Here is a 72,089-nt window from a genome sequence, read left to right on the forward strand (position 1 = left end):
TGGTTGTTGCAGTCTTCAGGCTCCTGTACCTTCTACCTGAAGGTAGCAGGGAGATGAGTGTGTGGCCAGGATGGTGTGGGTCTTTGATGATACTGCCAGCCTTTTTGAGGCAGCGACTGCGATAAATCCCCTCGATGGAGAGAAGGTCAGAGCCGATGATGGACTGAGCAGTGTTTACTACTTTTTGTAGTCTTTTCCTCTCCAGGGCGCTCAAATTGCCGAACCAAGCCACGATGCAACCGGTCAGCATGCTCTCTACTGTGCACCTGTAGAAGTTAGAGAGAGTCTTCTTTGACAAACCGACTCTCCGTAATCTTCTCAGGAAATAGAGGCGCTGATGAGCTTTTTTGATAATTGCATTAGTGTTCTCGGACCAGGAAAGATCTTCAGAGATGTGCACGCCCAGGAATTTGAAGTTCTTGACCCTTTCAACCATCGACCCGTTGATATAAATGGGGCTGTGGGTCCCCCTCCTACTCCTTCCAAAGTCCACAATCAGTTCCTTGGTTTTGCTGGTGTTGAGGGCCAGGTTATTGCGCTGGCACCATATGGACAGTTGCTCGATCTCCCTTCTATATTCTGACTCATCCCCATCAGTGATACGTCCCACAACAGTGGTGTCGTCAGCAAACTTGATGATGGAGTTCGCACTGTGGTTGGCTACGCAGTCATGGGTATAGAGTGAGTACAGCAGGGGGCTGAGCACGCGTGCTGATTGTTATCAGGGTGAATGTTTTTTTCTGAGATTGGGTATGCCAGTTGATGGGGTATAAATATGTTCATGTAACTCCAAATGAAAGAGTGTTCCATTGAAAATAGGCTTAGAGGAGTAAAACAAATCTCTCCACATTTACAGTGGTTTAGCACCCAATGATAAATTTACCTCCGCATCTTTCCGCAGGATTTGCATTTGCCCCAACAACTTTTTTCCTCCAGCCACGTCACCGCCGCGTCATACGTCATCACGCCGCGTATTTTTCGGTGACCTGATATGTCAGTCAATGATGCCGGCAGTCGATGAAAAAATCACCAAGTGGGACAGGCCCGTTATACACCCATGATGGTGCAGCCAAGTACAAATCCGACTCAATTTACAAATTCACGTACGACACCACCGTATGGGCTAGATATCAAATAATGACAAGATGGAGTACAGGAAGGAGCTTGAGAACCTTGTAACCAGGTGTCAAGACAACAACCATTCCATCAATGTCAAGAAGACAAAGGGGAATTATGGACACAGATCGCACCATCACGCAAATCAATCTCCTTTCCTGTGACTCCATCTACATTACACACTCTCGGCAAGACCAGCATCATAATTAAGATTGAGTCTCACCCCGTCCACTCCCTGTTCTCCCCAATCCCATCAAGCAAGAGGTACAAAAGTGTGAAAACGCCTACCTCCAGATTCAGGGACAATTTCTTCCCAGCTGTTATCAGGCAACCGAACTATCCTATCATCAACTAGAGAGTGGTCCTGAGCTACCATCTACCTCATTGGAGACCCTCGGACTATCTTTAATTGGACTTTTATGGACTTTATCTTGCACTAAAGATTATTTCCTTTATCTTGTATTCGCCATCATCCCACTGCGCTCCAAGGAATAAAGTCCCAGTCTGCCCAACCTCTCCCTATAGCTCAGGCCCTCAAATCCTGGCAACATCTTTGTAAATCATCTCTGCACTCTTTAATCAGCTTGATCTACAAAACTTAGTGATTGTTTGCTCACTGAGCAATCGGCTTATACTGATACTGACTGGTCAGGAACAGCTCTACTGATGAGGCTAATCCAGAACAGCCAGACTGCTGCACATGCAAACCAACCTGCCTTCCACTGACTCCATCTATACTTCAAGCTGCCTCGGCATAATCAACATAATTGTTTGTGAATGACCCACAACAACACACAGAGTGAAAGAAAAGTCTTTATTCCATAAGCAATCAGGAACATTTAAACTGCCAGCCATTCACTTCCAGCTTGGCGTGGCTTGTGAGAGCCGGCTGACCTTGCTCATGTAAAACTGTGTAGTACCGTAATACCATGTAAAGGGTGGCATGCATATATGTTATAATAATAATAATAATACATTTTATTTTTGGGCGCCTTTCAGAAATCTCAAGGACACCTTACAGAGATTAACAGGAATAAAAAACATATAATCAGAATAAAATAAATAATAAAGACATCACAGAAACACAAATTAAAAACAGAATTCAGTCCAAAAACAAAAAATCAAAAACACAATGTGAAAATGTGAAATGATTATAAATGGCATGGATTAATAAGGGTTAATCTACATCCTTCCTCTTAAAGAAGCAAAGCATATATAGAGTGGTAAGTGGAGAATATTGTAAAACACCAGTATGGGGTATGGGCATTTATTATTTTACGTGTACATGCTTGTGCATATGTGAGCACATAAAACGGAACGGTTCATGCACAGTTCAAGTATAGCCAGTGAACTTTACAATCAGCGGGTTTGGCTTGCAGACACGACCTGCACATGTATGGTATTACCCCTTGTGCACCTCAGCCTTCTCTGAGGAAGTAAGTCTCTTATCGGGTGAACACGGAGGAGAAGACACCGGTGGAGATGGGGGCACCGGGGAAGGCAGGGATGGTGCTGGCACCGGTAGAGGAATCCCTGGAGTGGCATTCACAGAGCGTGAGGGAAGACCGGCAGGCTGGTCCGGGTAAGGATGTGGAGGTGCCGGTTCATTAACCGGGAGGTGTTGCCGGGTGCGTCGATAGATGCGGTTGTCAATACTGACCAGGTACGAGCGTGGCTCTGTGGTTGACCCCAGAATGACTCCGAGGCAGTCGTAACCACGGAGTGACCGTAAGCGGACAGCCTGTCCCTTGTTGATTGGTTGAAGCGGAGATCTGGTCTTATCATAGTAGTTTCTTTGTATGTCGCGGCGGCGTTGGAGCTGGGATTGGATTACCGACTGTGCACAAACTTGTGGTTCTAATAGTTGCTTGGCCATAGGCATGGTGGAGCGGGTTCTCCGTGACATGAGCCGTTTGGCCGAAGATCCCAGGAGAGGGTCGTGGACGATGTTCCGTAGGTTGATTAAGTCGAGATAGACATCAGAGCCGCCCTGTGTGAGCGTTCCATTAGTTTTTTTGCACTTCTTACCGCACGCTCGGCCAGGCCGTTGGACAGCGGGTAATCGGGGCTGCTGGTGGTGTGGTGAAAGTCCCAGCGTTTCGCGAAATCCCTGAATAGCTGATTGGAGAATTGAGTTCCATGTCTGGGAGTAGCTTGAGGGGTGCTCTGTGGACAGAGAAATGGCGAGTGAATTTTTGAATGACCGTGGCTGAGGTCGGGCTACTGAGCAGGTCGATTTCGAACCATACTGAGTAGGAATCGACTAGAACCAGGTATTGTTTGCCGTGCCACTCAAAGATGTCGGCTTCTACTGTGGACCAGGGTAAGTCTGGTGTGGGATGCGGGAGAAGTGGTTGTTTCTGTTGGTGCGGGGTCAGGCTATTTCAAATCGGGCAGGCAGCAACTTTCTCAAGAATGTAGTCAGCCATGTCAGGCCAGAAAAGCATACCTTTTGCATGTTGGAGGGTTATTTCTGCAGCAGGATGGCCCCCATGGACAATATCGAGGTACTTGCTGTGAAGAGATGTCGGGATGACTGCCTTATGTCCTTTCATTATAATGCCATCTTGAATGACCAGTATGTCGCAGTGGGGCTGACAGCTCACTAAAGTTTGGGATTAATTTTCCCAGGTAGTTTACCATGCCTAGACATCGTTGTAGTGGTGTCACATCCGTAGGTGCTGACATTTCGGTGATGGCAATGGTTTTACACGGGTCTGGACTGAGTCCGTTGTTGGTGAACACGTGGCCCACGTAAGTCACTTCGTCGATCCGAAACCTGCACTTGAGAGGATTGAGTTTGATTTACCTCTCTGGCACAATCCAGGACCTGCTTCAGGTTTGAGTCATGTCTTGCGCATTCTATTCTCTACAATAATCAAGGAATATTCTCACCGTGGTCACTCCCTCTTCTCCCCTCTCCCATCACACAAGAGGTACAGAAGTTTGAAAATGCTTACCCCCAAATTCAGAGAGAGATTCTTCCCAGCTGTTATCAGGCAACTGAATCGTCCTCTTTGAACTACCTATAATCGGACTTAACCAGACTTTATCTTGGATTAATTGTTGTACCCTTTATCCTGTATCTGTACACTCTGGACAGTTTGATTGTAATCATGTATTGTCTTTTCTTTGATTGGATAGCACGCAAACAAATGCTTTTCACTGTACCTCAGTAAACGTGACAATAATAAACTAAACTAAACTATACTAAACTAAACTAAATGATTTAATAAAGTCTATGAACTACTGTGGTAAAGTTGTTGACAGATCATTTGTATTCAATGATATAAGATTGCTCAAAAAGCATTGAGCTATCTGCTGACTTGCGGATATTGGAACCGAAGATAGACACAAAATGCTGGTGTAACTCAGCAGGACAGGCAGCATCTCTGGATAGAAGGAATGGGTTGAGACCCTTCTTCAGACTTGGAGCCAACTGATCCTGAATCACTGTGAAATGTTTAATGATTTAACTGTAGAGGAGGTGAAAAGAATATTTGCAACGCAATATGAATTGATATTATGAAAAGGGTATTATTTTGGGAAGGGAAACGTTTTATCCACATTTCATTCATAATTGTTTGATGCTGATTAGTTCTGCTTTGTGAAAATAGAGAAATTGCAACCATGTCCATTGATCAAACAAACAACTGCCCCATTGATCTTCCCTAGGATGGAGCGAACTATCACCTCTTCATTTGGATATTTTAGAAGTCTCACCTTGACGAATGTAAATTTGACGAATCATTGATCCAACAATTTTGTACACTGTGCTCAGTTTTCAAGGGTATAATAATGCCAGGTACAGTAATTAGAATTTAACAAATGTAACTAAGAAGTTCATGATAATTGCTTGCTCAATTAGTTTCAAGGACAAATTAATGTAACTAAACAATTTCTCAGTTCTTGCACCAAATTCCATTTCTCATCTACATTTTTGTAGATGAAGTTGTGTTCAATTTTAATGCTATTTTCTCGCATGGATCTATCAGTATCAATTAACTGGTAGATTTATTCATGTTTCACAAAACTATATGTAGCAAACAATAGCACATTAGATGTAACTTCACTAGTGCATTCATGTATTTGTTGGTGAACACGTGGCCCACATAAGTCACTTTGTCAACCTGAAACCTGCACTTGAGAGGGTTGAGTTTGGGATTTACCTCCCTGGCACGATCCAGACAGTTATTGACTAGTTATTGACTAGATGATCAGTTACCCTCCCTGGGGGTTTAGGCGAATGTTGAGGGGTTAATGCTTGTTGTGGGGACCTATAGAAGGCATGGACGTCATAGGCAGAGTGTGGCCCCGGTCCCAAGGATTTGGTATGGGTATCAGTGTATTTTACAATCTGGCAGACACGTTCAACCTTATCAAGTGTAAGCTCCTCATCCCAGAGTAATTGATTTCTCACCTTATCATTCAGGATGCCACGGATGAGCATGTCGCAGTCTTGGAAATGGCATCTGGACGCAATGCTCTTAAGGGCTCCAATGTAGGATTCAACCGTTTCTCCCTCTTGTTGGCTGCGGGGAAAAAACTTGTGGTGCTCCATGATAACATTGGTGCGAAGTTGGCACAGGTCACGGAACTTTCGGAGGAGGCAGGCCGGGTCTCTGATGGATTCTGCTGGGGTCACAACATGTGTTACCGGATCGGTATGTTCTGGGGCGCAGTGGAAATCCTGTGCCCGCAGGGCAGCCTCTGTGCCTGCTACATTGAGGAGAATTGACACAATAGTGTGGGGTGTAGCTGCAGGGTGGGCAGCATCAATGAAAATTCCGAATTCCACCTTGAACAAGTGCCACCATTCAGCAAGCTCACTGTCGAACACCAAAGGATCTGGTCTGCATAAGGAACTATCCATTATTCGATGTAAAACAATAAACTTAAATAAATTCAGGCAAAATAGTTGGAGATGTGATTCAAGACTCTGACACCATGTTTATCGGTGGCCCATAAGAAAAACACATTCATGGTGAAATCCAACCTCATTCCATTAAGTACACAGGAACATTCCAACAGTTGTGTCTGGTTTTACTGACTAGTGTGCCCGAGCGAGGGAGAGAGAGAGAGAGAGAGAGAGATGCTCCAGGAAAAAAAAAAAATATGTATGCTCTTTACATAACATGCCGATCATTCTATTTGATTTTTAGATGAGATTTGGAGGCCTGTTTCAAGACTACAGCTGTCCCATATAATTTTGAAGAGAATATATATATTTTTGTGCATGCTATTTTTAATAGACATTAGCCCATTGAAATGCTCTTGAAGAGTAGACTGTGATAGAAAAATATCTCCTCTACTTAATATTTATATATTCTGCACACTTATGATGGAACTATCAGAACTTCCATGTTTTTGATCCTATCTTGGGAAGATTAACTTTACTGGCATTTCAGGATACTCTCTTCAAAGGAGAATAATGCAGGGTGCATGCTATGAGTTTGCACAAGTGATCAACATTGCTTAACACTGCAGTGACACAAAGATCACAGTAGATAAAAAACTATAGAGGAGTCCCAGAATTACTTGACCCTACAAGCTTCAATGGCAACAGCTTTCAAATTGTTTATGCTGCATACGTTGAACCACAAAGGCTGACTAAAGCTAGTGAGAAATACCAACTTAAAACATTCTTTTTAACTCCCTCTGTGAGTCACTTGCCTACTATCATCCTGCCAACATCACAAAATCTATTTGAGCTATTGATATTACATGGGGAACATTTGCCACCTTGACTTGTTTTTTCAAATGAAGTTAGATCCAAGTTGAGGCCCTCCTTGCTTTTGATGGGGAGAATGTAAAGTGTGCTGATGGAAGAATGAAAATATTTAATAACATTTACAATAAAGAGACAGAGATGCTGCCTGTCCTATTACTCCAGCATTTTGATTCTTCGTTATGAATATTGAGTTCTGTAACTTCAAATAACCCTTGCTTTCCCTCTCCCCATCACTCCCCCACTGTGGTTTACTAATTAGTTTCACTGCCCTCCTGATTAATTTTACTGTTTGAGTGCCTCGTTGTCATATTCCCCTCAGCCAACAATGAACCATTCTACATTTCCTTGATCATCGTCTGCTTTGATCTGTCGTTTTTACACTTTACCCTACGATATATCTAGTTTCTCTCTCCCCTGACTCTCACTCTGAAGAAGGGTCTTGACCCGAAACGTCACCCATTCCTTCTCTCCAGAGATGCTGCCTTTCCCGCTTTTCAGCAGTTTTTGTCTATCTTTTTTGTTGCTCATTCACATTTATTACCCATTCCTAACTGGGCTTAAAACAGAGAATAATGCAGCACAGATACAAACCCTTCAGTTTACAATGCCAATTTAAACTAATCCCATGTGCCTACACATCCCTCTATTCTCTTCCTGTTAATGTGCATATCTAAATCTATGTAACTAAAAGTCTCATCTTGACCACTTCCTGTCTGTGCTGTATATTGATTTTAGAAAAAATGCTACCATATATTGCTATGATTTTTTGCCATCTTACTGAGGCAGCCCTGAGGATTTTTCCGATCGATGAAAAATAAAAAAGTTGTGATTCTTGAGATCATCTGATTGGTCCTCTCGCCTGTCAATCACCACAATGAATGTAACGCCCCTTCTGGGGGGGGGGGGGGCAGGACTATAAAACCCCGGATGCCTGGACGTGTCAGTCACTCTGGAAGATCATGAGGGAGAGGCCACAACTGTGATTCTAAGCTGTGAATCAACTGAACTGTGAGTCTGCAATGTACTTGCAGTCAATTATTTGTTAGCCCTTAATGACAATGCAATTTGGTGGCCTGCACTCTGCTTGAAATGCTATGAAATTGAATTTGGTGGCCTGCACTCTGCTTGAAATGCTATGAAATTGAATTTGGTGGCCTGCACGCTGCTTGAAATGCAATGAAACTGAATTAGGTGGCCTGCACTCTGCTTGAAATGCTATGAAACTGAATTTGGTGGCCTGCAGTCTGCTTGAAATGCTAGGAAACTGAATTTGGTGGCCTGCTCTCGCTTGAAATGCTATGAAACTGAATTTGGTGAGCTGCCCTCTGCTTGAAATGCTATGAAATGGAATTTGGTGGCCTGCACTCTGCTTGAAATGCTATTTCAAGGAATAGCCGTGAGTGAACTGCCAGCCCACCAGCCCTGAGTGACTGATCTGCCAGCCCACCAGCCCTGAGTGACTGATCTGCCAGCCCACCAGCCCTGAGTGACTAATCTGCCAGCCCACCAGCCCTGAATGACTAGTCCATTCAGCCCACAATATCCATACTAGCAATCTGGAAACCAGTCCTTTCGGTCCACAACACCGACACTAGTGCTACTGAAAGCACCCCAGTTGCGTTGGGGGACCAGCCCTCCCGTGTGCACATGGGACCCAATGGGTCCCACTTATTTTAGTACATTAAATGTTGATATCATATATCTGCTTCCACCACTTCCTCTGGCAACATGTTCTGGACCTACCACTCTCTATGTAAAAAAATAACCTGCCTCACAATTCTCCTTTAAACTTTCCCCCTCTCACCTTAAATCTGTGCCCTCACTTGCCTGATATTTCCACCATGGGGAACCTACGTCTACCTATGTCAATTAAACCTATTTTACACCGTCTCCAAAGCCTCAATATCATTTCTCTAAGGCAGCAATCAGAAGTGCCCCGAATGCATCAAATGGTGCCCAACCAAAGTTCTATACAACACAATTTCACAACTTTTACACTCAATCGATGAAGTCAAGCATGCTGCATGCTTTTTTTAACACCCTATCTACTTGTGTTGCCATTTTCATGGACTTGCTTAGGGATCCATCTTGAAGCTGTGGTAAGCCCACATATCATGCTGGTGAATCTGCATTGCATCCAGATCCAGTACCAATATATCCTCTACAAAGCACAATAAGGTTATTTTAAGAAGTGTGGTGTGGCAGCGCCTAACGGCAGTGGCTCGACTGCACTCTATCTTTTTTTATAATTTTTGTCTCGTTAAGTATATGTTTGATTATAGTTTTATTATTTTTTTAGCTGTGTATATGTGGGGGGTGAGTGGGGGAAACTGTTAATCTCTTCCCCGTTCGGGGACCTGACTTTTTCCGTCGGGCCTCCGGTGTCGTTGGGCCTAACATCGTGGAGCCGGCAGCAGCCTCCGGCCGGAACCAACCTGAGGGCTCCAGTCGCGGAGCCTGCAGACCTGCCATCGCAGAGCTGGTCGACTTCGGAGCGGGAAGAGCTGTGGTGGTGCGTGGCTGCAACCCGACTTCGGAGCTTCAGAGGCTCTGGCCGCAGGCCCTGTGGACGGTAACATCGGGAGCTTGCAGGTCCCTGGTGGGAGACCGCTTTTCGGAGCTCCTGCAACGGCAACTTCTCCCGCCGGAATCGCGGGGTGAAATGACTTGGAGCGGGGCCTAACATCGTCCGGCGCAACTTAACGGCCGCGGGACTTACCATCGCCCGCCGGGGGCTTTAACATCGAGAGCCCCAGTTCGTCTCGAAGCTGCAGTTGGACTGCTGGACCGCGGGGGAAGAACAAGGGAAGAGGTAAGACTTTTGCCTTCCATCACAGTGAGGAGGTGTTGGAGATTCACTGTGATGGATGTACATGTAAAGTGTGTTAAGTGTGGGTCTTGGGTTTTTTTTGTAATTGTTCAAACCAATTTCGTTCAAACCAAGCTGTTTGAATGACAATAAAAGGCATTGTATTTTATTCTATTCTATTTTGATAATGGTCATTCAGCCAATTTTTGCCTCTCTAAACCCTTACCTCAATGCAATGGACACATTACAATATGATGTTAAAATGGGAGAACTCTTTCTTCTGGGAAGATTGTACCATTTGGAAAACTGGAGCAACTCAATGGGTCAGGCAGGATCTCTGGAGTATACAAATTGGTAGCTTTTGGGTCAGGACTCTTTTTAACTCTGAAATAACTGAGTTACTCCAGTACATAGCATCTTCTATTGTACACCAGCATCTGCAGTTCCTTGTGTCTCCATTTGGAAGAACGTAGCGAATCTTAGAGACATAGACATAGACATGACATGGAGTCATGCGAAATGTGTAGGAAGGAACTGCAGATGCTGGTTTAAACCGCAGATAGACACGGAATGCTGGAGTAACTCAGCGGGACAGGCAGTATCTCTGGAGAGAAAGAATGGGTGACGTTTCGGGTCTCAACCTGAAACGTCACCCAAATCAAGAGAGTTTATTGTCATGTGTCCCAGATAGGACAATGACATTCTTGCTTGCTGCAGCACAACAGAATATTGTAGGCATGAATACAGATCAGATCAGTGTGTCCATATACCATAGAATATATATATACACACATAAATAAACAGATAAAGCGCAATAGGCTGTTATAATTCAGAGTTTGTTTGAAGTTGTGTTTAATACTCTGGTGGCTGTGGGGAAGTTGCTGTTCCTGAACCTGGATGTTGCAGATTTCAGGCTCCTGTACCTTCTACCTGTTGGCAGCGGAGAGATGAGTGTGTCGCCAGGATGGTGTGGGTCGTTGATGATGCTGGCAACCTTTTTGAGGCAGCGACTGCGATAGATCCCCTCGATGGTAGGTAGGTCAGAGCCAATGATGGACTGGGCAGTGTTTACAACTTTTTGCAGCCTTTTCAGCTCCTGGACGCTCAGGTTGCCGTACCATGCCACGATGCAACCGGTCAGCATGCTCTCTACTGTGCACCGAGAGGGGGAGAGGGGGAGAGGGGGAGAGGATGGAAGGGGGAGAGGATGGAAGGGGGGAAGGAAAGGTGTGTGTGTCTCCCTGTGTGCGTGTCTGTGTCTCCATGTGTGTGTCTTCCTTTGTCTATGTGTCTCCCTGTGTGTGTGCATGTCTGTGTGTATCTCCCTGTGTGTGTGTGTCTCCCTGTGTGTGTGTGTCTCCCTGTGTGTGTGTGTGTCTCCCTGTGTGTGTGTCTCCCTGTGTGTGTGTCTCCCTGTGTGTGTGTGTCTCCCTGTGTGTGTGTGTGTCTCCCTGTGTGTGTGTCTCCCTGTGTGTGTGTCTCCCTGTGTGTGTGTCTCCCTGTGTGTGTGTGTCTCCCTGTGTGTGTCTTCCTTTGTGTATGTGTCTCCCTGTGTGTGTGTGTGTGTGTGTGTCTCCCTGTGTGTGTGTCTCCCTGTGTGTGTGTCTTCCTTTGTGTATGTGTCTCCCTGTGTGTATGTCTCCCTGTGTGTGTGTGTGTCTCCCTGTGTGTGTGTGTGTGTCTCCCTGTGTGTGTGTCTCCTTGTGTGTGTGTGTCTCCTTGTGTATGTGTCTCCCTGTGTGTGTGTGCGTGTGTGTGTGTCCCCCTGTGTGTGTGTCCCCGTGTGTGTGTGTGTGTGTATCCCTGTGTGTGTGTGTCCCTGTGTGTCTCCCCGTGTGTGTGTGTGTCTCCCCGTGTGTGTGTGTGTCTCCCTGTGTGTGTGTGTGTGTCTCCCTGTGTGTGTGTGTGTCTCCCTGTGTGTGTGTGTGTGTTTGTGTGTGTGTGTCTGTCTCCCTGTGTGTGTGTGTGTGTGTGTCTGTCTCCCTGTGTGTGTGTGTGTGTGTCTTCCTTTGTGTATGTGTCTCCCTGTGCGTCTGTTGTCACATCCTGGCCTTAGACAGGGCTGCCAACTCTCACGCTTAGAGCGTGAGAGTCACGCATTTCAGCCAATTCTCATACTGATGACAGAATTCTCACGCTGTCTTCAGTCCCTGCACAGTTTGTCTTTTTGCGCCATATCACAACGATCTGTGCGGTCTGTGGAAGCGCGTCAGTTGGCGGCTGTGAGTGACGTCGCATCTCTTCTCTTCTCTTCTTTCTTGGTTGGATGTGCAGCGGCCGACAACATGAAGCAGCCGGAGATAAAACTAACCAGGTGAATCGGTTGTAAAACATGGGGAGGACCACAATGAGGCCAAACATCTAGGACAGGGTTCGGCAACCTACGGCACATGGGCCGTAACCCAAAAAACCTGAACACCCTCCTCCCTTCCTTCCCCCCCCCCCCCCCCCCCCCCCCCCCCGGTCGCAACGCTCGCTCACAATTTCTCACTCTCAACTCTCACCCAATGTTGGCAGCCCTGTATATGTTGTTAAATGTTCTTCCTAATATTCTTACACTCTTGTTGTGATTGTGCCTGTGATTTTTACTGAACTGTCTGCAACAAAAAAAGGAATTTGACTGTAGCTAAGTTCATGAGACAATAAGGAACCATGGAACACACCTGGCGTGCACTTGCCACTGTTGTCAATGTCACGTCTGCGCCTGCGTCAGGGCCGGCGGGCCGTGCCGGAGGACGGTTGAGTGCGCATGCGCGAGGAGGCCGCGGGTTGAGCCAGGCCCCGGCTCCGTGGTCGCGGCGGCTGCTCTGCCCGCGTCGGCATGAGTTGCGCGGCTGTCGCCACCCTGACGGAGGAGATCCGTCTGAAGCGAGGCGTTGCAGGTACTCGGAAGTGTTGGAGGGGAGGGGAGGGGAGATCCCCTGCCGGGCAGCCTGGGCACCCAGCGTGGAGGTGAATGTGTATGTCCTCTTGGCAGTGGGCAGACGGAGAGGCACATAACGGGAATCCATGGTGCCGCGGGGAAGGCCACCGTGTGAGCAGAGCGATTGGAAGTCAGTGGACAGATGGGTGGGATGTCTGTGGACAGATGGGTGGGATGTCTGTGGACAGTTGGGTGGGATGTCTGTGGACAGATGGGTGGGATGCCTGTGGACAGATGGGTGGGATGTCTGTGGACAGTTGGGTGGGATGTCTGTGGACAGTTGGGTGGGATGTCTGGACAGTTGGGTGGAATGCCTGTGGACAGATGGGTGGGATGTCTGTGGACAGATGGGTGGGATGTCTGTGGACAGATGGGTGGGATGTCTGTGGACAGTTGGGTGGGATGTCTGGACAGTTGGGTGGGATGTCTGTGGACAGTTGGGTGGGATGCCTGTGGACAGTTGGGTGGGATGTCTGGACAGTTGGGTGGAATGCCTGTGGACAGATGGGTGGGATGTCTGTGGACAGATGGGTGGGATGTCTGTGGACAGATGGGTGGGATGTCTGTGGACAGATGGGTGGGATGTCTGGACAGATGGGTGGGATGTCTGTGGACAGATGGGTGGGATGTCTGTGGACAGATGGGTGGGATGTCTGGACAGTTGGGTGGGATGCCTGTGGACAGATGGGTGGGATGTCTGTGGACAGATGGGTGGGATGTCTGTGGACAGATGGGTGGGATGTCTGTGGACAGATGGGTGGGATATCTGTGGACAGATGGGTGGGATGTCTGGACAGTTGGGTGGGATGTCTGTGGACAGTTGGGTGGGATTCCTGTGGACAGATGGGTGGGATGTCTGTGGACAGATGGGTGGGATGTCTGTGGACAGATGGGTGGGATGCCTGTGGACAGTTGGGTGGGATGTCTGTGGACAGATGGGTGGGATGTCTGTGGACAGATGGGTGGGATGTCTGTGGACAGTTGGGTGGGATGTCTGTGGACAGTTGGATGGGATGTCTGTGGACAGTTGGGTGGGATGTCCGTGGACAGTTGGGTGGGATGCCTGTGGACAGTTGGGTGGGATGTCTGTGGACAGTTGGGTGGGATGTCTGTGGACAGTTGGGTGGGATGTCTGGACAGTTGGGTGGGATGTCTGTGGACAGTTGGATGGGATGTCTGTGGACAGTTGGGTGGGATGTCCGTGGACAGTTGGGTGGGATGTCCGTGGACAGTTGGGTGGGATGTCCGTGGACAGTTGGGTGGGATGCCTGTGGACAGTTGGGTGGGATGTCTGGACGGGGCCTGGGCATGTGAACAAGGGCACCCTGAGCTCGAATTTAGTTTATTGTCTCTTGTACAGTGAAAAGTTTTTGTTGCATGCTAACCAACCAGTGGACTGGTTTACATATTCTGTTGTGCTACTGTAAGTAAGAATTTCATTGTTTTATCTGGGACATGACAATAAAACACTTGACTCATGAAGGTGATGATTACAATCGAGTCATCCACAGTGGACAGATGCATGTTAAGGGGAATATCATTTAGTGCATGATAATAAAGGCAATAAGGTCCAAGCAAAGATAGTCCGAGGATCTCCAATGAGGCAGATAGTGTTCGTTACATGGTTAAGCAGCCTGATAACAGTTGGGATGAAACTGTCCCTGAATGTGGAGGTGTGTGTTTTCACACTTCCATACCTTTTTGCCCGATGGGAGTGGGGAGAAGAGGGAGGAAGAGGGTGCAACTCGTCCTTGATTATGCTGGAGGCATCGTGAGGTGTAAATGGAGTCAATGGAAGGGAGGTTTGTTTGTGTGATGGTCTGGGATGTGTCCACAATTCTCTGCAATTTCTTGGATGGAGCTGCTTTCAAACCATGCTGTGATGCATCTCGAAAAAATGTAAAAGATGGTAGAGTCAGGGTGGGGCAAAGAAAGAACAAGGTCATTGCAGTTCAGGATGCTCTTTCTCATCTCTGATGCAGAACCTACCTGAGGGGAAGACTGAAGAAGGGTCCCACCCTGAAATGTCACCTATTTATATTCTCCAGCGATGCTACCTGACATGCTGAGTTACTCCAGCACTTTGTCCTTTTGGGAAAGCATCAGAATTGGTTTTAGAATATTTGCAAATGTTTCTGTTATGTCAAATGTAAGAGCGCCTCTCCCCTTTCTGGATCTCTTCATCTCCATCTTTGGTGACAACTTTCCGGTGACATTTATTATAAACCTATTGACTCCCATCCTGTCGCTTATAAGGATGTTTCTGCTGCGTTTCAGTTGATGGAATTAGATATTCCACTCCAAGACCTCTACTGCAGTTGATGGACCCCTTGCCTGTATTTCCGTCAGGCTCCCTGCCTTCCCCAAGATGGAACAGAGGTGAAGCATCACCAATGATCAACCAAATTTCTGTTAAAACTAGTGGTGCCATTACATTGGTGTCAGGTTTGACATAAGGCACTATCAATGGGTTTATCCATTTATATAATTACACGGAGACAAAACTAGAGGAGTAGGTTTTCTTTCCAAAGCGCTTTGCTACCAATGAAGTACTGAAGTGTCGTCATTGTTATAGGGCAGAATATCTGTTGGTTAATTGCTGGTGATTGTCCAGTGGCAATTGGAGTTTTTATGATGTATTCAGACCATGAGCTAGCACATTGTGGTATCACGATGCAGCAAAGATGGATGTTTGCCTCCATGATTAATAGCTGGTGACCGTGAATCCATTGGAGAAATTAGGATAACGATAACTCTCCTTTATTTCAAATATTAAATCTTGTGTTGACTTGATGTAACTGGATATAATTATTTTGCTGGAGCAATACATGCCACAGTTGCTTCACATATCTCTGAGTCTGAACACAAGAATATATGTGTGATGAGAAGTAAACCACTTGGTCTTTCGGGCTTTGGCTGCTGTTCATGAGGATCCCAGTACTCCCAATAACCTTTAATTCTCTTAATATCCATAAATCTATTGTTCTCTGTACAGCACACATACAATGATTGAGCCTACAGCCTTGTGGGTTGAAAACTCCAAAAGGTTTATCAAACTGAATAAAGATATTTTTCCTTCCCTCAGTCTTAAACGACCTATTGTTTATTCCCAAAAAAGCACGAAGTGCTGGTACAACTCAGTGGGTCAGGCAGACCTGACTACTCAGTGGGTCAGTCAGCATCTCTGGAGAACGTGGATAGATGATATTCCAGGCACCAAACAACACCTCTGTTGTTCCAGGCACCAAACAACACCTAACCATGTTCTCCAGAGATGCTACGTACCCACTGAGTTACTCAAGCACTTTGTGTCTTGTTTTTGTTGTTAACCAGCATCTGCAGTTCCTTGTGTCTCTATTGTTTATTCTGATGATAACTCCCCAGTTTAGTATATCTTAATTTCTCTCCTTCGATGGCAAGTATGAACTGTATTTGGTTAGGAGACCTAAAGTTTACATGCTACTCCAAGGTGTATCCTACTAATGCCTTCTAAAATTACAATAAGATGTCTTTATTCCTGAATTCTAACACAATTGTAATAAAGACTAATGTACCATGTCCCTCTCAATCACTTGCAGCACCTGTATTTTGGCTTTGGGTGACTTGTATGCAACCACACCTGGGTTCCTTTGAACATCACTACAAAATCTCTTTACATTTACCAAAACTGCACTTTTGTGTTATGTGCAACAAAGTGGTAACTTTTCATTTTTCCACGCTATTCCAACAATTATGTTCTCGTCTACTCCCTCGGTTTATCCACATTCCCTTGAAATCTTCTTATATTCTTCTGTGTACATCCAATCCTACCTGGAATTTACAGCAGCAAATTTAGCATACAACACTCAGTCGCTTAAGCCAATGTCATAATATCGATTGTGCAAAACTGGGGATCAAGCGTTGATTCCTTCTGATGCTCCACGAGCCACAACCTTCCCACTTGAGAATTATTTATTTAATCCTACTCTTTGTTTTCTCTAGGAAAACCAATTTTCAATATATTACCTCCAATTCTGCTCTAACATTGTGCATCAGCCTCATCATAAATCACCTGAAAATCCTAATGTATCACATTTGTTTCCTCCTTATTTATTCCATCAGTCAAATCCGCAAAGGACACGAGTTGATTAATCAAAACATTATTTTCCTTTCAGAAATGCTCTACTCAATTCCATTATTCTTCATAAGAAATATCTTTTATTAAGGATTCCAACATTTTCCTTAAATTGATGCTTGCCAAAAAGATAGTTCTGTTTTTTCTGTGCCTCCATTGTTTAAATTATGCAATAATAATTGGTATATTGCATTATTCCAGAGAGAGAAGACAGCTATAGAGCTTTGGAAGATGACCAGAGCATTCACTATTTCAAAAGGCACTTTTCTCAAAGCTCTGCAATGTATGAGTCCTTTCTATCTGTCAGCCCTCAAATTCGCCAACGTCATCAGTACCATTATTTCCTTTTTCCTCATTCTCGTAAGGCCCTTTGTTCTCTAATGTATTGGGCAGGTTTTTCAGTTTTCTTTGAAGGTGGACACAAAGAAGAAGTTCCTGTTATAAATTCCACCCCCTCCCTTTTTGTAAGGGGCCCAATTAGTCATTTCATTTTGTTTGTAACGATAAACGGTCTTACCAATGAGTTTTTAACTTTTCTTGCCGATCTAATCTCGTATTCCATCTTAAAGTAGTTAGTTACTGTTTTTTCCAAAAATGCTTCCAATCTTCAAGTGCACTGCTGATGTTGATAATGTTATGAGCATCTTCCTTGCATTTAACACAATTTTTAACTTCTCTTCAGTCATAAATACATTTCTTCTATTCTGTTGAGTTTGTGGTGCCTCAAAGGATTAAAAAAAAAGAACTTGCGCAGTTTAAAAAAAAATTCTAACCATTGTGTGTCCAACATATCTTTCAATGTATTCTTCCTGTCAACCACAGCTAAACCTCCTCTCACGCTTTATTTATTTCCTTTATATAGATTCGTTTTTTTTACTTCTGCATTGAGCTATACAATTGCAACTCAATGGTAGATTCTATCATATTTATATTCACTTTTTTTCCAAAGATTCATTGGCAAAATAATTATCTATTAACTTTCCCATTATACCAAACGTTCCAAAATAGCCTCTTGCTTAGTTTGTTGCTCGGTATTGATCTAGAAAAGCACCTCATCTACATCCCATGAATTTGTCCTCCACCTTACTACAGTAAATTTGATTAATACAGTTGATAAGTGGGTTAAAGTCTGGCATGATTACTGTATTGCCTCATTGCACTCATCTCTGATTTCCTGTTTCATGACACACCCATATAGTGGTCGAAAGATAAATTGCCAATGTTGCTTGGTTCAATCCAAGTTGATGTTAATTGCACGGTAATGTTCTGTCAAGCCAACTTCATTTTGCACCACTGTGCATCTCCCCTATTGATACCATCCCCTTTTTGAGACTCATTTTGCTTATCCTTCTGAAATGTTAAATACCTTGAATATTTAGTTTTTACAATTTGGTCACCGTAAAGCCATGTTTCCAGCGCAGCAATGAGATTATACATGTTTCCTTCTCATTATCATTGAGTTATGTACTGTATTCCCTAACCATGAGTCTTGTAAACCATAGGTACAATCCTACCCATAACCCTACTTCGGCACCAAACAACTATGGGCATTGTTTAATGGTTGCACTACGTATTTTGGCTTGCATGAGCCAAACTTTGGTCTGGGTTACCTAGTATAATTAATTGTTTTTGTATTGTTTATTGTATATTGTCTTAATTTGCCTGTAAGAGCTGCAGCAATTAAGAATTTTATTGTTCTGTTTCTGATGCTTGTGATTAAACTGTCTTGAAATGTTGAGTAACTAGCAGGGATTTTTCCATGCACAGTTATAAGGAACAGTTAAAAGATATTCTCAGTCAGTGTACAGTACCTGGAAAGGTATCAATAGACATTGATCTTGAGGCTGGAAATGAAATGGGAAAGGGTGTTAAATAAAAGTCAGAATTCTAAATTTGGGGCAATACTTATTTAATGCCCCTTACTGCACCTGTACTCAGAGAGTAGTTTTTTTCTAACTTGATTAAGATGGATGTGGTGGAAATGCTCTGATTAATGAACCTTCAGCTCATTCAGTCTGCATAAGCTAATTTTTTTTAATTTTATTGGCACAGCGATAATGAAATGTTTTGCTCTTATTCAATTTGGACATTCCATTGAAAGATTATTCTTATATTCCCTGTTTTTTTCAGTAAGAAGACAAGCTTGTTTATATACACTTATCTTTTATGATTATATTTCTACATTTCCCAATTCACTGTTAATTCTACACTACATGTAGTCTGCCTTAGATACTATTGTTCACTCACACTTCTTTGATACCACTGTAACTGATCCTACTCAATTCATAAACTGCATCAGCATTGCAATTAGTCCATCTGGCTAATTATTTGAGCTGAAATTGATTTTTATTTCCTTATTTACTTTCATTTTCCACCAAGCTTGCTTACTCTCAATTTTGCATTTTCTAATCAAACCTTTTCCTTGTTGATCTTTGTTTGTAATGGATGTGAATGAAAATGCACCCTGTAAAGATTCTTGTGGTGGATTCTACAGTAAAAACATTGATGTTTCAGTGGGGATCTTTTAGTTTTTAATGATCAGAAGGTCATTCAGTGAGATAGGTGGTGTGGGGGGGGAGGGTGTGTGTGTGGGGGGGGGCTCCACTCAGGATGCGGCCTGACCCACCGGCCGCGGCACCACACAGCGGCTTTCCCGACTCCACACAGCGGCTTTCCCAACGCCACACAGCGGCTTTCCCGACTCCACACAGCGGCTTTCCCAACTCCACTCTTGCGGACTCAATCAGCATTTGTGGACTCAGCCCCGCTTCCAGGGCTTTATTCTCCAGTGGGTGCCGGAAGGGACGTTACCTTCATGGTGACTGACATGCGAGAAGACCAATCTGCTAATCTCACGCTTTTTTAAACCTTCATAACTTTTGTAATCTTCCACCGATCGGAACAAAACCTGGTGCGCTTGGAGGAGAGGAGAACAGTGGCGAAAAAATCCTAGCGATAAAGGGTACAGTTTTTGCATAATTTTTTTTTTTAAATGCAAGCTGGAAGTGGTCAAGATGAGAGTTTTAGTAATAGTATAGATGACTGGTCATGTCTGTGGTATCAGGCCTGGCTCCAAGGCAAAGCAAGAAAAGGAAAGACAAACAGAGCCAAAGTGATAGGAGCCCTATTAGTTAGAGGGACAGACAGGAGATTCTACAGCAGTAATACAGGATGGTGTGTTGCCTCTCTGGAACCAGGATTCAGGATATCTCAGAGCAGCTCCTAAACATTTTCAAGGGGGAAGGCACACAGCCAGAAGATGTGCACATTGGTACAAATGATATGGTTAGGAAAAGGGAAAGGAAAAGGCTAAGTCTGAAAAATGGTCCCGACCAGAAACATCACCTGTCCATATTCTCCAGAGATGCGGCCTGACCCGCTGAGTTACTTCGGCAGTCTTTTTTAGCCCAACATCTGTGGTAGGTAAGCTACTGGAGAGGTTCTGAGCTTTAGGGAGAGGTTGAACTTTATTCCTTGGATCGCAGGAGGCTGAGGGATGATCTTGGAGAGGTGTATAAAATCATGAGAGGAATAGATGGGGCGAGTGGATTAGCTTAGATGGGGCGAGTGGATTAGCTTAGATGGGGCATCTTGGTTCTCATGGTCAATTTGGGCTGAAAGACCTGTTTCCATGGCGTGTGACTAATGGGTGAGGTTTGTTGCAGAACTGCTTCAAGGTTAACTGAATTAAACTTTTAGATTGTTCGTTGCATATTACTGCTCCAATTTTCTGACAGCAAAGTAGAGATGAGTATTGTGCACTTTCTTGATGTTGGAAAAGCACCAGCCACTCCAAGCTGAATTGCACCCAGAAGGGTCTTGTCCAGTTTCCCAATGCATAAGACTTCTGGCAGAAATGCAACAAACACAAAATGACTTCATATGTAATTTGCATGTATACAGTTGATAAAGCTGCCATCTAAGTATATTTTAACAATCTTTCTTGCCACCCCTTTTCTTCTGCATCTCGGACCCTCTCATCTGTCCTCATCAACTGCCACAAAATCCACAATAACTTGCATTTGAACATTTTAACTGTGAGAATAGATTATGTAGATGGATTATTCTTTATAATGGACAAAGCTGAAGGGAGATTTAAGTGCGGTAGATACAATTATGAGGGGATTTAATAAATAGGAGAGACCAATTTTTAGATAAGTGCTTTGTTCTTGCTACATAACCATATAACCATATAACAATTACAGCACGGAAACAGGCCATCTCGACCCTTCTAGTCCGTGCCGAACACATAATCTCCCCTAGTCCCATATACCTGCGCTCAGACCATAACCCTCCATTCCTTTCCCATCCATATAACTGTCCAATTTATTTTTAAATGATAAAAACGAACCTGCCTCCACCACCTTCACTGGAAGCTCATTCCACACAGCTATCACTCTCTGAGTAAAGAAGTTCCCCCTCATGTTACCCCTAAACTTCAGTCCCTTCTGCCTCAAAAATAGACAATTCATAGTGAACTGAGGACTTCTTCCTTCAACTTTCAAAATTAGTACACTGATTGCTATTTGCAGCATTTTCAGGAAAGAAAAGGAAGATATGGGACACAAATTGAGATAAAGTACTAAGAGAGATTCTGCCTGACACGATGAGTTACTTCAGCACAATAAACACCACTGAATCTTCAAATAGATAATTGATGTGGCCTTTCAAAAACTGATCTGACAATCCTATTGTCCAATGTTATTTGTGCATTGTTCCTGCTTATTGCACCTACCACTGTTTGTTGCTTAGGCCTTTGACTCTATTGTCTGCAAACAATAACCTCTAATAAGGATTGAGGAGCACTTCAACAACAACAACTCCGACCCCCCGACGCATGTGGCAAGGCATCCAGGCCATCACGGACTATAGACCCACCAACACCACCCCCGCATCCAGCAACGCCTCCTTCCTTGAGGAGCTTAACCACTTCTATGGCTGCTTTGACAGGGACAATCTAGAGATGGCCATCAAGGCTGTGCTCCCTGCCGATCACCAGCCCCTCACACTCACCCCCTACGACGTGTACGTGGCACTGAGTAGGATTAATGCAGGTAAGGCTGCTGGCTCTGACGACATCCCCGGGCGCGTCCTCAGGGCCTGTGCTGCGCAGCTGACAGATGTCTGGACTGACATCTTCAACCTGTCACTTGCCCAAGCAGTTGTCCCCACGTGCCTTAAAACCACCTCCATCGTGCCGGTGCCAAAACACTCCACTGCGGCAAGCCTCAACGACTTCCGCCCAGTTGCACTTAGTCCCATCATCACCAAGTGCTTCGAGAGGCTGGTCCTGGCACACCTCAAAGGCTGCCTACCCCCCACATTGGATCCCTATCAGTTTGCCTACCGCAAGAACAGGAGTACGGAGGATGCCATCTCAACGACACTTCACTCCGCCCTCTCCCACCTCGACAACAGAGACACTTACGTAAGAATGCTGTTCATCGATTACAGCTCAGCATTCAACACCATTATACCCTCTAAACTGATCACCAAACTCGGTGACCTGTGCATCGACCCCTCCCTCTGCAACTGGATACTGGACTTTCTAACCAACAGACCCCAATCTGTTAGGTTAGACAAGCACACCTCTTCAACCCTCACCCTGAACACCGGCGTTCCACAGGGCTGTGTGCTGAGCCCCCTCCTCTACTCCCTCTTCACCTACGACTGCACACTTGTACATGGTACTAACACCATCATCAAGTATGCAGATGATACAACGGTGATTGGCCTCATCAGCAACAACGATGAGTCGGCCTATAGGGAGGAGGTCCAGCTCCTAGCAGCATGGTGCGCTGACAACAATCTGGCCCTTAACTCCAAGAAGACCAAGGAGCTCATTGTAGACTTCAGAAAGTCTAGGGGCGGCACGCACACCTCCATCCACATTAACGGGACGGAGGTGGAACGTGTTTCCAGCTTCAGGTTCCTGGGGGTCAACATCTCCGATGACCTCTCCTGGACCCACAATACCTCAACTCTGGTCAAGAAGGCTCACCAGCGTCTCTTCTTCCTGAGGAGACTAAAGAAGGTCCATCTGTCTCCTCAGATTCTGGTGAACCTCTACCGCTGCACCATCGAGAGCATCCTTACCAACTGTATCACAGTATGGTATGGCAACTGCTCTGTCTCCGAACGGAAAGCACTGCAGAGGGTGGTGAGAATTGCCCAACGCATCACCGGTTCCTCACTCCCCTCCATTGAGTCTGTCCAAAGCAAGCGTTGTCTGCGAAGGGCGCTCAGCATCGTCAAGGACTGCTCTCACCCCAACCACAGACTGTTTACCCTCCTACCACCAATTATAAAAGATGAGATAGCCGAACATTTGGATAGCAATAACAGGATCGGTGCGAGTCAGCATGGATTTACGAAGGGGAAATCATGCTTGACTAATCTTCTGGAATATTTTGAAGATGTAACTAGGAAAATGGACATGGGAGAGCCAGTGAATGTAGTGTACATGGACTTTCAGAAAGCATATGATAATGTCCCACATAGGAGATTAGTGGGCAAAATTAGGGCACATGGTATTGGGGGTATAGTGCTGACATGGATAGAGAAGTGGTTGGCAGACAGGAAACAAAGAGTAGGGATTAACTGGTCCCTTTCAGAATGGCAGGCAGTGACTAGTGGGGTACCGCAAGGCTCGGTGCTGGGACCGCAGCTATTTACAATATACATCAAGGGATTCAAAGTAACATTAGCAAATTTGCAGATGACACAAAGCTGGGTGGCAGTGTGAACTGTGAGGAGGATGCTATGAGAATGCAGGTGACTTGGACAGGTTGGGGGAGTGGGCAGATGCATGGCAGATGACGTTTAATGCAGATAAATGTGAGGTTATCCACTTTGGTTATCCACTGTGAGGTTATCCACTTTGGTAGCAAAAACAGGAAGGCAGATTACTATCTAAATTGCGTCAAGTTGGGAAAAGGGGAAGTACAACGGGATCTGGGGGTCCTTGTACATCAGTCTATGAAAGTAAGCATGGAGGTGCAGCAGGCAGTGAAGAAAGTGAATGGCATGTTGGCCTTTATAACAAGAAGAATCGAATATAGGAGCAAATAGGTCCTTCTGCAGTTGTACAGAGCCCTAGTGAGACCACACCTGGAGTATTGTGTGCAATTTTGGTCTCCTAATTTGAGGAAGGACATTCTTGCTATTTAGGGAATGCAGCGTAGGTTTTACAAGGTTAATTCCCGGGATGGCGGGACTGTCATATGCTGAGAGAATGGAGCAGCTGGGCTTGTACACTCTAGAGTTTAGAAGGATGATAGGGATTCTCATTGAAACATAAGATTGTTAAGGGTTTGGACACGCTAGAGGCAGGAAACATGTTCCCGATGTTGGGGGTGTCTAGAACCAGGGGCCACAGTTTAAGAATAAGGAGTAAGCCATTTAGAACGGAGACGAGGAAACACTTTTTCTCACAGAGAGTGGTCTTTGGAATTCTCTGCCTCCGAGGGTGGTGGAGGCAGGTTCTCTGGATACTTTCAAGAGAGAGCTAGATAGGGCTCTTGAAGATAGTAGAGTCAGGGAATATGGGGAGAAGGCAGGAACGGGGTACTGATTGGGGATGATCAGCCATGATCACATTGAATGGTGGTGCTGGCCCGAAGGGCCGAATGGCCTACTCCTGCACCTATTGTCTATAAATAAAACCTCCGGAATGGATGATATTTATTACGTGGTTGGTTGGAGTCAGTATCAGCACAATTACTTTATTAAACTGAATCTTCAGATGTCCTGGTTCAAGCTAAAACCAAATAATAACCTCTTCACACATTCCCCTGCAAGTATCTCTGTCACTCCTTTAAAATATGCCCCTTCTTGGAACAAGCTCTTAAACATCGCATCTGAATCAATTTCCATCTGATTACACTCCTTGAGGATGTTCATCTACGTGTTCAATTAATAAAACAACGAGATTGGGGGCATTTCTATTCAACCTGTCAAAGGAATTTGGGGGATTTAGAAATAGTCACTGAGGTAAACAAACATAATAGTTGAGTGGCAAATGGCAAAAGTGCTACGTTCCCAATATTTAACTGAAGGAAATAATGGGCTATCGGGGCTGTATGTTGTGACAGACAGCCTGACACCTTGCATGTCATTTTAATATTACACTTATCCCAACCCCCTGGATATCCCGGATTAATAAATTAAAGTTTTGTCAACTAATTACAAATCAGGCTAATTACAAATCAATATCATTAGCCAACTCCGAAACATGAAGCGCTGAACATTGGGATCCAGACATCACGGACAACTGGCCTCAATTCCCCGCTCACATCTGGCAACGGTCTCTGTCTGAACCAGGGGGCCACGGAGCGTTTTTGAAATTGGGGGAGGGGGCTGAGCGATCACTGATCACTGGCCTTGGGGAGGGAGTGGAGCAAACGAGTGGGGGGAGGGGTGTGTGTGTCCGTCCCCGTCCCCCCCCCCCCTCCCCACAGTAGGGACGTTTTGAAATTTGATGTATTAAATCATGTTTTAGTGCATTGTAGAAGTATGATTTCAATATTTTTTTGTTTGAAGTATTTTTAAGAGGTAACTTTTTAAGGGGTAACTTTTTCCACACAAAGGGTTGTGGGTATATGGAACAAGCTGCCAGAGGAGGTCGTTGAGGCAGGAATTTTCCTAACATTTAAGAAACAGTTAGACTGATACATGGATAGGACAGGTTTGAGGGATATGGACCAAAAACAGGTAGTATAGCTGGGACATGTTGGCGGGTGTATGCAAGTTGCGCTAAAGGGCCTGTTTTCACGCTGTATCACTATGACTACATCATATCTCCACCATGCATGAATGCTTGAAAATCAAGTGGTCGAGTTTTATTGCCATATACTCAAGCATAGAAACATAGAAATTAGGTGCAGGAATAGGTCATTCGGCCCTTCGAGCCAGCAGTGCCATTCAATATGATCATGGCTGTTCATCTAAAATCAGTACATCTTTCCTGTTTTTTCCCCATATCCCTTAATTCGCTAGCCTCAAGAGCTAAATGTAACTCTCTCTTGAAAATATCCAGTGAATTGACCTCCACTGCCTTCTGTGGCAGAGGATTCCACAGATTCACAACTCTGGGTGAAGAAAGTTTGTCCTCATCTTAGTCCTAACTGGCCTACCCTTTATCCTTAAACTGTGACCCCTGGTTCTGAACACTCCCAACATCGGGAACATTTTACGTGCAGTTACAGTAAGTAAAAATCTAGCAGGCAAGCAGATTTCTTTCCCCAAACCACACCCATTTGAAGGCCACTATCTTCCACCGTTTCTACCCAGTGCTTGGTACCTACTTCCAGCAGCCACAGGTTGTCCTCCAGGATGCATCGAGCCGCAGCCTGATCCATGCTGGTCACCAGGGCGAATTCGGCACAGAGACTCTCACGGCAGTGGCGCAACGCTTCCGACACCTCTGATGGCCCGGGACTCTTGCACTGAGGCTGCTCCATGGCGGGAACTGCAGCGAGGGACTCACCAGCCCAGCAAACACTCGCCAGCCCGGCAAACACTTGCCAGCCCCGGCTCCCTGTCTGCATCTGCTCCCGCCGCTTCTTCTGTTTCCATCCCTCCCTCAGCCCCGGCTCTCCAACACCCGTGGCCCATGCAGTTGACATGAATTTTGAAATTCTTGTTGATCACAGAATTTCTCACGACAGAGCGCAAGAAATTTGTGATCAGCATGCGAGCGTGAGAATTTGGCGAAATGCGTGAGTCTCACGCTCAATGCGTGAGAGTTGGCAGCCCTGCTAATGTGGTATGGTCTGGTTACCTAGTATAGTGGATAATTTATTGTATTTTTGATTATTATATATTTATTTGATGTTGTTGTGTAAATGCTACAGCAAGTAAGAATTTCATTGTTCCTGGTATATTCGACAATTAAACACACTTGACACAAAATTAAACATCCCAGAATTATTATCAAAAGAAAAAAAATCTGAAAGAGACCTTTTAGTGCAGATGTCTAAGTTTGAGTTTCCAAAGAAAATGCAAGAAAAAGAACTGGATAATTGAAGATGGAATTTTGGTGGTTAGATTGAAAGATGCTAAAATCACATCTGGCAATGGTGGAGCATTTAACATTAGGGCCATGCAGGCTACATTTAAATAACTTAGAAATCTTATGGGCCCATACTTGACGCTTGTTCGAATTCAAATTTGTCACAAGGATGTTTTAATAAGTACTCAAAATTCAGCCTAATCACACATTATATATGTCCTGTTTCATGTTGCTCTTAAAAGCTGCTGCTAGTTGGCACTTTTATTGAAGAATACAGCAGATTATAAAGGTTTGTTTTATTTGAGAACATTTTTGATGTGTCAATCAATTTTGATACAGGAGTTTTAGTACTGTAACATTTTATTTACACCTTTCCTTATTTGTAGGGTTGGGGTTCAATATTATTGGAGGAACTGATTACCAGCCCAATTGTAAGGACAGCGCAATCTATGTGAGCAAAATAAAAGTTGATGGACCAGCAGCTCTTGATGGACGATTAAAGGAGCAAGACCAAATCTTAGCAGTAAGACATCTAAGTTGTTTAATTTGAATACTGAGTATGGAATTAACCTTGGACATGCCAGATTCTCCAGCATTAGCATGTAGTCAAATCCTCTTCCCTGGAGCTATTCTGGCAAATCTCTCCGGTATCTTCCCATGTTTCTTAATGTATTGTAACCAGAGCACATTGCAATACTTTTGTCATGGTTTGGCATTCTCAATGCCTCTATTTCCAAAGCCCAAGATTCCACAAGCTTTGCTAATACTTTTAAAATATGTCCAGCCAACTTCAAATGTTTATCCATTTGAGGCACTGGGTCCTTTTGTCACTGCACATTCTTTAGAACTATGACATTTTCCGTTATAACCCTGCATCCTGTCAGCCCAAATGCATCAAATCATATTCTTTGACAGCTTGTACTGGAGCCTACCAGGGAGAAGGCAATCTGGATTTAGTGTTGTGTAATGAACCGGATTTGATAAGGGAATGTGGTTAAGGAGCCATTAGGTGGTAGTAATATGATAAGTTTTAATCTACAATTTGAGAGGGAGAAGGGTAAATCGGAGGTGTCCGTTGAACAAAGGGGACTGTGGAGCCATGAGGGAGGAGCTAGCCAAAGTTGACTGGAAAGATACCCTAGCAAGGATGACAGTGGAACAACAATGGCAGGTATTTCTGGGAATAATACAGAAGGTGCAGGATCAGTTTATTCCAAAGAGGAAGAAAGATTCCAAGGGGAGTAAGGGGCGACCGTGGCTGACAAGGGAAGTCAGGGACAGTATAAAAATAAAAGAGAAGAAGTACAACATAGCAAAGATGAGTGGGAAGCCATTGGGTAATGTTTAAAGAGCAAGAGAAGATAACTAAAAAGGCAATATGGGGAGAAAAGATGAGGTATGAAGGTAAGCTAGCCAAGAATATAAAGGAGGATAGTAAAAGCTTCTTTAAGTATGTGAAGATGAAAAAATTAGTTAAGACCAAAGTTGGACCCTTGAAGACTGAAAAGGGTGAATTTATTATGGGGAACAAGGGAATGGCAGATGAGTTGAACAGGTACTTTGGATCCATCTTCACTAAGGAAGACACAAACTGATGTACTAGTGGCCAGAGGATCTGGGGGTGACGGAGGAACTGAAGGAAATTCACATTAGGCAGGAAATGGTGTTGGGTAGATTGACGGGACTGAAGGCTGATACATTCCCAGGGCCTGATGGTCTGCATCCCAGGGTACTTAAGGAAGTGGCTCTAGAAATCGTGGATGCATTGGTAATCATTTTCCAATGTTCTATAGATTCAAGATCAGTTCCTGTGGATTGGAGGGTAGCTAATGTTATCCCACTTTTTAAGAAAGGCGGGATAGATAAAACAGGGAATTATAGACCAGTTAGCCTGACATCGGTGGTGGGGAAGATGCTGGAGTCAATCATAAAAGATGAAATAGCGGCACATTTGGATAATAGTAACAGGATCGGTCCAAATCAGCATGGATTTACAAAGGGTAAATCATGCTTGACTAAGCTGGAATTTATTGAGGATGTAACTTGGAAAATGGACAAGGGAGAGCCAGTGGATGTAGTGTACCTGGACTTTCAGAAAGCATTTGATAAGGTCCCACATACTAGATTAGTGGGCAAAATTAGAGCACATGGTATTGGGATAAAGTGCTGACATGGATAGAAAATTGGTAGGCAGACAGGAAACAAAGAGAAGGGATTAACGGGTCCCTTTCAGAATGGCAGGCAGTGACTAGTTTACCACAAGGCTCGATGCTGGGACTGCAGCTATTTACAATATATATTAATGATTTAGATGAAGGGATTACAAGTAACATTAGCACATTTGCAGATGACAAAGCTGGTGGCAGTGTGAACTGTGAGGAGGATGCTATGAGAATGCAGGGTGACTTGGACAGGTTGGGTGAGTGGGCAGATGCAGTTTAATGTGGATAAATGTGAGGTTATCCACTTTGGTAGCAAAAACAGGAAGGAAGATTATTATCTAAATGGTGTCAAGTTGGGAAGTACAATGGGATCTGGGGGTCCTTGTTCATCAGTCAATGAAAGTAATCATACAGGTACAGCAGGCAGTGAAGAAAGCGAATGGCATGTTGACCTTCATAACAAGAGGAGTTGAGTATAGGAGCAAAGAGGTCCTTCTGCAGTTGTACAGAGCCCCAGTGAGACCACACCTGGAGTATTTTGTGCAGTTTTGGCCTCCAAATTCGAGTAAGTGCATTCTTGCTATTGAGGGAGTGCAGTGTAGGTTCACAAGGTTAATTCCTGGGATTGTGGGACTGTCATATGCTGAGAGAATGGAGCAGCTGGGTTTGTATACTCTGGAATTGAGAAGGATGAGAGGGAATCTTATTGAAACATATAAGATTATTAACGGTTTGGACACGCTAGAGGCAGGGAACATGTTCCCGATGTTGCGGGAGTCCAGAACCAGGGGCCACAGTTTAAGAATAAGGGGTAAGCCATTTGGAACGGAGATGAGTAAACACTTTTTCACACAGAGAGTTGTGAGTCTGTGGAATTCTCCGCCTCAGAGGGCGGCGGAGGCGGGTTCTCTGGATGCTTTCAAGAGAGCTAGATAGGGCTCATAAAGTGATAGTGGAGTCAGGGGATATGGGGAGAAGGCACGAACGGGGTACTGATTGTGGATGATCAGCCATGATCACATTGAATGGCGGTGCTGGCTCGAAGGGCCGAATGGACTACTCCTGCACAGATTGTTTCAAAGTTATCCACGCCAGTGGCACAAACAGGAAGGCAGTATATTTAAATAATGTTAGATTGGGAAGCATTGGTATCGAATGGAATCAAGCTTCCTTGTGTACATTATTCACTGAAAGCAAATGTGCAGGTGAAACAAACCAATAAGGAGGCAAATGATATGTTGGATTTCATGGTGAGAGGTTTTGAGTCCAGAAACAAAGGTGTCCTTCTGCAACTGTGCATGACTATGGTAAGGGTGTCAAAGGTTATGGGGAGAAGGCAGGAGAATGGGGTTGACAAGGAGAGATACAGTGCCCTCCATAATGTTTGGGACAAAGACCGATCATTTATTTATTTGCCTGTGTACTCCACAATTTGAGATTTATAATAGAAAAAATCAGATGTGGTTAAAGTGCACATTGTCAGATTTTATTAAAGGCCATTTTTATACATTTCGGTTTCACCATGTAGAAATTTCAGGGCACCATAATGTTTGGGACACATGGCTTCACAGGGTGTTTGTAAATGCTCAGGTGTGTTTAATTGCCTCCTTAATGCAGGTATAAGATAGCTCTCAGCACCTAGTCTTTCCTCCAGTCTTTCCATCACCTTTGGAAACTTTTATTGCTGTTTATCAAAATGAGGACCAAAGTTGTGCCAATGAAAGTCAAAGAAGCCATTATGAGTGAGAAACAAGAATAAAACTGTTAGAGACATCAGCCAAACCTAGGCTTACCAAAATCAACTGTTTGGAACATCATTAAGAAGAAAGAAAGCACTGGTGAGCTTACTAATCGCAAATGGTCTGGCAGGCCAAGGAAGACCTCTACAGTTGATGACAGAATAATTATCTCTATAATAAAGAAAAATCCCCGTACACGTGTCCGACAGATCAGAAACACTCTTCAGGAGTCAGGTGTGGATTTGTCAATGACCACTGTCCGCAGAAGACTTCATGAACAGAAATACAGAGGCTATTCTGCAAGATGCAAACCACTGGTTAGCCCCAAAATAGGATGGCCAGGTTACAGTTTGCGAAGAAGTACTTAAAAGAGCAACCACAGTTCTGGAAAAAGGTCTTGTGGATAGATGAGACGAAGATTAACTTATATCAGAGTGATGGCAAGAGCAAAGTATGGAGGAGAGAAGGAACTGCCCAAGATCCAAAGCGTACCATCTCATCTGTGAAACACGGTGGTGAGGGTGTTATGGCCTGGGCATGTATGGCTGATGAAGGTACTGGCTCACTTATCTTCATTGATGATACAACTGCTGATGATAGTAGCATAATGAATTCTGAAGTGCGTAGACACATCCTATCTGCTCAAGTTCAAACAAATGCCTCAAAATTCATTGGCCGGCAGTTCATTCTACAGCAAGACAATGATCCCAAACATACTGCTAAAGCAACAAAGGAGTTTTTCAAAGCTAAAAAATGGTAAATTCTTGAGTGGGCAAGTCAATCACCCGATCTGAACCCAATTGAGCATGCCTTTTATATGCTGAAGAGAAAACTGAAGGGGGCTAGCCCCAAAACAAGCATAAGCTAAAGATGGCTGCAATACACGCCTGGCAGGGCATCACCAGAGAAGACACCCAGCAACTGGTGATGTCCATGAATCGCAGACTTCAAGCAGTCATTGCATGCAAAGGATATGCAACAAAATACTAAACATGACTACTTTCATTTACATGACATTGTTGTGTCCCAAACATTATGCTGCCCTGAAATGGGGGGAACTGTGCATAAACACTGCTGTAATTTCCACCTGGTGAAACCCAAATGTATAAAAATTACCTTTATTAAAATCTGACAATGTGCACTTTAAACGCATGTGATTTTTTTCTATTACAAATCTCAAATTGTGGAGTATAGAGGCAAATAAATAAATGTCGGCTCTTTGTCCCAAACATTATGGAGGGCACGAGATCAGCCATGATTGAATGGCGGAGTTGACTTGATGGGCTGAATGGCCTAATTCTGCTCCTATCACTTATGAAGATCACACTTTGAGGAGTACGTTATTTGTTATTCTTACAGGCCCCCGTGTGCCCCGTCCCCCCCAGGATTTCCGCCCATGCAATGATCATTCTTCAGGTGTTCACCAATTGGCTTTTGGTCTACTGCATTGCCATCACCAGATTCGGTCGTGCTGCTTCCACAGTTAAACTTGCAACATAGTGGTTACAAAATTCTCCTGAAGATATTTCAGAAAATTACCCCCTTCACTTATCTTTTAATTTGATCCCATTTGATAATCGGTGAAATGCCACCTCATTGTACATGCCCATCTCTTTAATTTCCCTGCAAAATGTGTTACTTGTCGTAACCCTTCTATCACATCACTGCTTAGAGTATATAAAATATGTTCTTCATCGGTAACATCTAAAACTAAATTCTCTTTCACCAATTAGATCAATGGGCAAAAGCTTGATAATGTTACGCATCAGGAAGCAGTGGAAATATTTCGAAATTCCGGCAATGAGGTGACACTATTGGTTTTAAAAAAGGTAAAGTTTGTAAATTTGTAATTTAATCATCTCTTTTCTAATTTTCTCTAAGGCATCGGTGCTTAATTTTTACAGGAAGCCTGAGTGCCGTTTTATTTTTTGTTGCGGTTTGTAAAGGTGGGGATGTTGAAGTTTCCACCTCCAAACAGCAATTTGTCCAAAGTAATGTTGCGTGAAAACGACTTGCTTAGCTATTTAGTCAGTCTTCGTTCGGTGGTGGTACGCGTGCTTCTGAGTCAGAAGTACATAGGTTCAAATCAGTCTCCAGACATGTAAATACTTTAATCTGGATTGACATGTCAGTGTGGGACAGATTAAGGTAATTCTTGGTGTGAAATGGAAATAACTTTATACTTGACAGATCAGGCAACATTGGTGCAGAGAGTAAACAGTTAATGTTTCAGCCTTATGAACCTTTATTGGTTCCAATCTGAGATCATTGATCAGAAACTGCTTATTTCTCCACATGCTGCCTGAGCTGCAGGGTATTGTCAACATTTTCCTTGGAATATGGGAGGAAACGAGCACCTGGAAGAAACCCATGTGGTGCAAACTCTACACAGACAACATCCTAGATTAGGATCGAGTCCAGGTCTCTAGCACTGTGAGGCTACTGCTCTATCAGCTGTGCCACTCAGATTTCCAGTATTTGCAGTTGTCTGCCTTTTAATATTTGGAATGTCTTGTCCAGTATTTATTTACTCAACCAAGTTACCAAAACAGATTGTCAAGTCACCATCACATTGCTGTTTCTGCGATTGTGCTGTACTCAAGTTGGCTGCTGTGCCTAGAATAGAAATTGCATTTCAGAATTTATTATAGAGTTTGGAACATCCTAATGTCATAAAATTTACTATTTGAATGCAAATTCTTTGGTTTCAGTCTTGGGGAGGGATATATTTCTCTGCTGACACTGTGCATTCTGACTCTTGCAAAGATGTTATTCCCTACTCTCAATTCTTCCGTCTCCGCTGCATCTGCTGCCAAGCTGAGGCTTTCCATTCCTCTTTCTTTTATTACATGTGGTTCCCCCTCTGCCGTCAAAGATAGATCCCTCACCAGCGTCTCCTCTGTGTCCCATAGTTCCCTCTTACTGGCCCTCCCCCCTCCTCATTGTTTCACCCTACCAGCCTCTTCATCTATCACATCATCCCTTGACCTTCACCTCAAGTGATACCACCACCAGTCACATCGTCCCCTTTCCTTCTTTACAGAGACTGCATCCTCCACAATTGCTTGGTTCACTTATCCTATCCTACCCAAATGAATGCCTCCTGGTACTTTCCCTTGCAACCACAGGGGATGTAACACCTTTCCCTATACCTCGTCCCTCACCTTCATAGCAGTCCTTCCAGGTGAGACAGAGATTTGTGTGCATTCTAACCTCATCTACTGCATCCGCTGCTCCCAGTGGGGCCTCCTGTACATCGGCAGGACCAAGCGCAGATTCTGCAACTGTTTTGCCGAACATTTGTGCTCGGTCTGTCCAGACTTACTGGATTTCCTGGTTGATAACCATTTTAATTCCCCTTCCCCTACTGACCTTTCTGGTCTGGGCCTTCTCCATTGCCAGAGCGAGGCCACAAGCAAACTGGAGGAACAGAGCCTAATATTCTGCTTCACAATGTGCAACTTCGATCTTTTGGTTCCCACCTTCTGCTTTAATCTCTGGCCTTTTACCCAACCATCTGCCCAACAAACCCCTCTCTCGCCCATGTTCACCTATTACCTATCACATTTTGTTCTACCTCCCCTCTCTCCCAGCTTTCTTTCACGTCACCCAGTCTGAAGAAGGGAACTGACCCGAAATGTCACCTACAAATGTTTTCCAGAGATGCTGAGTTACTTCAGCATTTTGTCTTTTTTTGTAGTTTTTTTTTGCAGTTCCTTGTTTATCTATCCTTTGTAGCAGCATGACTGGTGAATCTGCATAATTTAGTCTGTTTTATTCTGGTTCTTTTATACTCATGATTCATAATTTTAAATATATTATTAAATTGAAATGGAAAATTCATTTCAGAACAAGTTACCCATTTAATTTGGATTATACATAATTGAAGGAAATAAAAATTGTACCCATATTTTAAATCAGACAAATTAAAATTGTGGATTTGTTGCTTTAATTTAACCAACAATTATTTTGGTCAACCTTGACAAACAGTCTCTATTTGGTTTCAGTGTTTGGCATTGTTTTGGTTGACTAGTTCTGAAAAGTTATGGGCCTGTTTCAGCGATTTTTCAGGCAACTGCCGGCGACTGTCAACGGTAACTGTCAGAGTGGAACGCACACGCACGCACGCACGCACAGACACACAGACACACACACAGCCTCCTTCACCAGCCCGTTATGCAGGCGGGTGACAGGGCAAGCGGGGGGAGTGCTCTCTGAGTGAAATTCCCACGGTGCAAAGCCAAGGTGATACAGACACACACTGCGATGAACAGGAAGGTTGCCGCTGTAATTAAGACGGCTAAAGCACAGTGTATGGTAAATCCATGAAAGCGACTCCCTGGCAACCACCCGCAAACATGTGGCGACTGCATAGTCTCCTGCAGTCGCCTTAGTGGGACAGGCCCATTACTCTCAATATATTTTAGTTCTCAAGGCAACATTGTCTCAGTCTTTTGAGCAGGCAGGAATGATGAACTACAGCTGATTGCAGATTTGTGCAGCCATAAAGGCCCCATATATTGCACTGCAGTTGGGAAATTGGTAGCAGTCAAACTGTCTGAGGTTCTTGCACATGCCTGCCAATAAATTCCCAGCAGATTTACGGAAACGGAAAGCAAAACAATTATATCTGATCTATTAACTTGGAATACTCTAGTCCACTGAGGGAAAAATGTTTATCAGCAAAAGTATCTCAAATGTAGCCTGTGCCTCTTGGGAAAATCATTGACTGCATTCAGGAATTGTGCTAGGCTTTTCATTTAATGTTCTTAGTTAATGCTGTTGCTGCTGAAATCCAATATCCCAGATTTGTTGTTGACAGCGTTTGCATGTTCTCCCTGTGACTGCATTGGGCTTCCGGTGGGTGCTCTGGTTTCCTCCTACATTCAAAAGACATGCTAGTCAGTTAATTTGTAAATCGGCCATAGTTAAGTGCAGGAGAGTTGAGACATGACGGGAAGGGGTGTACTCAGTATGTATGAAGGATTAGACTGTAGGGATGCATGTATAGGAATGGGACTGATGAAAGTGATTTGAGAGTTAGATTCAATGAGTTGAACAATGACCCCCCCCCCCCGGGGGGAAATGGGGGGGAAATGTGAGGCAACAGTGGAAGTTCACATTGATATGTTCACATTGTAATGGAAACTCAATTAAACGTTAGATCTATCTTTGAAGCTAAAGTATAGTTTGGTGAGCTTTTAGAGTCCACTAATCAAATTTTTTCCTTTTCTTTCAGATAAGAATCGAGAATGATCAAAACAACAAGGCATCTGTATCACAACTAGTAATGGCAATTCTGGGTATAACAGTGTTGGCAATGTGTGTATATGTGAAATATCGCCGCAGGTTATGAAGATAGAAAATGTCCTCGTCTTTTAATGTAGGCCAAAATGCTAATGTCCACATAGGCTTACTTATCAGTGTGCCTAGCCAAATGCTGACTTTGAAATTAGATCTATTATAGATCTTAAAGGGAATGTACACATTTGTAGAATACCTGAATCATTTATATGCCACAGAATATAAGCTGCAATGATTTTAAAAAATAAAATAATAAATATAAAGGATATTACAAATCGTATACACAAAGTCCTTATTAACCATCAAAGGCAGGGGCATGTTCTTCCTATCGATAACAAAAGACATGGAGCAATGCACTACAAATTAACATATGACCTATAATGTTTTAAAAACAGTAGAGTGTTTATAAAAACTACATTTTAAAAAAAATACTTAAAACTACTTCCATTGTATGTATAAAAACTGTAATCATTGATTTTTGAAATAACGCGGTGCAGTTGTGTAATCAAGGACTGTTCTTTATTGGAGCAGTGCACAGCAGATAGGCACTTTATACGTGATCTGGAGGGAACTGATCACTATTTATACCGACGATGATTGGTTCCTCAATCTGCACATGTATGTAAATGTATTTGAAAAAATCATGAATGGGTAATGGGGCCAACCTGGTGATTTTGTGGATCCAAATTGGCAGAAAACGAGAGCTGAATGTTTTATTTTTTTTTTAAAGACCACTTAAAGAAGATTCAGCAAGTGATCAAACGAGGAAAGATTTCTGAGCTAAAAGACTGTAAAAAATGTTAAAACGTTTAAGTGATATGTTCAAATTCAGTGTGTGATCGCTAAATACCGGGAGAATCCTTTATAAAATTTCATTTCATTTCTTATATTTTTGGTAGGAAACATATTCCAGCAGAATTTTTTAAAGCAGTTGAAACACTTACATTCAAGCACGTGCAAATGTGTATTATTCATTATATTGCCTGCAACAGTGTATAAGGATAAAATCAAATTTTTCCATATCTAGTAGTTAATATATTTTAAAACACTAAGCATGGACCAAAAAGTGATACGCTTCCTTCAAACAAATTCACAGTAGGGTCACCAGAATAATATATGAACTTGTAAATTGTGTGTAAACCATTTGACAATTGTTACTTGATTTAAGAGCTTTCACTTTCATAAATGTTGCTACGGTGGTTTTATCTAACTTATGTAATTTCTTTTTTGTAAAATTATTTTATCAATTATTTGTGAAATGTGGATCTACTTGTATGTCCCATATGAAAGTTTTTCTAAAAATTCAGTGATATTTACATTTATAAGTCTGTGTTGGATGCAAACATTGGAAGACTGTTTATTATTATTTTGTTTGTCAGACTTGCTAAATACTAATGTGTAGGGAAGAACTACAGAAGCTGGTTTAAATCGAAGGTAGACACAAAATGCTGCAGTAACTCAGCAGGACAGGCAGCATTTCTGGAGAGAAGGAATGGGTGACGTTTCAGGTTGAGACCCTGCTTCAGACTCAATACTAAATTAATACTACACAGTGCTAAATACTAATGCTGAGCCCCTCCTTAGAAATCAAGTTCTGCACATGGACATTCCCAAATCACATTGGTATTTTATTGCTCTCAGATAACATTAAGCACATTCTGATTGCAGAACAATTGCCAATAATTAGCTTAACATTTAAGTGTTCAGCTCAGCACTTTGATGCATCTCCCTCTTGGATGTATTACTTGTCGAAGTTAGCAATAGACTGGTTGAATTAACAAGCTTGCTTTCATCATTCCTTCTCAGTAGGCTGCCATGAGACGATGAATGAAATTCATGACCATGATTGCTGTTTCAGTTGCAAAAGGCTGGCTTAATGTTAACAAGCATACAGATTTTATTTTTGCACAGTTACTAGCTGTATTATATGAAATTATAACATAATGAATCTCCTGAGAAATATTGTACTCTTATTTACAGAAAACATTATCCTTTTAGAACTGTCTATTCCTTTTAAAATTTTCAGAATTAATTATGTCTTGCATGTTGGCAGTGTACATTAATAGGCAATAGGTGCAGGAGTTGGCCATTCGGCCCTTTGAGCCAACACTGCCAATCACTGTAATCATGGCTGATCATCCACAATCAGTACCCCGTTCCTGCCTTCTCCCCATATCCCTTGACTCTGCTATCTTTAAGAGCTCTATCTAACTATATCATAAGTTAAAATAATATTTGAAAAAAATTGACAAACTGACAAACATTTCAGCTCTGTGCACAGATGTTTTCAGATGTGCTGTGCAATCTTTGCCCTCTGTTATCCTTAATATTACCTGGCAGGGTAATGTGTTTCTACCTTTACTGTTGGTAATACTCACTCAAGAGTATGGCCAGCATGAACAATTCTGATTTCCCAAGTTATTATCAAAGACAGGGAAGAGCGCATTGAAAAAACTACAATATGCTACTTTTCCGATACTCTTTGGCCTAAAGTGATAGGCAGCCGGCTATCTTGTTCTATTATGGCATTTTCTATTACTGCTATTAGATTTTATGAATCTCATGGAAATATGCTGGAAAATACACTCTAGTTCAAAAATCCCTTTCAATGTGTTTAAAAGAATATTCAAACATAGTGCCAAATATTAACTAGGAGTATGATTTATAACCGCCTTCCTATGCACTCAAATCAGATGGATAGACTAGAACCCCACAACATGAAAATATCTGGGATTGTACTTGACCAATGAAATGTGCATTCTTTTTTGCGTTATGGTATAGAAATTTTGACCCATCCCCATGTCTGGCATTTTTGGTCCATGTAGTTTGAGTAGTAATTAGTATTATTTAGTACAGTTAAGGTAAATTACATTAATTCCTGATGGGATATCCTGACACTTTACACTTCAGGGAATCAGTGTAAGTATGTAATTGCTAGCTGGTACAACTCTCTCATTTTGAAAATGTGTGTCGTAAATGTGATGACAATTGTTAAAATTATTTGTATATTGCTGCAAACTTATAAGCCTTCTCAATAACAGCACCACGGAGTTTGCATATACCTTTTCAACAATAATGTTTCCGGTTCTGTTATGATGTAGAAATTTTCACCCGTCCCCATGTGTGGCTCTTTTGGTCCATGTAGTTTGAATAACAATTAGTATTTATTACAGTTAAAGGTAAATTGTATTCATTCCTGATGGAATTTTATGAGCCTTGTCAATAACAGCACCAAGGATTTTGCATAAACCTTTTCAAGCATAATATTTCCAGTTCTGTGTTGTTCTCGAACACTGATTTTAGTTCTAAATGTAAAGTATAATAGTAGCTACGATTCTTTCTGTACAAGCCAGTTGTAGATTGAAATCGGTGTTTTAGACATAAGTAACAACCCACTGAAAGCGACAGTAACTGAATACTGATTTTGTTATAAAATCTTGAACTTTAATTGAAATTTCTATATCGATCAGGTTTCCGATTACTGTTCCAATACAGAATTTTATTGTTGTGAAATACAATGCCAGTGGTGAGCATTGTAGGCAGTGATATCCCTGTATTTCTCCTATATAAAATGGTTCCAAAGTTTCAATACTGTGTAAACGTGAGACAATAAACATAATATCAATACACCCATATTCATGTAGTTACAGTATCTTTGCTGTTCGGCTGGTGATATGATTTGACTTTTCTGATTGTATATTGGTGCCTTTGCTGTTCTATATTGACAAACTGTGTTAATGTGATTCATTCTTGGCACCACTGCTTACTGTGGGAATTATGAAAATTGCTGCCTTTATTAGGGAAGTTACTTTATTTGTAAATGACTTTTTATATCTATTTCAATATAACTTACATTTTCCTATAAAAGTGATAAATAAAACTGCCAGAGCCATCTGTTTTAATTCATGTGGACAATCAATGTTGATGAAACCGCATCCTTTTTGTCAATGTGTTGCCTTGATTCATAATCAAAATTTCCTTTTTGATTGGAAAGATTGATTGTTGGATATATATGTAGGTGTGGGAAGAAGTGCTGCTAATTAACTTTGAAAATTGCATAATGATTCAAAAATAGAATTGTGACTACCGTAATGTTAATGAACATGCTGTGAAAGTCTGATCCACATTTACTACCAGTGCAGCAAAGGCATTTGGACAAAAGTGCGTGCAAATTTTGTTTGTGGCAAAATAAATGTATCCAGATGAAATTAAGTTATTTATGCATAATTTTGTAAAATCAATGTCTGAAATGCAATGGTTCATAAAGTTACTTGCCAAATTTGCATTTTTAAAAACATTATTTTGTGACTTCTTTACTCATGTTCAACATTGGAAGTACAGGTATACCATAACGCTATTCTCATTCTTGGAGAACATACAATCCATACAGGTTACCCCAATGGTTCTATAATTACATTAAATATTGTGAAAAGCAACTTGCTGGCTATTACATCTATTTACCCGACTGCATAAAATTAAAGCAATTAAACTTAACTGCATTTAGGTGAGAGCCTATAAAATAAATCAATATTTGGATGTATTGATTTTGTGATGTGCACTAATGCTTAAGTATTATGTTGGCTGGGATAAAGTTACCTAAGGCTATTTAAATCGACTGGATCTATTAAAAAATCATTCTAAACTGCATAATGAACCACATGTGACTCGATGCTGCCAAGCAGCATGTTTCTTTGCTGCAGTTGTATCCTAAAAATGCCTTCAGCTGGTCATATTTTGGTCATGCAGTTACTTGCTTATTTCTACCTTCAGGAACTAAAGTATATTAACATGAGGTGAGTTATACATCATTTTTGAGATAAACAATGGCACAAATTTTCTGCATACCAACATATGGCTAATGCTGAAGTATCACTTGTTGGCTAAGTTTGTTCTCGCTTAGATGCCCTGCTGTGAACTTCCTCAGTGGAGCCTGCTGGGTCTAATCGCTAAGGCACTGCACGTCCTGCACAGAAAGGCCGTGGCCCTGGCTAACCCGTAAAGAGCAACTCCTTTTATGAATGAGGAAGTTTCATTATAACTATAAGAAGCAGTAAGAAGTTTCTCCAAAAATGAATTGGTCTGTGATATCTTAGACTTTAGACATACAGTGTGGAAATAGGACCTTCGGCCCAACAAGTCTATATTAACCAGCGATCACACCCGTACACTTGCACTATTCTAAATACTGGAGCCAATTTACTATTTTTACTAAAGCCAATTAGCCCACAAACCTGTACGTCTTTGGAGTGTGGGAGGAAAATGGAGCACCCCACGTGGCCACGGAGAACGTACAAACCCCACGTGGCCACGGATAACGTACAAACTCCGTGCAGCCAGCACCCGTAGTCAGGAGGGAACCAGAGTCTCAGGTGTGGTAAGGCATCAACTCTACCGCAGTGCCACCTCTTAAGCAATGGCTTAACTGGTGAGTGTCCATAAACCAAATACTTTAAACCAATGCACTCGGAGGACTGATGGAAATGAAGAGATAAGTCCTGTGTCGATAGTGAAACAAAAGGCCCTCTGGACAATAAGCAATAGGAGGTAAGAGAAATTGGTGGCAATACCGTGAGTATATAGGTCAAAAGTGAATGGTGCAGTGAGGTTTATGGATTTAATAGGAATGTTCAAGGCAAGTAACTTGATTTTCAATTGGCCTTTTCTACCAAATGTACCTCCATTCTTCATCCACTGTAGCCTGTTCTGTGGATCAGTTCCTGTGGACTGGAGGGTAGGCAATGTAATTCCACTTTTTAAGAAAGGGGGGAAGAGAGAAAATGGGGAATTATAGACCAGTTAGCCTTACATCGGTAGTAGGTAAGATGCAGGAGTCGATTATTAAAGATGTTATGGCAGTGCATTTGGAAAGCAGGGACGGGATCGGTCAAAGTGAACATGAATTTATGAAGGGGAAATCATGCTTGACAAATCTTTTGGAATTTTTTGAGGATGTAACAAGTAGAATGGATAAGGGAGAGCCAGTGAATGTGGTGTATCTGGACATTCAAAGGTTGAAGTTTTCAAAGATCTTTTATTGCCACGTATACCAATTAAGGTACATTAATATGTGAATTATCATACAACCATACTTTAAAAAAAGCACCAAGACACACAACTACATAAAAGTTCATATAAACAATCACCACAGTGGATTCCCTACATTCCTCACTGTCTTCTTTTCGTGTCCATCTTGTTACAAATGTTGGCCTCTCTGTCATTGTCCGTCCTGAAAGGGATACAAGCTTCCAGCGACAATCAGTGGAAGCCATCATTTGTCGCAATAGATGATGTTGCTAGCAAAATTAGCTCAGGATACTTCCAGTTTCCAGCCCCACGATGTAGATGCTTCTGCTATGGGGCCATTCCTCACTGTAATGGAAGGCAATAAAGTATAATCTTCCATCTTTATTCTCCCACGGCCGAGGCAGTCAAACCATCCGCAGTTGGGGCGATCGATGCTCTCGTGTCAGGGCGATTGAAGCTCCTGCGGTTTGTAGTCCCTGATGTCGGTCTCTAACCAGAGACTGCGATCTCCACGATTTTAAAGTCCACAGGCTCCCGCGTTAGAGCTCCGAGGTCGATCCCTGGCAAAGGGATTGCAGGCTCCGCGGTGAAGCTCGCGAAATTGCTCCAGCAAAGGCCGCCAACTCCTCGATGTTAAGCCGCAGTGCTGACGGAGATATGATACGGAAAAAAAATTGCATCTCGTCGAGGTAAGAGATTGGAAAAAGTTTCTCCCAACCCCCACATAAAACAAAGTAAGGAACACTAAAAACATCCATTTAATGCACACTAAAAAAACAACGAATAAGAAAGGGGCAGATGGACGGTTGGTGAGGCAGCCATTGCTGGCGCCACCCGGTGGTATAGACAATAAATATTTACTATTTTGATGAGGTGGCAAGAACAAGAAAGCAGATTATTATCTGAATGGTGTCAGATTAGGCGAAGGGTAGGTGCAACGAGACTGGGTGTGCTTCTACATCAGTCACTGAAAGTAAGCATGTAGGTACAGCAGGCAGTGAAGAAAACCAATGGCATGTTGACCATCATTGTGAGAGGATTTGAGTTTAGGAGCAAGGAGGTCCGACTGCAGTTGTGCAGGACCCTGGTGAGACCGCACCTCGAGTATTGTGTGCAATTTTGGTTCCCCATTTCGAAGAAGGACATTATTGCTATTGAGGAAGTGCAACGTAGGTTCCCCAGGTTAATTCCTGGGATGGCGGGACCGACGTATGATGAAAGAATGTATCGACTGGGCTTGTATTCGCTGGAATTTAGAAGAGTGAGAGGGGACCTTATAGAAACATATAACAATGTTCCTGATGTTGGGGGAGTCCAGAACCAGGGGTCACAGTTTAAAAATAAAGGGTAGGCCATTTAGGACTGAGATGAGGAAAAACTTTTTCACCCAGTTCTGTGGAATTGTGGAATCTGTGGAATTTTCTGCCACAGAAAGCAGTGGAGGCCAATTCAATGGATGTTTTCATGAGAGAGTTAGATTTAGCTCTTAGGGCTAATGGAATCAAGGGATATGGGGGAAAAAGTCATAACTGATTTTGGACGATCAGCCATGATCATATTGAATGGCGGTGCTGGCTCGAAGGGCCGAATGGCCTACTCCTGCATCTATTTCATATGTTTCTATGTCCTGGTCTTTAATAGAAGAGGTTTTTAAGAAATGTTGGATGTGAGATTGGGCTGATCAATACATGTACCTAATGAACAGCATAGTTGGTACTGGCTGCACAGAACTTCAAAGTAGTATGTGTTCATGTATTATGAACAGAGACTCTTTGCTCTCGTTCAGGTATTATTAAATTCCTTCCTTGGAAAATTTTACCAGAAAAGGCAGTGACTATACTAAAAAATACCCATTGTTCATAAGCCACGTTCTCCAGCAGTGCTTACACCTAACATCCACATCTTTGCCACATCCGAACACACTTCGTGTTGTTGCCAACCGTATGTCCATAACTTACAGAGGGGGGTGGGGGAGGAGGAGAGAGAGCGCGGGGAGAAAGAGAGGTGAGAGAGCGGGGGTGGGGGGTAGAGAGGGGGGTAGAGAGGGAGGGAGAAAGAGAGGGAGAAAGAGAGAGAGAAGGGAGGGGGAAGAGAGGGGGAGTTGGAGGAGGGAGAGAGAAGAAAGAGAGAGGGGGAGAGAGAGTTAGGGAAAAGAGGGGAAAGAGAGTTAGGGAGGAGGGGGGAGAGTGAGGTGGGAAGGAGAGGGGAAAGAGAGAGGGGGAAGAGAGAGGGGGAGAAAGAGGAGAGGGAGAGAGAGAGGAAGAAGAGAGGGAGAGGGGAGAGTGATGGGCTGGGCTGCCAACTCTCATGTATTGAGCGTGAACATCACGCATTTCGCAAAATTCTCACGCTGATCACAAATTTCTCACGCTCTGTCGTGAGAAATTCTGTGATCAACGAAAATTTCAAAACTCATATCAACTGCATGGGCCGCGGGTGTTGGAATCGGAAGCAGCGGCGGGGACAGATGCGGACAGGGAGTGGAGCTGGCGAGTGTTTGCCGGGCTGACGAGTTGCTCACTGCAGCTCCGGCCATGGAGCAGCCTCAGTGCAAGAGTCCTGGGCCGTCGGAAGCATTGCGCCGCTGCCGTGAGAGTCTCTATGCCAAATTCGCCCAGGTGACCGGCATGGATCAGGCTGCGGCTCGGTGCATCCTGGAGGACAACCAGTGATTGCTGGAAGTAAGTACCAAGCACCGGGTAGAAACGGTGGAAGATAGTGGACTTCAAATGGGGGTGGTTGGAGAAAGCATCCTGCTTGCCTGCTAGATTTTCACTTACTGTAACTGCAGGAAAAATGTTCCTGATGTTGTGGGAGTTCAGAACCAGGGGTCACAGTTTAAGAATAAAGGGTAGGCCAGTTAGGACTGAGATGAGGACAAACTTTCTTCACGCAGAGAGTTGTGAATCTGTGGAATTCTCTGCCACAGAAGGCAGTGCAGGCCAATTCACTGGATGTTTTCAAGAGAGAGTTACATTTATTTCTTGGGGCTAACGACGTAAAGGGATATGGGGGAAAAAATCAGAAAAGAGGTACTGATTTTAGATGAATAGCCATGATCATATTGAATGGCAGTGCTGGCTTGAAGGGCCGAATGGCCTACTCCTGCCCCTGTTTTCTATGTTTCTATGCTTGAGTATATGACAATAAAACTCGATCACTTGATTTTGAAGCATTCATACATGTTGGAGGTATAATGTAGTCATAGTGATACAGTGTGAAAACAGGCCCTTGCCCACACCCGCCAACAGGTGCAACTTGCCCACACCCGCCAACATGTCCCAGCTACGCTACCTGCTTTTGGTCCATACCTCCAAATCTGTCCTATCCATGTATCAGTCTAACTGTTTCTTAAATATTGGGATGGTCCCTGCCTCAACTACCTCCTCTGGCTGCTTGTTCCATACACCCACCACCCTTTGTGTGGAAAAGGTTACTCCTTAATAAGTTACCTCTTAAAAATACTTCATACATAAAACATTGAAATCATACTTCTACAATGCACTAAAACATGATTTTAATACATCAAATTTCAAAAAGTCCCTACCCTGGGAGGGGGGACACCGCACTTCCACACCCTCTTCCCACTCGGTTGCTCTACTCCCTCACCGGGCTCAGCCTCCCCACTTTCAAAAACGCTCCGCGGCCCCTGCTTCAGACGGAGAACACTGCCAGATGTGAGCGGGGAACTGAGGCCAGTTGTCGAGATGTCTGGATCCCAATGTTTAGCGCTTCGTGTTTCGGAGTTGGCTAATGTTATTGATTTGTAATTAGCCTGATTTGTAATTAGTTGACAAAACCTTAATTTATTCATCCGGAACATCCAGGGGGATGGGATAAGTGTAATATTAAAATGACATACAAGGTGTCAGGCTGTCTGTCACAACATACAGCCCTGTTAACCCATTATTTCCTTCAGTTAAATATTGGGAAGCTAGCACTATTGTCATTTGCCACTCAACTGTTATGTTTGGTGACCTCACTGACTATTTCTAAACTCCCCCCAATTCCTTTAACAGGTTGAATAGAAATGTCCCTAATCTCGTTGTTTTATTAATTGAACACATAGATGAACATCCTCAAGGCGTGTAATCAGATGGAAACTGAAGACCTGTGATCATACAAACCAAACATGGCAGGAGATGTACACCTATCCAGAGCACAAGGTCAATAATGTTTCCCAATTATCAAGTGTATGTTGCTGCACTTCCAGTGCAATGGTAAACACCTGCTGTTTGAAAATAGTTACTGCCAAGTATACTTCCTAGCTTCTGCAATGGATCATTTTCTTACCTTACGTTCATGATTGCAAATGCATCTTTGATTGCAAGTTTTTACATAATATGTATATAGACTGTTGCATACATCCCTTTTAAGCTGCAGTATATGCAGATGTTAATGTCTGTGAGCTCATTGCTATATAAAAAGCAGTACATACCAGCATCTGCAGTTCCTCCCTACACATATAATCTAATGCTCATTGCAACTGTAGAAAATTAGATCCCTGCATTGTATTAATTATTCATGTATTGCTTCAATGTCAATCAGATAGAAATAATTTGCAACCTAAAATATATACTTATTATAAGAAAAAAAATTAAATTACACTGATAGCTTTAGGTTTATCCTTGGCAGTGTTTCTTTGTAAAGTGGCTTTTTCACGGGGCGACTTGACGCAAGATGTAACCAGAGTGAAGTGGTCGTGGTCTAGCACGATATCACACGATATAACGGGGTGTAGATAAAGAGTTCCCACGGTACTCGGCATTTCCGTTATTTGTGCGAGTGACTTGTCCGTCTCCCGAGCTTTCCCGTTAAATCTTGAATGAACATTGTGAACTACACGTGGCACAAATGATGTCACTTTTTTTTTCACACACTATAAATATCCTCCCTTGGTTGAATTGGCTCATTTGGAGACATGTTTTTTGTGTATGTGGGAGACACAGATGGACTGAGCACAGTACCTCGGTCTTACTGTGTGTGGGAGAGGGGGAGAAAGAGACGTACACTCACAGAGGCAGAGTCAGCCTGTGTAAGAGGGAGGGAGGGAGAGAGAGAGAGAGGCACACACAAGTTGGATGTGAAATCTCACCTGCCTGTTTCAGTGACAGACACCCGCCGCCAGTAAATGAAGACACCCCCATCTGTCTCCCCCTCCTCTCCCTCGACTCCCCCACCTTTCCCTCCCAACTCCAGTCCCGTCCCGACCCCCTGGGAAACTGAATAGAGCAACAATCAACTGCTGCCTGTGCGCTGATATGACAATAAAGGCTCCTTTACTTTACTTTACTTTACTGAGTTAAAGAGTTCCCACGGTAGACTGTAAAACTGGGACCCTGGTTCTGGACTCCCCCAACATCGGGAACATTCTTCCTGCATCTAGCCTGTCCAATCCCGTAGATACTGATTAGACCGGTATCTATTTATTTACTTTATTAATGATTTCAATTAAATATTGGGAACATCAGGCCGCAAACGTTATATCTTGAGTGTTAGTGCTGGACTTTGACTCGACCTTCCTAGTTAGCCGGCGCCTGAGACTGAGCCAAGCAATGTCCAGACTTGACTTCAACACAAAGTGATGGAGGAACTCAAAGGGTCAGGCTCGTCTAACGCTCTGTGATTTGCTCGTGATTCCTGCATCTGCAGTTCCTCGTGTCTACAGACCAGAGTTGCCACTTGACTCCGAGATGACCATCACAGAGCATACGGAAGATAGACACGAAATGCTGGAGTAACACAGCGGGACGGGCAGCATCTCTGGAGAGAAGGAATGTGTGACGTTTCGGTTCGAGACCCTTCTTCAGAGTCTCGTCCCGAAGATGAGATGAGAAGAACTTTTTTCACACAGAGAGTGGTGAATCTCTGGAACTCCCTGCCACAGAGGGTAGTCGAGGCCAGTTCATTGGCTATATTTAAGAGGGAGTTAGATGTGGCCCTTGTGGCTAAGGGGATCAGAGGGTATGGAGAGAAGGCAGGTACGGGATACTGAGTTGGATGATCAGCCATGATCATATTGAATGGCGGTGCAGGCTCGAAGGGCCGAATGGCCTACTCCTGCACCTAATTTCTATGTCTATGTTTCTATGAAACGTCACCCATTCCTTTTATCCAGATGCTGCCCGTCCAGTATTTTATGTCTGTCTCCAGTATTACTGTGTCTATCATCGGCGCAAACCAACATCTACAGTTCTTCCCGACACATTAGAGGATACCGTCTCGCCATCACTCGGATTACCCGCTTCATTTCCATAACGTTGCCACCTCTCTTTACTTTGCTTACTGAAGCCTGATCCTTGTCACACCCAGTGCTCTATCGCCCAGCCTCTCATCTTTCAATCGGGTTCGGCCAGGAAGGAACTGCAGATGCTGGATTAAAACGAAGATAGACACAACATGTAGCTCAGCGGGACAGGCAGCATATCAGAAGGGTCTCGACCCGAAATGTCACCCATTCCTTCTCCCCAGAGATGCTGCCTGCCGTCGAATTACTCCAGCATTCTCTTTAAACCGGCATCTGCTGTTCCTTCCGACACATGCACAAGAAATAGGCAACTTTTCGGGCCGAAACGTTGCCTATTTCCTTCGTTCCATAGATGCTGCTGCACCCGCTGAGTTTCTCCAGCATTTGTGTGTGTGGGTGGGAGTTGGGGGGGGGGGGGGGGGGGATTGAGTCTGAAGATGTGTCTCGTCCCGAAACATCACCTATTTTTCTCCAGAGATGCTGCTTGACTCGCTGAGTTACTCCAGCTTTTTGTGTCTGTCTTCGATTTAAACCAGCATGTGCAGTTCACTCCTTACATGGGTCTCTGGAGAACATTGATTGGTAGCGTTCCGGACCCTGCTTCGGAAAGGCATCGATCGCTAGTCGGCGAGGACTCCGAGCTGTATCTCTCAAAGAAGTACTTGTGAAAAATTTCTCACGGACCCTAAAAATGCGGGACCTTTCAGTAAAGTCCCTTTTAAAGATTCTTGAATCTCATTAACATAACTCATGAATAAGTTGATGTCCATATGCGGATGCAAATCTTTATTTTTTAAATTCAATCCCACAGAAGACAATTTTTACTCACCTTCTGTCCCCTCTGTCCAGCTTCCGGGTTTACCGTTCGCAGGAGTTCCCACGGTAACCGCAAGAGTTATTACGGATATCGCACGGATATCGCACTGGCCACTATGTTCATATAATGTTGCAATGCTCAACCACAAGTGTACAAGTCACTCTTGGAGAAATTCAAACTTGCTTGAATTTTCTCCCGAGTCACCAAGTTACACGATTACCTGCCGTTAGCGCCACGGTGGTCCACGGTGGTCCACGGTGGTCCACGAATGCCGTACTGTTATCGCACGAGGTTCCCACGATGTTAAACTCTGGTTAACTCTTGCGTCAAGTCGCCCCGTGAAAAAGCCCCATTAGTGTGTTCTGTGTAAGTGTATTCCAGTTTTAAGCAAGTTTGATATTTGTGGTGTTACGAGTTTGATGATTGGTTAGGATAAGTGGAAGATAGGATGCGAGTGTTTAGCATTTGCTAGAGTGAACTAATCGTCTGGAGTTTCCATTATTTAGTAGATACTGGTAGTATAGGTGGTGTGAGCAGATATTGAGGGGGGTTGTTCCGGGACGCCAGAACTAACTGTTGAGCCTTCCTGAGTTGTCGTGGGCCTAACTCAACAAAACACTAGTGAAGGGAGGTGTCTACTTAGTAACCCCAATGATATACTTTCAAGCGTCTCAAGGTGTCCTTGAGACTCTTGAAAGGTGCCCATAAATAAATAAATAAATAAATAAAATAAATAAATGTATTATTATTATTATACTTGTATCTACATGAGCAGTTTTTAATGTGCATGTTACCATGTAGGTAGCTGTTTATTGCATAAGGAGTTAGTTATTGACCTAGGCCAAAATTGGTATAATCAGTTTCCTTTAGCTTTGGGCTTAGTTTTCTTGGTTGAGCTTATCCTGGTGTTACCGCACGTACTGTGTGTTTTAATAGTAATTTATAGGGATGGGTCCTTGGTCACATCGGTTTCCACTTGTCTGATGTATTATAAAGGTGCACATTTTTATCACTTACCAGAAAGTCACAGTGTGGGAAAAAAAAGTAATATTCTTTGGAAAGTAGAACTGGCTTCAGTCAGAAAGCAATTTTTTTTTTGTGGTGACACAAAAGAAAATATTGTGTGTGAGATGATTGATCACAAAGAAATTAGAGACCAATATTGAGCAATATGAAGCAGGCAGTGAAAATGTACTTGGGCTTTTCCATTGTTGCTTATGGAAACACTGACAAAGCTTTTTATAAAAGAATGGTTCTGACTGGACATTGCAATTTTTGTTACTGTTGGACTGGATTGAGGGGGATGATCAAACACAAGGATGTTCAATATAACTGTTGAACTAAGGGATGTTTAAATAAATAACATTAGTATGAATTTACCAATTGCATAGAATTGTGTTGCCAATTTGATGCTAGTTTCTCCATGATTTGAACCATTAAGCTAAGGATTAACATTCCAGTACAATTTCAAGAATGATACATTGCTACTCCTATGTTAAATTGTTGGAATGTTTGTTTAACAAGGAACTGGAGATTAGCTTAGTCGACATTCTTTTGCCACACAGAGAATAACTGGTTATTTGCCCAAATGCTGTTTTGTACGAAATATAATGAACACATTTGAATGACGTACAGTAGTTGCTTTTGGGAAACCCAATTAAATAATTAATGATATGCAACATATTTTCAGATATTTGAGAATCAGGATTACTAAGTAATCTTTTAAAAGTTATGATAGCATCAAAGTAATTGGTGTATCTTATTCATTTATATTTTCTCGAAGCTATAGACTCCTTGTGCAGCTGTTTTGACAGATGGTATTGTACATTTTGTGTAGCTAGATCCTTGGCAGGAACACGGAGTTCAATTTTATTCTCAGTTTACAGAGGGATTCCTTCTTACTGACAGCAAATTAACATATTTGTCGTTGCTACAGAACCACACAGTTGACGTCGTTCAGGGCAATTGTTATTCAGATCCCTGAAGCCAAGATAGTTTCCATTTCTCTGATTCCCTGCTTTCCTCACATTTATGGCAAGTTTTAATGTTTTTTTTGTCAACTATAGGCCACTTATCCAAACGGCCAGATTTGAAAGCTGAGCAAACATCAGCGGGCTCTGCAACCAAGAATGAGCAGTTGAGTTCAATCCTCACATACCTGACATTCACTCACACTGGGCTGAATTTGGCATCTATTCCAGCAACACTGTCTTGTTCTTTCTTCCTGACAGCAACCAGCTATAAGTATAGACTCCACAATGATGCCAAGACCGTTTTGTATGGAACACCTGGTACAAACTTTCCGTACGAGCAAAACAAGCATATGCTTGAGTTAGAGAGTGGGTTATTGCTATTCCTTTGGTAAGGTGTTGGAACATCAGCTTTACAAGGGATCTGAGAGTCATCATGGAAAATGTTCTTTTGTCGACATTTTGTTTAGTGCGCTTCTTCAAATTTAGATACCTGTACATGCCTGGAGAGAGGGACAGCACAGATTAGTGAGGAAGATTTGCACAGTGCCATTTTAAGCCACCACACCTTTTCATTGCCTTTTTGCAGCAAAATGGTGGGCGGGAGTATCGATGTATGCAGTTGATTACTAAGGCACTCTTGTCCTCTCAATAGTTGCCCTGACAACATTTTTCAGCTCTCCTTTGTTATGTATTTAATAAATAAGAAATTGTGATATTTGGTGCCATTATTTTACTCTAGTGTTCCTGGAATAGTTGTGTGGACACTGCTATTTCCCCAGCATCTCATTTGAGTGTTTGCCTTTGGCGGTAAATGCACGTGGCTGTTTATCCCTAGAAAGCTTTAGAGATGGTATTCTTGTGGCCACTCTTGTAAACATCTCTGTAGGTCCCTGGAAAATGAACTCAACTGGCAACTTAGCATCAATTTATTCTTCCCTGCTCCTGCTATTAAGGCTAATTGTAGCCCCGGGTAAGATTAAGCCCCTGTCCCACTTAGGAAACCTGAATGGAAACCTCTGGAGACTTTGCGCCCCACCCAAGGTTTCCGTGCGGTTCTCGGAGGTTGCAGGCGGTTGCCGAAGGTTGCAGGTAGTGGAAGCAGGTAGGGAGACTGACAAAAACCTCCGGGAACCACATGGAAACCTTGGGTGGGGCACAAAGTCTCCAGAGGTTTCCGTTCAGGTTTCCTAAGTGGGACAGGGGCATAGTTAACTTGGGAGAAACCATGGATTGAACCTGAAACTTTCCAATATTAAATGTGGTTTGTTTACAGCCTACATTATTTAGACAGAAAACAGAAAGTGTTTATTACAAAGTGAACAAGTCAAGTCAAGTCAAGTCAAGTCAAGTTTATTTGTCACATACACATACGAGATGTGCAGTGAAATGAAAGTGGCAATGCTCGCGGACTTTTGTGCAAAAAGACAAACAACCAAACAACCAAACAAACTATAAACACAATCATAACACACATATACCTTTACATAATAAATAATGGAAGGAAAAACGTTCAGTAGAGTTAGTCCCTGGTGAGATAGGCGTTTACAGTCCGAATGGCCTCTGGGAAGAAACTCCTTCTCAACCTCTCTGTTCTCACCGCATGGCAACGGAGGCGTTTGCCTGACCGTAGCAGCTGGAACAGTCCGTTGCAGGGGTGGAAGGGGTCTCTCATGATATTGTTGGCTCTGGAGTTGCACCTCCTGATGTATAGTTCCTGCAGGGGGGCAAGTGAAGTTCCCATAGTGAATTCGGCTGAACGCACTACTCTCTGCAGAGCCTTCTTGTCCTTGGCAGAGCAATTCCCAAACCAGATGGTAATGTTCCCGAACAAGATGCTTTCCACCGCCGCTGCGTAGAAGCACTGGAGGATCCTCGGAGACACTCTGAATTTCCTCAATTGCCTGAGGTGGTAAAGGCGCTGCCTTGCCTTACTCACGAGTGCTGAGGCGTGTGATGCCCATGTCATATCCTCGGAGATGTGGACTCCCAGATATTTAAAACAGTTCACCCTATCCACAGGATCCCCATTTATCCTCAATGGAGTGTACATCCCCGGATGATGTGCCCTCCTAAAGTCCATGATCAGCTCCTTCGTTTTTTTGATATTCAAGAGGAGGCTGTTATCCTGGCACCAGAGTGCTAGACCAGCCACCTCCTCCCGGTAGGCCTTCTCATCGTTGTCTGAGATCAGGCCCACCACCACAGTGTCATCAGCAAACTTAATTATTGAGTTGGAGCTGAACCTAGCCACACAGTCATGTGTGTACAGGGAGTACAATAGGGGGCTGAGGATGCAACCCTGGGGCGATCCTGTGCTCAGGGTGAGGGACTTCGATGTATTCCCTCCCATCTTGACTATCCTGGGGCCTGGCGGTGAGAAAGTCCAGGACCCAGGCACACAGGGAGGTGTTGAGTCCCAATTCCATTAGCTTCCCGGCCAGTCTGGTGGGGACTATCGTGTTGAAGGCTGAACTGTAGTCTATGAACAGCATCCTCACGTAGCCCCCCTTCTGGCTGTCCAGATGGGAGAGAGCGGTGTGCAAGACCTGGGAGACCGCATCGTCCGTGGATCTGTTCGGAAGGTATGCGAACTGCAACGGGTCCATGTTCCATATAACCATATAACAATTACAGCACGGAAACAGGCCATCTCGACCCTTCTAGTCCGTGCCGAACACGTATTCTCCCCTAGTCCCATATACCTGCGCTCAGACCATAACCCTCCATTCCTTTCCCGTCCATATAACTATCCAATTTATTTTTAAATGATAAAAACGAACCTGCTTCCACCACCTTCACTGGAAGCTCATTCCTCATTCCGAGGGAGGAAGGCGCAGATGTGTTTCTTCACCAGCCTCTCAAAGCATTTCATGACTACCGAGGTAAGGGCCACCGGACGGTAATCATTCAGACAGGCTGGGGAGGCATTTTTTGGTACCGGTACAAGGATGGATTTTTTGAAGCAGGCAGGGACCACGGACTTGTCCAGGGAGAGGTTGAATAATGTAGTGAGCACTGGAGCTAGCTGCGTAGCACAGGACTTGAGTACTCGCCCCGAGATGCCATCGGGGCCTGCAGCTTTTCTCGTGTTCACCCGTGTCAGAGCCCTCCTCACGTCGTGCTCGGACAGCGAGAATGTGCACATTCCTCCCTTCAGCTTCGGTAGCCAGCCCGCTGGCGGTATTGTCGATAGTCGGCAGACCTGAGGTGGTGTTGCCCCTCTCGAAATGAGCGTAAAAGGAGTTCAGGTCATCAGCTAGGGAGGTGCCGGCACTTGCGGATGAGGGAGGGGTGCTCCGGTAGTTGGTTACAATCCGTAGCCCCTGCCACAGGCTTCTGGTATCCTGCTGCTCCATCTGTGACTCCATCTTGTCTCTGTACCTCCTCTTTGCGTCCTTCACCGCCCTTCGCAGTCGGTAGGACTCTGCCTTGTAGACGTCCATGTTTTCTGATGCCAGGCCCGAGTTGTAGGCAGCGGTGCGAGCATTCAGGGCCACACAAACAGACCTGTCTACCCAGGGTTTTTGGTTCGGAAAGGTGCTTACCCTTACCGTGGGGACGATGTTGTCGGTCACTGTTGCGATGAAGTCCGTGACTGCTTCCGCGAACTCACTGACGTCACTGGAACTTGCTTCGAACATACTCCAGTCGACATCACTCAGTGCATCTTGCAGCATGGCCTCTGACTGGTCGGACCATCGCTTTACGTCCCTCGTCTCTACCGCTTCCCGAACTATCCTCTGTTTATATTCCGGCAACAGGAAAATGGCAGCATGGTCACATTTTCCTAGGGGAGGGAGTGAAATGGCCTTGTAGCCTTTCCTGAACGGCGTGTAGCAGTGGTCCAATGTTCTCTCCCCCCTGGTGGCACACGTGATGTGTTGGTAGAAGTTCGGCATGACCTTCTTGAGATTTGATTTATTAAAATCTCCAGCCACCACCATAGCTGCATCCGGGTACTTGTTTTGATGTCGACATAGCACATCGTGTAGGGCTGATAGTGCCACGTCGGTGTCCGCCTGCGGTGGAATGTAGACGGCTGTGACGATCACTGAGCCGAACTCCCGGGGAAGGTAGAATGGGCGGCATGAGATCGTCAGGTGCTCCAGGTCCGGCGAGCAGGAACGGGAAAGCATCTTGATATTTCCAGGGTTGCACCAGTTGTTATTGGTCATGAAGCAGACTCCTCCACCCTTGGATTTCCCAGATGCTTCTGTTCTGTCAGCACGGTGGACATCAACATCAACATCTTAAAAAAATAAGCACCACCCTAAATGATTGTGTTTTTTTAACCTTTGTCGTTTACTTGCAATCTTAACTGCTGGATTTGCATGCATACAGAATCTCACGATAGGCTAAACTGTACAATACTTGGACATATGAGCAGGCAATGAGCCTACTTTTAATAAGAAATACTTTTCTCTGTTCCCTCCAGGGACTGATCTTTTGTACTCACTAATGCTCTCTATCTTCGATCTCAAATACATTCCTGCCTCATGTTTCATGATTTGGAATGCATTGAATAAACCCTGTTTTATGTGGGGGCATTCGGAGTGGTACTTGGTTTAATGCACGCACTTTAAGGGTATTCTGCAAAAATAATCTGTTAGCGGCATACTAGAACCAGCTCAAGATCCTAAGCAATGCAGCACTGAAGTCACTAGAGTCTGAAGTAGGGTCAGTTACTGGTGAATTAGTCTGAAGAAGGGTCTCGACCCGAAACATCACCCATTCCCTCTCTCCAGGAATGCTGCCTGTCCTGCTGAGTTACTCCAGCATTTTGTCTACCTTCGATTTAAACCAGCATCTGCAGTTCCTTCCTACACTAAAGTCACTAGGTTGACTGATGCTCTAACACAGGGGCCTCCAAACTTTACAGCATAAGGGCCACATTATATATTTGGCACAGTTTTGTGGGCCGTAGGAAAAAATAAAGAAATGTCAGTTTTATATATTTAATATATAATTATTATAAAACAGAAAAAATACAGTGACCACCAGTGGGCATGCAGACAGTATAGAAATATCATATGATATAATGGCGGAGTACCCACACGTGTCACCATCGCAGTGACTCACGGGTGGACACTCCGCTAAGAAATCATTAAAATTTAAAATTATTATTGTAAAACACTCGATTTAAGAGCCTGCGGCAAACTGAGGTGAATTCTTACTTTTCTTGCCTTTCTCGTGCTGAATAAAAGAGGGTATTAGTCACGTACAACTAACGATAACCTGTCAGCAGCTGCACACAAACCCTTAACTTGATAACCTAAGGCAAACTGACGTGTAAGTTCCCGCGCTACCACAGAACCCGCTAAATAGCCCACCGCACAGAACGTTGCTGCGGGCCGGATAAAATCTCGTGGCGGGCCGGATATGGCCCGTGGCCCATAGCCTGGAGACCCCTGCTCTAACTGAAGTGTTTGAAATGAAGTGCAGATTTTACAGACCACACATGAATACGATTAGTCCATTCTGCCTTCCTCTATTCGTCTGTTTTCTAAGATCATAATTAATGCATATATCAACTCTGTGTTACCCATCTGTAATCTTTTATGTCAGTTTTGACATTTTTGTTGTTCCATCAACAGTAGTTTTTGGTGAAATGTCCCAGATTTCTATCACCTTTACATGATGGATAGCTGGACTGGTCACCTGTTGTATGACCTGGTTTAGAGCCTTTTAGTTACGCCCTTTGATCTGGGCCTCCCCCATTAATTGGGAATATTATCAACAAATGCTTTATTAAATCCTCAGTTAGTTTAGCATTTGTTTCATATTCAAAAGAATGAAGTTTTGTACTGTACTACCTGATTTAACCCATTTTACCCTGGATGTATCCTGGTAAACCTGCACTGTCCTTTCCAAGGTCAGTTGTAAATCTCACATTTTCTGTAACTTTGCCAATTATCCAAAGGGTTGAGAAATGGTAGGTAGTTTATTGGTTTATTGAGGAGCAATGGTCACAGCATAACTTGTTGCAGTAAAGTATTTACCAGGCAGAGAGCTTCATTCACCCGTGTGTCAGACGACGTGTCGCTCGCTGTTGACTTCTGTCGTCGTCCAACATGTTGACAGAATTGGTCGCCCGACGGGTCACAGAGTGCACCATGTCGTCATTTCCGGGTATCACCATGAAGAGGCTTCTGTCATGATCCCCGACAGAGAGCTGACCGAGCATAAACACCTCGCCTTTCTTTTCTTTATCTCTTTCCATCTCCCCCTCACATGGCCAGTTCATTCTGCTCAACTATATTTTCAGGGGTCAAGCCAGAGTTCAAAGCCACCACCCCTCCCCTCCTTTAGTTCATTTTCTCATTTTGTTAATCACCTCTGAACCACGATTCTCGAAATGCATTGTTCAATGGTTGAACCCTTGCATCGATCGTTAGCTTAATTATGCAGTCCCACTCAGGTGTTCAATGGCAGTGGAGAGGTGTATGTACAAAGTGAATTAATTCACCCAGATGTCAGTTACTGTTGAACCAGTCTGAAGAAGGGTCTCGACCCGAAACGTCACCCACTCCTTCTCTCCAGAGATTCTGCCTGTCCTGCTGAGTTACTCCAGCCTTTTGTGTCTATTGTCAGTTAATCATCCTTCTGTTTATCTTTATGTTTTCATACACAGAGCAAGTAGCTAACTTGACATTCCTATTTTTTATTTGGTCCACATACAGACTTCTTGCTAGGAATTTATGTTTTTGACTGGTTTGTCTGAACATTCAAGAGCTAGGTGTTATCTCATTGAACTAAAGGCCAATGTTCCAATTGCTTTTTTTTGTTCACTATTTAGTGATAATTAGCCTTGGATGTCTAAATCTCTCTGCTCCTCCATAGTTCTTATCTCTCACAGTTTGGAATCTATATTGACATTTAAGTCTTAAGTCTCACCTTCTTCAGTGTTGAACTTTGTTGACCACAGTTCTGCCTAAGCTATTGATACCACTAGGTTTATGAAAACACAAGGACATACTTTGGCATCTTGCTGCTTTCGAAGATTGAGGGGGGATTTAGAAGATTGAGGGGGGATCTTATAGAAACTTACAAAATTCTTAAGGGGTTGGACAGGCTAGATGCAGGAAGATTATTCCCGATGTTGGGGAAGTCCAGAACAAGGGGTCACAGTTTAAGGATAAGAGGGAAGTCTTTTAGGACCAAGATGAGAAAATCATTTTTTACACAGAGAGTGGTGAATCTGTGGAATTCTCTGCCACAGAAGGTAGTTGAGGCCAGTTCATTGGCTATATTTAAGAGGGAGTTAGATGTGGCCCTTGTGGCTAAAGGGATCAGGGGGTATGGAGAGAAGGCAGGTACAGGATACTGAGTTGGATGATCAGCCATGATCATATTGAATGGCGGTGCAGGCTCGAAGGGCCGAATGGCCTACTCCTGCACCTATTTTCTATGTTTCAGAAGGAGCCAGCTGGTACCATGTGCATAACAGAAAGTTATGAACAGAAAGTTAGCAGTCTGACCTAATAAACTGAAAACGTTTTGAATAGATGGACGGAGAACGTCTGTGCAGTCACAAAGAGTGAGAAAGATGATATTATGTAAGTACTTGTATTGCATTCTGCAGCTGGGGATTGCACTCTTGTTCCATGTTCGGAACTCCAGTCAGGTGAAGGCAAATTGCAACAGATTGCTATGACTGCCAGCACTGTTAATGCAATTGATCAGGGGAGAATGGTTAGACACTGAATCTTTGAGCAGAGTCAGCACATCCTGCAGTCCAGTGACCAAGTTTGTCGTTTTATGTCGTGAATGCAATACATGGAATGAAGCTTTAACTAATGGAGTTGAAACCAAGATACAAGGACTGAAGATACTGGTTTATCGGTTCACATTCTTCTTGAAAGTGGCTTCATGGTTTAAATTTGGCAACCGAATTTGCCTAATTGTCCAACTAACAACTTAAAGGACAAAACTTGTAATAGATTTATTATGTCCAGAGAGTGAGAAGATTTTAAAATTGAGCAATTAGAAGGATATGGCTACAATAAACTACCTTAGATGGGGCATCTTGGTTGGCATGGACGAGTTGAGCCAAAGGGCTTGTTTCCGTGCTGGATGACTATTGGGCCCTGTCATCTGGAATAAAGCCTCCAGATTCAGGAACAGTTTTGTCCCATTTGTCATCAGGCAACTGAACGGTCCTCTCATCAGCTAGAGTGTGGTCCTGACCTCCCATCCACCTCAATGGAGCCCTTTCAACTATCTTTAATCAGACTTTATCGGACTTTATCTTGCCCTTTACCCTTTATCTGTACACTGTGGATGCCTTGATTATAATCATTAATCATGTATAGTCTATTCTTTGACTGGGTAACATGTAAACAAAAGATTTTCATTGTATCTCGGTACACGTGACAATAATAAACTAAACTAATCTAAACTAAAATATCATGTACACATTAATAAATTATGTTAACTAAATTACAATCAAAGCATACCTTCAATGGCTGAAATTACAAATATTTTTATGGGTAGCTATGAACTTGCATGATTTGCTATTTAATTTACTTGATAAATACAGAATTCCCTCTCCCAAAGTATGGATGTCCTAATCCTGTGATATTGCAGGGCAAATGGAAATGTCTAGCAATTCTAATCAACCAATTTTCAAACCGCCCCATAAACAGAATGGATTTAAACCTGGAATTTTGAGATGAATTATTTTGCGTAGTGTTATTGATTTCTTCTGCTGAAACATGTAGTGTCAGGCTGCACCAGAGCTTTATAGCTGGTATAATTGATATCTATTTGTATCCCAGAGCTTTGATCAAAAAACCAAATGAATCATCCATGTGAGATAAGATTTTCCCCGAGCACATCTGTAGTACTGAGATTCCAATATAATTTTCTTCTAAATGAAATCAACTGAAACTCGCTTACACTGTGGGAATTATCTTTCTAAAATGAATAAAGCTTCATTGAATTATTATCTTTCACCGATCCAAATATGTGCTTATAGGGGCACAAGCAATAATCATGGGTATTCAAAGAAATATGTTATTGGTTCATCAGAGTGTGATAACTAAAAGGAAGATATAATTTGCTCTCAGCTCGAGAGACATCTCAAAGCGGGAATTAACAGTCCTAAGAACACAAGAGAAAACAGGTTGGTTTCAGGTTGCAGAGAGGAAGTCATAGTCAGAGAGCGATACAGCACGGAAACTGGTCCTTCGGCCCAATTTGCCCACACCGGAGAACTAGTCCTACCTGCCTGCATTTGGTCCATATCCCTCCAAACCTGTCTAACTATTTCTTTAAATTTGGGATAGTCCCAGCCTCAACTACCTCCTCTGGCAGTTGTTCCATACACCCACCATCCTTTGTGTGAAAGGGAAGGAAGATTGATCAAATGGAGTATCTCTAATTGGAGCGGTATGGCCTGAAAAGGAGAATGGCTATCTGTTTGCAACATTGAATGCAGCAAAAGATAAAGCAGAGCTATGGGTCATAAACTGCTTTGAAGAAGAGTGTGTTGGTGGTGCTGCAGAGAGACAGATAAGAACTCGCAGATACCAATGTCATTAACTGTGCATCTCAGAATGCAATGAGAACAGTGCCTCAAGAAATACTGTGTGGTTTAAATGTGCCTGTGGATTCCTGAAACAAAATATTTTCACTCCACAGATTTGGAAAATAAAGCTTACTATTTGATGAGGGTCTAAATCCATCCTAGAGATACAAAGGTATGTACCTAGTATGTGGGTAACACTCTATAATTGAGATATAGTTGCTGCCAAACTGATTTGGGCTCTTTTTCCAGTATAATTTGTAATTGATAGAAACTACATCAAAACATGTTTATAGACTTCACATGAGTGATTTTTCAAACCAGAATCGTAAAGGCATATGATTGAGATAATAGAACCAGTGATGAAACGATTGGCCTTAAGTTTCAAGATGCTTCTTAAAAATTGGGGAGAGTTAGCGAGTGGACTCGAGGTGATTACCCAGGCAGCTGAAGGCATGGTAGAATGCAGAATGATTACAGCACAGATAGAGGTCATGCTGCCTGCAGTTTCACCCTGGTTCTCTGTAGAAATAAACCAGTGAGCCCCTCTCCCCTTAGCCCTGCAAATTCTCTCCTATCAGATACTTTTCGGCAGTCTTTTAGCCATGGATCTGCCCTTCCTGCTTCACCAGCAAGTTCATTCCAGACATAGAACATAGAACAAACAGTACAACACAGACATGGGCACTCTGTCTCACTGTGTCTGTGCCGAACATTTTATCAAGTTGAATTAAAATTCGCTGCCTGCAACTGATCCATATCCCTCCATTCTCAGCTTATCCATGTGTCCACATAAAAGCCTCTTAAACGCTGCTATCATACCTGCCTCCATCACCACCATGGCAACGGATTCCAGGCACCCACCACTCTCTCTTTAAAAAACATGTCCCCCATGTGTCCTTTAAAGATTTCCCCTATCAACCTAAAGCTATGCCCCCTAGTCTTTGATATTTCCAACCCTGGGAAAAAGGTTCTGAATGACTACCTTATCTATGCCTCTCATACTTCTATTGGGTCTCCAGTTAAACCGGCATTTTAGAGAAAACAATCCAAGTTTGTCCAACCTCTCCTTGTAGCTACTGCAATACGCCGTAAACCAGGCAGCATTCTGGTAAAAGTCTTAGTTTAGTTTAGTTTACAGGTAGAGCATGGAAACAGGCCCTTTGGCCCACCGTGTCCATACCAGGCATCGGTCACCCATTCACACTATCTCTGTTATCTGACTTTCTTAACCACTCACAAAACAGCTGGGAACAATTTACAAAGATCAATGTGGGTGGAAAACCGGAACACCTGGAGTCACACGGAGAACATGCAAAACTCCACTCGAGGTCAGGATCAAGCCCAGGACTCTGACACTGTGAGGCAGCAGTTCTATGTGCTGTACCAATGTGCTTTTCTGCACCCTCTCCAAAGACTCCAACAACTTTCTGCCTGATAGGGTTTATTCAGGTCATGTTTGATCTTTTTTCCCCTGTCACGTTTATTCCATGGCGTTGACCCCTCTACCAATGCGAACAGTTTATGTCTAATTGCATTGTTTCTAGCCATCACTCAAGACTTGGGAACTTGAGACAGTCAATGGAGATGTCTTGAGGACAGTCCATATTACAGTCAAAGAGGAGCCTAATGTCCTGAGGAATATGAAGGTATATAAATCTACTGGGCCTGATCAGATATATCGGAACGCACTATGCAAAGTGAGACATTGCAGGAGCCCTGATGTAGATCTAGGAATCATCATTAGACATGGGTGAGGTGCTGGATAACTGGTGGGTGGCTAACGTTTGAGAAGGTTGCAAGGAAAAGGCTGGGAACTATGGACCCGTGTGCCTAACAATTGTGGTTGGTAAGTTACTGGGGAGGATTCTGAGGGATAAGATAATATACATATGCATTTGGATAGATGGAGGGTGATTAGGGATAGTCAACGTGGTTTTGTACATGGCAGATTGTGTCTCAGTAAGTTTTTCAAAGAAGTAAGCAAAAAGGTTGGTGAGGGCAAGGCTGTGGATGTTATCTATATGGACTTCAGCAAGACATTTGATTAGGTTCCACGTGATAGACTGCGCTGGAAGGTTAGATCACATGGGGTCCAGGGAGGGCTAGCTGACTGGATAGAGAATTGGTTTTATGGAAGGAAGCAGAGGGTGATGGTTCAAAGTTGTTTCTCAGACTGGAGGCCTGTGACCAGTGGTGTGCCTCGGGGATCAGTGTTGGGCCCATTGATGAATGTGGATTATATCAACAATTAGATGAGAATTTGAAAGACATGATAAGTAAGCTTGCAGATGACACTGAAGTAGGTGATATCATAGATAGAGGTCGGTTAAGAAAAAATACAGCAGGATCTTGATCAACTGAGCAAATGGTCTGAAGAATGGCTAATGGAGTTCAATGCAGATAAGTGTGAGGTGTTGCAGTGTGTAAGTCAAACCAGGGCAGAAATATTAGTGAATTAGTACCACAGTGAATATTAGTGCCCTGGGAATGTTGTAGACCAGAGAGATCTAGGAGTGTAAGTGCACAGTTCTCTGAAAGTAGCGTCACAGGTAGATAGTATTGTAAAGAAGGTTTCTTCAGCCAGGGTATTGAGTATAGAAGTTGGGTCGTTATGTTACAGTTGTTACCCCACAAACGGGGTACTTGTAGATCAGCCATGATCACAGTGAATGGCAGTGCTTGCTCGAAGGACCGGATGGCCTACTCCTGCACCTTTTGTCTATTGTCTATTGTTCAAGACATTGGTGAAGCTGCATTTGGAGGATTGTGTTCAGTTTTGCTCACCCTGCTATAGGAAGGATGCCATTAAGCTGGAAAGAGTGCAGAGAAGATTTACGAGGATGTTGCCGAGACTCGAGGGCCCGAGCTACAGGGAGAGAATTGTGAAGATAGGGATTTATTCCTTGGAGCATAGGAGGCTAAGAGGTTATCTTATAGTGCATAACATCATGAGGGGAATTGATAGGGTGAATGCCTAAGTTGTTTGACCCAGGGTAGAGGAATCAAGAACCAAAGACCATAGGTCTAAGGTGAGTGGGGAAAGATTAAATAGGAACCCGAGGGGGCAACATTTTCACCCGGAGGTTGATGGGTATATAGAATGAACTACCAGAGGAGGTAATTTAAAAGACATTTAAAAGAGAGACAGGTAGAAGAATACCTTTTATTGCCATTCATACATGTATTTCTACAGTCTTAACATTACAAAGAAAAACAAGACCCACACTTAACATAGTTTACACAAACATCCATCACAGTGAATCTCCAACACCTCCTCACTGTGATGGAAGGCAAAAGTCTTATCTCTTCCCTTGTTCTTCTCCCGCAGTCCAGCAGTCCAACTGTAACGTCAAGGCGATCTGGGGCTCCTGATGTTAAAGCCCTCGGCGGGCGATGGTAAGTCCTGAGGCAGTTTAAGCCACGCGGGGCAATGTTAGGCCCCGCTCCGAGTCATTTAAACCCCGCGATTCTGGCGGGAGAAGTTGGCGTTGTGGGATCTCCGAAAAGCGGTCTCCCACCAGGGACCTGCGAGCTCCGATGTTACCGTCCACAGGGCCTGTGGCCGGAGCCTCCGAAGCTCCGAAGTCGGGTTGCAGCCGCACACGCCACCACAGCTCTCCCCGCTCTGAAGTCGGCCAGCTCCACGAGGCAGGTCCGCAGGCTCTGCGACTGGAGCCCTCAGATTGGTTCCGGTTGGAGGCTGCAGCCGGCTCCACGATGTTAGGCCCAACGACACCGGAGACCCGACAGGGAAAAAGTCGGGTCCCCGAATGGGGAAGAGATTAGACGGTTTCCAGCCCCCCATCCCCCAACCCCCACCCCCAACATATACACAGCTAAAAATAATAATAAAACTAAAATCAGAACATACATTTAACGAGACAAAAATTTAAAAAAGACAGACGGACTGCAGTCGAGCCGCTGCCGTTAGGCGCCGCCACACTACCAACCAGCATGTTTTGTCCACTTCCTCGTGGCACCTGTGTTCCAAAATGTACAACTCCTGGTTCTCTAGTCTGTCCATGTAAATAATGTCCACATCCTGGAATTAATTTAATAAATCATTTCTCCAGCCTTTCCAAGCTAGCAATATCTTTCTTAAAGTTTGTTGCCCAGAATTGGACACAATGCTTTTGTCTGAAGCAGTGTTTTAAAATGGTTAGCAACTGGGTGATGCAACAGTCTGAAAAGAGGGCCCTGACCTGAAATGTTACCTATCCATGTTGGAATGTGCAGACACAATAGACTTGGAATGGGTAGACGCAAAGTGCTGGAGTAACTCAGTGCGTCAGGCAGCATCGCTGGAGAACCTGGATAGATAACGTTTTGGGTTGGGTCCCTCCTTCATCCAGCATCTGCAGTTCCCTCTTTCTACATCTGCAATGGGCAGGTTGGCTTACAGAGAAAATCATGAAGGGTTAGACTTTTACCTGCTGAAGTTTAGAAGAGTGAGATTGGAGTTGAATCAAACATCTCTTTTCTTGACAAGTTGACGTGGAAAAGTCTCCTATCATGGGCAAATCTTGAACCAAGGGTCACTGATTCAAAGTAGGGGGAGAGATGAGGAGATTGTCTTTTTCCCTTTCGAGAACTTTGGAATTTTAATCCTCAGAAAATTGTGGAAGTTGTGAATATTTTTGATTAGTAAGAGGGTAAAATGTTGCCAGAGGGAGACAGGAATATGTTATGGTTACAACAAGATCAATCATCATCTTATGAAATGATGTAAGCAGGCTGAAGGAGCTGAATGATTCTAATTTGCATGTACATTGATTATAGATATTTGGAAAATGAAGGACAGGTCCATTATAATTTCCTTCCATATTACCTTAAGTGACCTTGGATACATTCCATCCTGACCAAATTACTTATCCTCTAATTGCATCTACCTTTTCAGCACCGTCTCTTTGTCAATTGCTCGTCCATTAACATCTCAATATAGTTTTCTTTATTGAGACCCCTGCAGCAACTTATTCCTTGGTAATGACTGATGTCAAATGACTGATGTCAAAGCGCTCCAGAGGGCCATTGACAACGCCCAGAGGATTGTCGGCTGCCCTCTCCTTACCTTGGAGGACTTACACAGTTCCCGCTGCATCAAAAAATCCCAGAGTATTATAAAGGACATTTCCCACCCCGGACACTCCCTGTTTGAACTGTTACCGTCAGGCAGACGGTACAGATCTACAAGGACAAGGACAAACAGACTTAAAAACAGTTTTTACCCCACTGCTATAAAGGCACTAAATGTAGCCGCCAAGGAACGCAGGGACGATACATAATAAGAGACTGTGAAATCGACAGAAGGATGTAGGGCTGGGTGTTTATGCGTGCTATTTTCATGATATTTATTTTAGTTGTTTATCTTTTTTTAAATATTTTACCTTGTATGTATCGTTAGCTTTTAGAAATGTTTGAATGGTGCACTGACTGGCTGACATTTTACAATTTCGTTGTACATGGTTCATGTTACAATGACAATAAAGAAACTATTCTATTCTATTCTATGTAAAGTTCTTGATTTGTAGCTTAGCCATGCCTTAGATCTGTTTAGTCAATATACCTTTTGGTCTCTGGTTGCTCCCCCTCTCCACTTACAACCCTTTTCCTATTCACATGCCTATGGAATATCCCCTTGCATTCCCTTTCATGGGGATCAAGGTAGAAGCGTTCACGTCGCGATCCCCGTCAAGTAATATCACCAAATTACTTGCGAATTCTACCAAACACTTTGAAGCCAAGCCGAAAGACAAATGATGTCCAGAAGCCCAACAAATGGCAGTAGCCCATCAGCCCGGAACAGGAAGAGAGGCCAACACCCGCCCCCAAGGCCGGCTTTGACCATCATATCTCTAAATGTTGAAGGACTGTCTGCAACTAAAGAAGAACTTGTTGCCCAACTCTGCAGAGAACATCAGTGTGATATTCTCTGCCTCCAAGAAACTCACCACGGACCCAAACATCCCCGCCCTCAAGTGGAAGGCATGACCACCCTCATTGAAAGACCACATGAGAAACATGGAAGCGTCATGCTTGCAAAAAACGGGACAATCATTGAATCAACATCAAAGAGCGATGAAAACAACATTGAGGTCCTAACCGCTGAGCTCAGAGGAATTACCATCACCTCCGTCTACAAGCCACCTCCCACACCTTTCCTGATGCCAGAAATACCATCATCTGGGAAACCAAGGATAGTGATTGGAGATTTCAACAGCCACAGCTCACAATGGGGTTACGCCGGAAACAACGCTGATGGAGATGCAGTGGAAGCATGGGCTGAAACCAACCAGCTCTACCTGATCCATGATGCCAAACAACCAAAGTCCTTTAATAGCGGGCGATGGAAAGCCAGCTACAACCCTGATATCGCGTTTGTCAGCCATAGCATCTCTGGATTGGGCAAGAAGCTGGTACTGAAGCCACTGCCAAAAACCCAACACCGCCCCATTGGCCTTACAGTCAATGCTGCAGTTACCCCAGCCACAGTTCCTTTCCAGAGAAGATTCAACTTTGGGAAAGCGAACTGGCCTGGTTTCCAAGAAGATCTTGAAGGGAAGATCGCCCACCTTCCAGCGGACCCCAAAAACTATCAAATCTTCACCAAGTTAGTGCACCAGGCAGCCCGGAAGAACATCCCGAGAGGCTGCCGCACTCAATACATCCCCGGCCTTGACACTCCAAGCAGCGAACTATATGAGCAATACCAACAGCTCTACGAATCTGACCCCTTTGCTGAAAGCACCATGGAAGTAGGTGAGAGACTCATGACCTCCCTATCAGAATGCCGCCAGCGGAAATGGCAAACTCTACTGGAGACAACTGATATGGCAAAAAACAGCAAAACGGCATGGAGCCTCATCTGAAAAATCAGCAATGACCCATCAACACCAACACATCAACAGTATACCACCACGGCCAACCAAGTTGCGCATCAGTTGCTGCTCAATGGGAAATCCACCACCAAACAGCCAAGACCAAAGGCAGACCGACTTCAGCACTCCCAAAACACCGGACTGACTGAGCCGTTCTCCCTTGAAGAGCTCAATATCAGCATCAAAGCCCTCAAGACTGGCAAAGCCATCGGCCTGGACAATATTTTCACAGAGGAGATCAAGCAGTTTGGACCTCTGACACGTAAGTGGGTCCTTGAGCTGACGAACAACTGCATGCTGACAAGAAACATCCCAAAGATCTGGAGGAAAACCAAAATCATCGCCCTTCTAAAACCCGGTAAAGATCCAGCATATGCAAAGAGCTTCCGCCCAATCTCCCTGCTATGCCACCCGTACAAGCTGTTTGAGCGCCTGATCCTCAACAGGCTTGCCCCAGTCGCTGAACCAGCCATCATCCCTCAACAAGCTGGATTCCGACCTGGCAAATCCACAACAAGTCGACTTCTGAATCTCACACAGCACATTGAAGACGGGTTCCAGAAAGGACTGGTGACAGGCGCCGTCTTTGTTGATCTGTCTGCCGCGTATGACACTGTGAACCACCGCCTCCTCCTAAAAAAGATCTTGGAGAATACCAAAGACCTGGCACTCACGGACCTCATCGGAGCCCTCCTGAAAGATAGGCGCTTCTATGTTGTCCTTAACAACAAGCAAAGTCGCTGGCGACGACAACGGAATGGCTTGCCTCAAGGTAGTGTGCTGGCTCCACTACTATATAACATCTACACCAATGACCAGCCAATGGACCAGAACACTGAGCGGTTCATCTACGCCGACGACCTCTGTGTAACATCCCAAGAGAGTACGTTTGAAGCTGTAGAAGCGAATCTCACCTCAGCCCTAGATGAGCTACACCTCTACTACGAGCGCAACCACCTACACGCAAACCCTGCGAAGACCCAAGCCTGCTCGTTCCATCTCAGGAACCGGGAAGCAAACAGACTCCTTAACATCACATGGTCTGGAACACCTCTTGAGCACTGCACCAACCCTGCCTACCTCGGTGTAACACTGGATCGCACTCTTTCCTATAAGGAACACGTCAAAAACACCAAACTGAAAGTTAACTCCCGAAATAACATCCTCCGGAAGCTGACCAACTCCAAATGGGGAGCCACAGCACACACATTAAGATCTACTGCTCTGGCACTGTGCTACTCCTCTGCGGAGTATGCGTGTCCTGTTTGGGAGAGATCATCCCATGCCAAGAAACTAGACCCAGCGTTGAATAACACCTGCCGCTCAATCACTGGCTGCTTGAAGCCCACCAACATAAACAACCTGCACCTCCTCGCTGGCATTGCCCCTGCTGATGTGAGACGGGAAGTCGCCAGCCAAGTAGAGATGACCAAGGCCACCAGTGATGAACGCCACCTCCTCTACGGACGTGTACCCCCGGCCCAACGGCTGAAGTCCAGGAGAAGCTTTCTCAGCCATGTCCAGCCCCTAATAGCATCACGGGAAGAAACCAGACTCCAACTATGGACAAAAAGGCTTGAGGACGACCCCCCTCCTACTTACATGGGTATCCCTCCTTCTGAAGCCCTCCCTCCGGGCTCAGAAGCACCATGGGTCCAGTGGAAGATGCTCAACCGCCTGAGAACAGGAACAGGGTGATCAAAAGCTGCCATGGCCAGATGGGGCTATGAAACTGTCCAAACCGCCTGTGAATGTGGAGAAGAGGACCATACAATGCAGCACTGCCTTGTCTGCCCCCTACTACCCAACCAGTGCAGCTCAAAGGATCTTGCAGTGTTCAATAAAAACGCAAAGGACTGTGTAAAGGAATGGGAAACTGTCATATAGACAACCAGCTTCAAAGACACGAAAAGAAGAAGATTCCCTTTCATACACTCTGCCAGCAATTTTTCTCATGCTCTCTCTTATATACTTACTTACTTTCCCAGTGAACTTTCTGTAATCAGTCTGTTTATCCTTTTGTGTCTACAAGCTGTCATAAGTTTTTTTTTCCCTGCTCTATTTTGCCCTTTGTTAGAAGTCATCCGGGGATTATGGCATTAATCACCCCCACCTCCCCACACCACCCACGTCAATGTAAGTTGACTGAAACCAAAACACCACCACACAGTTCCTATTGTTCCGTTACAATTTTGTATGCAACTTTTTGCTTTTAGTTTATCAGGGCCACATCTGTTCATACCCCATTGTCACTGGCCCTTCTCCAGTTGACGTTTTTTTTACAGTGGACTGGACCCCTTCTCCTTAGCTATTCAAAACCTCCATTGATATTCATTTGGCTTTCATTTCTCAGAACTAACTCCAGCCTCCATGTTCGGCCAGAAATGTATTGAATAAAGAATATTATCTGAATGCACTTCAGAATCATCTTCCCCTCCTTGCACCTCACGTTATTTGTATTCCAGCCAAAAGCAAGGAAGACTAAAGCTGTGAAAAAGCTCAAACTGGAGCAGGTCTGAGATGCTGGGTGTCTATATGGCTGGAAAGCGTTATGGAGGCAGAAGGGTAATCGACTTTATAAACAAAATTGGGATTTTTATTAATTTAGATGATGCCTGAGTGGGTAATGAGTGCCAGCTATTAGATAAAGACAAAATAATAAAAAGTGCTGGAGTAATTCAACGTGCCAGGCAGCATTTCTGGAGAACATGGATAGGTAACGTTTTGGGTCATACACGTTCTTCAGACTTATAAATCTGCCAGTTTGAATAACGGTCCCGACCCTTGTAAATGTATTGTAGAAACAAAGGAACTACAGATGCTGGTTTACAAAAGGACACAATGTGCTGGAGTTACTGGGCCCAATGGGCCAGGCAGCAACTCTGAAAAACATGAATAGATTACATTTCGGATCAAGACCCAAAATGTCACCTATCCATGTTCTCAGGCAGTAACCCATTGAGTTGCTCAAGCACTTTGTGTCCTTTTCTGTAAACCATCTGCAGTTCCTTATTTCTGCATTAGATAAAAAGAACTGCATTAGATAAATTAAGTATAAAAGTTGGGAGGTCATGTTGCAGTTATATAAGATGTTGGTGAGGTCACATTTAGAGAATTATACTCAGTTTTGATCACGATGTTATAGAGAAAATGCTGTCAAGGGTGCAGAGAAGATTTACGAGGATGTTGCCAGGACTCGAGGACCTGAGCTATAGGGAGCATTTGAGCAGGTTAGGACTTTATTTTTTGGAGGACAGGGGGATTGGGTAAATGCACAGAGTTTTTTGCCCAGAGTAGGGGAATCGAGAAAGCATAGGTTTAATGGGGAGGGGGAGAAGAATTAATAGGAACCTGAGGGGTAACTTTTTTATGCGAAGGGTGATGGGTGTGAGCAACGAGCTGTTGGTGGAAGTAGTTGAGGCAGGGACGATCGCGATGTTTAGGAAACATTTAGATATGCATAGGACAGGGATATAGGTCAAATGTAAGCAGGTGGGACTAGTGTAACTGGAGCATGTTGGTTGGCTATGGGCAAGTTGGGCCAAAGGGCCTGCTACCACACAGCATGACTCTGTGACTCTATAGCCCAGTGTAAGGTGGAACATAAATTGTAGCTGTTTGGAACTGTGCAGAGGGTGGCGATGGGTGCCTGGCTATGACATCTGGTGAAGAACTGCTTAAGGAATGTCTCTCAATCTGACTTCTATTTTCAAACTGATTATGTTCCTGCTGGAACCCTAACCAGCAAATGGATTTAATCTATGTTGCCTGAACTGGACTTTTTTAATCCATTGGTCTTTTTTATCTTTTTTTTCACAACAGTGAACAGTTGCCTGAAAAGCAGACTGGTTGCCATGGCGAATTTGCATGTGAATTGCTCATTATGGTTAAATATTATCTTGGGTATTTCACGTCATGATGAGTGTTGTGCTCTGTAATACTGAGTGACCAAGTATTGTTTTAAATTTTTGCTCAACTTTAGTAAATTAAAACAAATTATATAATGCTATTTCAGTACTGGACATATGGATCTGGGATTCGGAATTATTATGTGGAATAAGTTGTCTTTTCATGACAACAGAACATGTTGTGCCTTTTCTGATTTCTCTTGTATTGGCACCCATACCAAAGATTCAGACATTGAAGATAAAACAGTACAGCACAGTAACAGGCCCTTCAGCCCACAATGTCTGAGATAAACATGATGCCAGGATAAACTAATCCGATCTGCTTACACATGACCCATAGCCCCTAATTCTCTGCATATCCATGTGCATGCCTAAAAGCTTACTAAATGCCACTTTTGTATCTGCCTCCACCCACTACCCTTTGAGTTTAATTTATTATCACGTGTACCGAGGTACAGTAAAAAGCTTTTGTTACATGCTAACCAGTCAGCAGAAAGCCAATACATGATTACAATCAAGCCACTCACAGTGTACAAATACATGATAAAGGGAATAACGTGAATATTGTTTAATGCAACCCTGGGCAGGTATCCCAGTCACTCACCATCCTCTGTGTAAATAAATTTGCCCTGCATATCACCTTTAAGCTTTGCCCCTTTCACTTTATGGGTCTATTTGTAGATCCAAATACACACGGAAGCATATACAAGCCATTCAGCCCCTTGATGATGTTTTACCTTTCAAGGGGAAATCTGTGTTTTACCTCTGTCAAATAATCTTGGTTCTGCAGCAATTTATATCAAATT

The 72,089-nt window shown here is 43.7% G+C and overlaps 1 protein-coding gene across 1 annotated transcript; it reads left to right on the plus strand.

Annotated features, from left to right (window-relative positions):
- Window positions 1-2,921: 2,921 nt before the first annotated feature.
- Window positions 2,922-40,207, plus strand: LOC116976847 (synaptojanin-2-binding protein-like). The gene is made up of 6 exons (XM_033026829.1): window positions 2,922-2,928; window positions 12,401-12,403; window positions 12,435-12,538; window positions 27,092-27,228; window positions 32,340-32,435; window positions 35,846-40,207. Exons 3-6 carry the CDS (start codon window positions 12,478-12,480, stop codon window positions 35,960-35,962), a joined length of 411 nt encoding a protein of 136 aa, XP_032882720.1. The 5' UTR covers window positions 2,922-2,928; window positions 12,401-12,403; window positions 12,435-12,477; the 3' UTR covers window positions 35,963-40,207.
- The last annotated feature ends 31,882 nt before the right edge of the window (window positions 40,208-72,089 follow it).

This window comes from Amblyraja radiata, chromosome 9, assembly GCF_010909765.2.
Source record: "Amblyraja radiata isolate CabotCenter1 chromosome 9, sAmbRad1.1.pri, whole genome shotgun sequence".
Lineage (NCBI taxonomy): Eukaryota > Metazoa > Chordata > Chondrichthyes > Rajiformes > Rajidae > Amblyraja > Amblyraja radiata.

What these genes read in the sequence shown, in the direction of transcription:
- LOC116976847 (XM_033026829.1), top strand. Translation starts at nt 12,478, where the DNA reads ATGAGTTGCGCGGCTGTCGCCACCCTGACGGAGGAGATCCGTCTGAAG. An exon ending in AGCAAGACCAAATCTTAGCA is followed by an intron (nt 27,229 to 32,339) that starts GTAAGACATCTA and finishes TTCACCAATTAG; the next exon opens with ATCAATGGGCAAAAGCTTGA. An exon ending in CACTATTGGTTTTAAAAAAG is followed by an intron (nt 32,436 to 35,845) that starts GTAAAGTTTGTA and finishes CTTTTCTTTCAG; the next exon opens with ATAAGAATCGAGAATGATCA.